This window comes from Desmodus rotundus, chromosome 1 (assembly GCF_022682495.2).
Source record: "Desmodus rotundus isolate HL8 chromosome 1, HLdesRot8A.1, whole genome shotgun sequence".
NCBI classification, from domain to species: Eukaryota; Metazoa; Chordata; class Mammalia; order Chiroptera; family Phyllostomidae; genus Desmodus; species Desmodus rotundus.
In genome coordinates, this window is record NC_071387.1 from 82,825,523 (window position 1) to 82,887,987 (window position 62,465).

The 62,465-nt window shown below is 42.0% G+C and overlaps 1 protein-coding gene and 1 pseudogene across 4 annotated transcripts; both read left to right on the forward strand.

Moving 5' to 3' along the window:
- Positions 1-29,771: 29,771 nt before the first annotated feature.
- LOC112307250 (enhancer of rudimentary homolog) lies at positions 29,772-32,379 on the forward strand (annotated as a pseudogene).
- A 13,197-nt stretch (positions 32,380-45,576) lies between these two features.
- Positions 45,577-56,971, forward strand: S1PR3 (sphingosine-1-phosphate receptor 3). Of its 4 annotated transcripts, XM_045197699.3 has the most exons (4): positions 45,577-45,792; positions 53,172-53,335; positions 53,495-53,549; positions 53,680-56,971. In XM_045197699.3, the coding sequence occupies exon 4, from the start codon at positions 53,756-53,758 to the stop codon at positions 54,947-54,949; it is 1,194 nt and encodes a 397-aa protein (XP_045053634.1). In that variant the 5' UTR covers positions 45,577-45,792; positions 53,172-53,335; positions 53,495-53,549; positions 53,680-53,755; the 3' UTR covers positions 54,950-56,971. The 4 variants fall into 4 exon arrangements, with proteins under 4 accessions (XP_045053634.1, XP_045053636.1, XP_045053637.1 ...); XM_045197701.3 differs by lacking the exon at positions 53,495-53,549; XM_045197700.2 differs by lacking the exon at positions 45,577-45,792 and having other exon boundaries at positions 52,981-53,335.
- The last annotated feature ends 5,494 nt before the right edge of the window (positions 56,972-62,465 follow it).

Genomic DNA, 62,465 nt, shown 5'->3' on the forward strand with positions numbered 1-62,465 from the left:
ATTGCAGTATCTTGTTCTCTTTATCCCTAAATTGGTCAGAAGAAAGGCCCAAGATTCCACAAAGAAAGCTGCTTCTTGCTAGTTGAGGTTTATGGTAATTCCGCTTGGCAATCTATTCACCATCTCCAGACTCATTCTAGGATCCACACACAACCCATCTCAATTCCTGAGTCAGCTCAAGAAATGAATGAATAAATGGATGGATGAACGAACGACCCAGAGCCCAGCCTTTGCCCAGCTCGGCGCCTCGGCCTCCTCGCCCCACGGGTGTAGATTAAACCCTGGTGAGTGCAGGGAGCCACAAATCCCGCCTACGGCGGTGGGGGCTAGTCTTTTTTTTTAATTATAGCCCTTCCGTTTATGTTTGATTTGCATTTGTCTAATGACTACTATCTTTGCATGTACATATTATCCATTTGTAATGTACATATTATCTTTCAAGTTCTTTGCCCATCTTTAATCACTTTGTCTTTTTACGATTGAGTTGTAAGAGTTCTTTATATATTCTAGATAAAAGTTCCTTGTTAGATATATGATTTTCAAAACATTCTTCCACTCTGAAGGTTGTCTTTTCACCTTTTTGATGTATCATTTGTAGTACAAAAGTTTTTAATTGAATAACAATAAATTTTTTTTAAAAAAGAAATTATTCAGATAATTATTCTAGTACCTGAAATGTGTCAAAAATCATGGAAAATCAGTTTAGCTTAGCATTTTCATTTGCATTAATTTATTATACCCATTGTTATTTAATACACTATTATTGTACATTGTTATTAATTGTATTATTGTCGAATTTTAATAAAATATTCTTATATAAAAAGTTTTTAATTTTAATAAAGTCTAATTTTTTTTTGTTTTGTCATTTGTGTTACAGGCATCATCAAGTCATTGGCTAGGCCAACATTATGCAGGTTGACTCCTGTATTTTGCTCTAAGAGTTTTAAAGATTTAGCCTTTACCTTTAGTCTCATGGTTCATTTTGCACTCATTTTTGTGTGTGGAGTGAGTGAGGTATGGGACCAATTTCATTGTATAGCATGTGGATATCCAATTGTCCCAACATGATTTGTTGAAAAGACTTTTTTCCCCTACTGAATTATGTTGGCACCCTTGTCATAAATCCATTGACCATAAATGTAAAGATTTATTTTTTAACTTTCAATTCTATTCCATCAATCCATATGTCTACCCTTGTGCCTTGACTACTACAGCTTTATATTAAGTTTTAAATTGGGACGCATGAGTCCTCCAACTTTCTTCTTCATTTTCAAGATTGTTCTGGCTATTCTGGGTCTCTTGCATTTCTCTATGAATTATATCAGCTCGTCAATTCCTGACAAAAATTTCAGCTGGGATTTTAATGCAGATCACATTGAATTTGTAGATGATTTTGGAATATGACAATATTAACTCTTATAAACCATGAACATGGAATGTCTTTTCATTTATTTTGGTCTATTTAATTGACTTTCAACAATGTTTTTTAGTTCCATCCATTCCGTTGCAAAGGGTATAAGCTCCTTCTTTCTCTCTGCTGCATACTGGAGAGCATTATGCTAAGTGAAATAAGCCAGGTGGTGAGGGAAAAATACCATATGATCTCACCTTTAACTTGAACATAATCAACAAAAGAAAAAAGCAAACAAAATATAACCAGAGACTTTGAAATTAAGAACAATGTAACAATAGCCAGAGAGGAGTGGGGAGGAGATAGGGGGGAAAGGGGTCTATAGGAGCTACTATAAAGGACACAAGGACAAATTCAAGGGGGAGGGTAGAGGTGGGGGAGGGAGGTGGGATTGGCTGGGGTGGGGTGGAGGGATGGGGAGAAAATGCAGACAATTGTAACTGAATAATTTTTTTTTTTAAAAAAACAATGCTTTTTAGTTTTTCAGTGTAAAAGTTTTTTACTTCTTTTGGTAAATTTATTCATAGGTATCTTATTCTTTTTTATACTATTTAAAATTGAATAGTTTAATTTCTTTTCCAAAATGTTCATTCTTTTTTATCCCTTTTTTTATTGTTGTTCAAGTACAGTTGTCTCCATTTTCACTCCCCCCACACCCCTCCACCCATCCCTGCCTCTCACCCTCAAACCTACCCCCTTTGACTTTGTCCATATGTTCTTTATACATATTCCTTGATGGCCCTTCCCCTATTATCCCTCTCCCCACTCCTCTATGGTTACTGTCAGTTTGTTCTTTATTTCAGTGTCCCTGGTTGTATTTTGATTGCTTGTGAGATTTGAATTATTGTCTGGTATCTCTTATTTTAAGCTTAAAAAAAAACTATCTTTAGTATTTTCATAATCTGGATCTTCAATTAATAAATTTTCTGTTTCTGCTTATTGGGTGATGTCTTAATTTCTCCTTCATTCTGAAGGATAGTTTTTACTGGATATGAGATTCTGGTTTTGATAGTTTGAGCTTTCTCTTCCTCCCTCCCTTCCTTCCTTCCTTTCTCTCTCTCTCTCTCTCTCTCTTTTCTTTCTCTCTTTTCTTTCTTCCTTCCTTCCTTCCTTCCTTCCTTCCTTCCTTCCTTCCTTCCTTTCTTTCTTTCTTTCTTTCTTTCTTTCTTTCTTTCTTTCTTTCTTTCTTCCTTCCTTCCTTCCTTCCTTCCTTCCTTCCTTCCTTCCTTCCTTCCTTTCTTTCTTTCTTTCTTTCTTTCTTTCTTTCTTTCTTTCTTTCTTTCTTTCTTTCTTTCTTTCTTTCTTTCTTTTCTTTCTCATCAATGTGTGATTAACTCTCACACACCCCCTACTGGGGCCTTGGCCCAAAACCCAGGCATGTGCCCTGACTGGGAATCAAACTGGTGACCCTTTGGTTCACAGGACAGCACTCAATCCACTGAGCCACACCAGCCAGGGCTTGAGTTTTTTCTTTTGGCATTTAGATAATATTATCCCACTGACTATTGACCACCATTGTTCCTGCTGAAAAGTCAGCTATTAATTTGGGGCGGGGGGTTCTCTTGTACAACACCATGAATTACTTTTCTCTGCTTTCAAGATTTTTCTCTTTTTTTGGTAACATTTTACTACAATATGTGTGTGTCTGAGTGTGCATTTCTTTGTGTTTATCCTACTTAGAGTTTCCGGGAGGTTTCTTCTTGGATATATAAAAATGCTTTTCATCAAATTTGGGAAGTTTTCAGCCACTACCTCTTCTTATTTTTGTCTGTTCCTTTTCCACCTCTCTTTCTGGTACTTCCTTTATTTGTATATTGCTTTGTTTAATGGTGTCCCACATTTCTCTGCAGTTCTGTTTATTTTCCTGTGCCATGAAGTAACCAGTCACCTCCTAATTCCCTTTCACCAAGATGTGAACCATTTTCCCCAACACCCTCAAGCATGAATTCTCTCTGTTCCAAATAGTCAGAAATGCAGAGCTACCTTATGGTCTGCCTGTCATCTCAACAAAACCCCTGTATCACTCCAACAGAATTGGGGACAGTCCCTGCTTCTTTGGTAGTCCCCTCACTTTAGAGGTGGGCCTACTGTGTGCCCTTCCATGCATAGTGCTAAGTGCTTTAGAAACATCATCTCATTTTTTCCTTGCGACAACTCTGAAAAAGATACATACCAGGTTGAAGAGTGTCCCCCCAAATCTATGTCTACCTGGGATTTGTAAACATGATCATATTTAGAAATAGTGTCTTTATAGATGTCATTAAGTAAGAAGAGCTCATATTTTATTATGGCAGTCCTAAATCCAATAGCCAGTGTCCAAAAGAAGGCAAATTCAGATGTCATGGTGGGGAAAGGCTATGTGAAGGCACAGGTAGAGACTGGAGTGATAAGTGATGTGTTTACAAGCCAAAGATTGGCAGCAATCACCAGAGCTAGCAGAGACAAAGGGGGATCTTCTTTATCACTTTCCGAGGGAGTGAGGCCCTGACAGCATCTTGATTTGAGGCTCTGGCACCAAAAATTGTGAAAGAATAAATTTCTATTGTTTTAAACTATCCATCAAGTGTTATTTTATTAGAGCATACCTAGAAAATTTATACAAGATAAGTTTATCTCCATTTGATACATCAAGACCATTAGAATCAGTAAGATTAAGAGAACTACCTAAGGCTGAACAGGATAACTGTAGGAACAGAATTCAAAGGCAGGTAAAGTAGAGCCTGAAGAACTGGGGCTATAGAGCCTCCCAGATTTTTGTAAATTAGATAGAAATTTTTAAACATGTCAGCATTTATTAGGGGTAACTGAACAACAGCTAATTTTAACTTTCTTCATTGTACTTTTTTGTAGTTTCCAGTTTTTTATGGTGAACATATAAAATATTTATAATACAAAGATAAGAACTGTTATTAAAGAATTATTACTCCAAAACAGGTGAGACTGTGGTCACAGGTGAAAGGCGCCCTCCTCAACTTTCTCTTCTAGCAGCTGTCCTGAGGTTAAACCCAGGAAACAACAGGTCCTTCCCAGGACCTCCTAAGAGAAGGTCCTACAGCCAGCTGAGTGGAGCAATCAAACCACTAGTGGCTTCATCTCTGGGACAATTCTGAATTAACATTGGTGGGATTTCCACATGAAGCCCATCACTTTAAGGCCAGGGTTCCCCACATGCACTCCCTGATTGGCCCCTTGAGACCAATTATCTCAAGGGACCTCTGCTTCCCCCCACACCTGTGATCTAGCACCACCCATCTTGTCCCCTTCCAAAAGGCAGGCCACAAGCACAATTATTACCACCAAAAATGATGATCACTTTTGTTCACCAGGCGAGGCTCTTGGAAATGCCACCAAAGTGAGAGTTTGAATGCAGTGTATTCCTTCTTCCTCCCAACTTCTACTCTGGAGTAACTACTGTGGGCAACAACTAGGCCTGGCCTGCCTCCCACCCCCACATATGTCCAGGAGCTACAAAGGAGCCAGGTGCCATGCCAGAAACTTGGCATAGAGGCTGTGGTTTTGTGTTCTACCAAGAAAGGCTGACCCTGCTCAGGGTGGTCTTCTAGGAAACTTCATGCATCTGCAGACCTTCAGGATGCCCAGTGCAGGCACATGTTGGTGCTGATGTCTCTGTGTCCCCAAGGGCAAGAGAAAACAGGCTTTTCCCTCCCACCAAAGACAGAAAACCACTGCTTCTTCTCCTGCCTCCAGCCAAGACTGATAGGGCCATTGTGTTGGCACATGTGGCCTTGCTGAAAAAAATCCTAGGGGAAGCAGTCAAACAGGAGGATGGATCTCAAACCAAGGCAGGGTAAGGAGAAGAACCAGCAGGATGTGTATGGATGGAGTCCATTGAACCTGCAAGGTAAAGGCCAGTGATGGTGATAATGTGGCTGAGTTTGCAGATACAGGCACTTAAAAATGAAGAGACATAGTGTATTTTAAAATCTAATGATGGCCTAGAACTACAAGTCTTAAACTCGTGGCAAACTGAGTGTTGAGGGAGTGGAAATAAAATGAGGAGAGGGGTAGCATTTTGACAGTTTTATATTGGTGCTTGGGAAGAGGAAGTTTATTTAATGCTTTTATCATTATTAAAAAATGACTCAATTATAAATGTTGAAAACAGGAAGTGGAATTGAAAAGTATTTTATGAAAATACCAACATGAAAGGGTAAAAATAGGAATGAAGAAAATTTGACCAAAGGACAAACAATCTGATAGGAAATGGGAAAAATAAGGGAGATTTCAAAGATACAGTCAATAAGCATATAAAACTTATTGTCTGAGATATAATCAGAAAATATATTGGTCTTTTTCCCCAGATCCTGCACACAGCTCCTAAAACCCTTGGAATCTCCAAGGTGATAAGAGTGTCTCTTGTATTTTAATGAGATGACTGGAGACTGGGAGCCCCTCAGGATGAGACCAAGAAAGACCAAGAAAGACCAATCAGGTCTTGGTTCTCCAGAAAGACCAAGACCTGATTAGAGGGTTGGAACTTTCAACCCCATTCCCCAACTACTGGAATGAAGAATTAATTCATTCAGGAGTTAATTAATAACTAACTTCTTAGTTAGAAGAAGTTAACTAAGAAGTTATAGATATTATGTTAATATGTTAGATAATATGTTAGTTATTAAGATAATTACTAACATGTTAATAGTTATACATATTAATATGTTAATAGTTATACATTAATATGTATAACTAATACATACATGTCAATAACAAATACATTAATGACTAATACATTGATATGTATAACTAATGCATACATAACTAATACATACATTAATAACTAATGTATACATATTAATGTATAACTATTCTGTCCTAAAAATAGGAGATCATCAAACATACATGGTATCCAACTTTGTCCACCATGAGGGTCTCAAAGCAGTGATATCCAAAAGCAGGAAGCCAGATCCAGCTCCCATATCTTAGTTTTTAGAAGCCAATTTTCAAAAAATGGAACCACAACTCTCTGGAGAAATGGCTGATTCTAGGACAGGGGCAAGGAAAATACAAGATGAGTCAGGGACATCTTACTATGCCAGAAATAAAAAAAAATTACTCAAAAAAAGAATGAAAAGATAACAAGTTGGGGACATTTTGGAAGAGCCCCAGGATCCAACCTGGAAAAATTCCCAATGGCCAAAGCTGGAACAAATTGAGCAACAAAGTAAATAAAGAAAATATCAGATTGTGACCCAGAGAAGAAAATAAATATCTGTGTGTATATAGTAGTATAAATAAATGATTGAAAAATAAATAAATGGGGAAACAGGACAAATCTTCCCTCAAGAATTCCAAATAATAAAAGTAGGAGGACCTAGAGGAAGAGCCCATCATCATGAGAATGCCACGACAATAACTGCCACCAGCAAAGTCCATGGGGGAAGCTGTAATTAGTGGGGAGACTTTAGAAAGGCGCAGGATACTGGCAAAGCCTCAAAGTATCTACCACAAAATGTCTATTAATTACTAAGGTGGTTTTAACATACCCACAAACTCTTGATCCACCTCCAGGAGGAGGTGGATCTTACTTCCTCACCCCTTGAGTGTAAGCTGGACTTAGTGAGTGGCTTCTAATTTACTGAAAGAGAACAAGAGAACCTTCACAGAGACCCCACCTACTAGGAGATCCAGGTTACCAGCCCCAGGGGCAGGCTGTCTCATGGCATGTACTCGTTGATATGAGGTGATAAAAATGCTAGGATAGTCTCTCAAAAATCCACAATCTGAACCAGCCAAGATGGAAGTGGAGGTAGACACACTGTGTCTCCTCATGCAACCAAAAGGACAACAACAATTTAAAAACAAAAAACAACCAGAACTGACAGAAAATCAAACTGTATGGAGGTCCAACAACCAAGGAGATAAAGAAGAAACATTCTTCCGTACCAGTAGGAGGGGCAGAGACAGGAAGCCTGGGTGGAGAGGACTCGTGGCAAGGCTGTGGCTGGCGGACCCACTGAGGTGGTGGATTGTGGAACTGGACAGGCCAGGCTGCAGCTAGCAGACCCCACAAGGTGGCCCCACATTTGAGCATAGATAAACCGGGAGGATGGTGGGGGAGCGAAGCAGACCACGCAAACCAGGGCTCCAGCAAGGGGAAATAAAGCCTCAAAGCTCTGATTGAAAACACATGAGGGGGTGGAGACAGCAGCAAGAGAAACAACCAGCCTCACAGGAGAGTTCAGTGGAGAGACCCACAGGGACCTAGAGCATGCACAAGCCCACCCACCCAGAAATCAGCACCAGAGAGGCCCAATTTGATTGCGGGTAGCAGAGGGAGTGACTGAAATCCAGCAGGGAGTGGAGCAGGCACCATTGGTCCCTCTCGCCCCCCCGCCCCCACCATGTACAACATCACAGCACAGCAGCCAGTGTTACCCTGCCCTGGTGAACACCTAAGGCTCCACCCTTTTCCATAATGGGCACACCAAAACAAAAAACATGGCCCAAATGAAAGAACAGATCAAAGCTCCAGAAAAAATATAACTAAGCAATGAAGAGATAGCTAACCTATCAGATGAACAGTTCAAAACACTGGTAATCTGGAAGCTCACAGAATTGGTTGAATTTGGTCACAAATTTGATGAAAAAATGAAGGCTACACTAAGAGAAACAAAGGAAAATGTACAGGGAACCAATAGTGATGAGAAGGAAACTGGACCTCTAATCAATGGTGTGGACCAGAAGGAAGAAAGAAACACACAACCAGAAAAGAATGAAGAAACAGGAATTCAAAAACATGAGGAGAGGCTTAGAAACCTCCAGGACATCTTTAAACATTCCAACCTCTGAACTATAGGGGTACCAGAAGGAGAACAGGAAGAACAAAAAATTGAAAACTTATTTGAACAAATAATGAAGGAGAACTTCCCCACTCTGTCAAAGGAAATAGACTTCCAGGAGTCCAGGAAGCTCAGAGAGTCCCAAAGAAGCTGGACCCAAGGAGGAACACACCAAGGTGCATCACCATTACATTACCCAAGATTAAAGAGAAGGAGAGAATCTTAGAAGCGGCAGTAGAAAAGGACACAGTTACCTACAAAGGAGTTCCCATAAGACTGCCAGCTGATTTCTCCAAAGAGACCTTACAGGCAAGAAGGGGCTGGCAAGAAGTATTCCAAGTCATGAAAGGCAAGGACCTACATCCAAGATTATTCTATCCAGCAAAGCTATCATTTAGAATGGAAGGGCAGATAAAGTGCTTCTCAGATAAGGTCAAGTTAGAGGAGTTCATCATCACCAAACCATTATTATATGAAATGTTAAAGGATTTATCTAAGAAAAAGAAGATAAAGATATGAACAATAAAAGTGACACAAACTCACAGTCATTAACAACCACACCTAAAACAAAAACAAAAGCAAACTAAGCCAACATCTAGAACAGGAACGGAACCACAGAAATGGAGATCACATGGAAGGTTATCAACAGGAGAGTGAGAGGGGGAGAGAGGGGGGAAAGCTACAGAGAATAAGTAGCATAAATGGTTGGTAGAAAATAGACAGGGGGAGGGTAAGAATAGTATAGGAAATGTAGAAGCCAACGAACTTATATGTATGATGCATGAACATGAACTATGGGGGGTGTGGGGAAAAGTGGGTGAGAGGGGGTGTGCAGGATGGAGTGGAGTGAAGGGGGGAAACGGGACAACTGTAATAGCATAATCAATAAATATATATATTTTTTAAAAAGCCAAAAAAACCAGGAAAATAATCCACAATCTCAGAATAACCATGACAAAGCAAGAGACAAACTAAAACTGAGAGACATTCTACAGGATACTTGACCAGTGATCTTCAAAACCATCAAAGTCATGGAACAAGGAAAGACTAAAAACTGTCACAGACCCCAGAGGAGTGAGAAGTTATACAATAAACACAAGTGGAATCCTGGTGGGATTCTGGGGCAGAAACAGAACATCAGTGGAAAAAAAGATGACATCTGGAGTCTGGACTTCAGTAAACAGTGTAGCACCAATGCTAATGTCTTAGTTTTGACAAATGTCCTGTGGTTACATAAGATTTCATAATTGGGGAAACTGTAGATGAGAACTTTCTATACTCTTTTTGGCTCTTCTCTAAATTTAAAATTCTTTCAAAATTAAAAAAAAATTAACAACAAGAAGGTAGACCATCGCAGCCTGGAGGATGAGAGGCTCTGGATAAAATAGCAGTATCAGTAAAAGGCTTGGTATGATGTGCTTAGAAAATGTGCCCTTCCCTCCCATCCTATGTCCTTCCTCTTGCTGAGGAGACATAATGGGCACCCAAATCAGTCCAAAGTTGCAGCCACTAAATGCAGTTTTTCCTTCAAAGGGTTATATCACTGGAGAGCAGACTGAACAGGATAAATTGTAAGAGGTGGAATTTTATACACAGAGATCAATTCTGGACCCTTTCGCCCAAGTGAAAGGCCAGTACCCCTCAAAGTTACTAAGAATATCAGTACATGTGCACATATTTAGCTATGAAGACTTCCACTGTTGTGTTACTTGTCTGTGGCCAAGTTTCCTATGGGGGGACTGTGGGGGGGACCAGTTATGGTTTCCAGAATTGTTCTAAGGCACTGTCACTCCAAGGCACTTAAAGAAAAACAAAATTAAACAAAAAATGTTAGCATCCCCATCAAAGAAGGTGATCAAAGAAGCACCCATGAGGGTGTAGAAAAGAAACTGAGATGAAAAAAGAAAAGATGTAGGGGTGCTGAGGCCGTGTTGTGCTCTGTGTGCCCACAAGTTCTAGGGGGAGACCTCAGTGGGCCAGCCAGAGAGCCCAGTGTCTGCACAGTCTGGTGACATCATTTTGGACCCAACCCTCATTCAGCAACCAAGACCCAGCACTGCTTCCCAGAGAGGTTTCTGTCCTTGTCCAGAACCTGGACTCTGACCCTGGAGACCCCATCTCAGTTTATTTTAAGACCCAACTATTCAACAATGCCTGCACACTCCCAGCTAATGGGCCAAGTTTGAAGGTGGAACAGACATTCCCAAAATAGAGCTGCACTCTGTACTTCCAGCAGCTCCCACCAGTGACTGAATGATGACTTTTCCATCAGTCCATGGAGGCCCTCACTGGCTCTACCTGCCCACGTACTCGGAAGACAGGCATTTTTATCCTTTGCTGGAGACCAGGATCCCCAAAACTTGCACAGAAAAAAGATAAACAGGATTCTGGTGCAGCATGAAGCTGCAATTTTTAAAAAATGCATATATGAATTTATATATATATATATTTATTTATATAAATATATATACATATACATACATATATATTCAAATACAGATATAATTCTCCAAAAAAATGGAGTTTAATCATTGACATTTCAAATGTGCCAACACTCCAGCACTTTGTGCAGGGAATGTGCACACACTCAAAAGCTTATGTTAAAAGGGTTATTTTGTTCACTCCCCCCAAAAAATGGCAGCACCTCACAATACTCTTTCCAACTTAAACCACCTGCCTAAAAAGCTCACCTTTCTTTCAGGATTTACCTAATCTATCTTCAGAATATTTCAAAGAGAAAGTCCAGGCTGATTTCACAGACGTGCAGACTTGAATAAGAAGGGACTTGTCCAAGTTAGTACCTGCCATTAGGCCAATACATCTGGAAAACCATATTATTGGCTGGCTGGCCAGTTCCCAAGGGCTTCTTCCTGCCACCAGCCTAGTGGCTCAAATGGACACTGACAACTTTCATGCATATCATCATGTCATCCTCACCCAGTGGGGCCATTTCCACACTCCCTCTAAAAGGCTTGCAATCTCACTTTCAATACCACTGACTGAAACCACTTGTCCTACATCCATGACATTTACTTCCAGCAGGTCAAAGATCCTTTTGAAACTTGGATAAAAGCTGAGGAGAACAAAGACTCATATTCTTATAAGTATTCCATATTCCTCTCCCAAAGTACCAGTGACATCTTCCCAGCCAATCTCAGCAGCTGCTGCTTCTCCTTTCTCACCTGCCAAAGTCTCCCCCTGCCTCCCATTACCTCAGAATTTCTCAAGAGACCATCCCTGATCTAGGTGGTTCCTGTTCCCCATAAAGTCCTCAGGGCTCCACAGGCTCCTGCCTCCCTAAGATTGGGTGGGGCTGGGCTCCTCTCTCACTCAACTGGGTCACAATCAACTGAAACCATGGGGACTTTTGCACATTATTCCATTATTTGTGTCTTTCACAATAACACGTTGGTGCAACTTTCTTATAAAAACACATGTCAGACAGAAGCAAACAAGACAAAACCTTTTAAATAAAATTTTACTTAAATATATTCACTATCATTATCTGTTTAAAATGACCAGAAACATCACAGATTTAAAGTTCAGGAAAATGAGTGCTCTTCTAATATTTGCCTGCAAGAAAACACACACCACCCTTGGCCAGGTGGCTCAGTTGATTGGAGCATCATGCTGTACAAAAACAAAAACAAAAAAACATCAAAAACCAAGAATCAAACACACACACACACACATACACACATCAGTGAGATAGGTCCCATTTAAGAATTAAGAAATTCAATGATGTGGTTGTTTCATCACTTCTATTTCTATCTCCATTGTTTTTAAGAATGAGGAGAGATGGAAGGGTGATGGTGAAAAGAAAGAGCCATGGAAAAAAGAAAGTCATAGTTCAATAAAAGTCAAAACACAGCATTTGAACACTTAATATAGCCATAGAACACATAGAAGTATTTTTGTTGAGTAGAGACCACACCACAGGTGAAAAAAGAATGACTCATACTGGCTATGGATGGCAAACATGGCATGTAGATATTAAATTGGCATGTGGAATTAGCTATAGATATTAAAAATTAATTCCTCATAAACTAAGGGTTATTTTCCTAGCTAGTCTTCAATTGATTAGGAGTACCCCAGATTCCTAAAAATCTATCCTAATATGACAGGGGTTCTCAAAGTATGGCCCTGAGACCAGCAGCACCTGTGGGTCTCCTAAATTGATAGTTGGGTGAAACATTGCATATGATGGTTGATGGGTTCAAAAGAGAGCCACCCAAGAAAGACTGTGTTATTAGTGCCAACCTTTTATAGAAGGAGCCAGAGGTCACAGTTGAGCCCTCCTTATCCCACCTTGCCTGTATCCACCACACCTACCCAGCTTTCTGGAATCATAGGCAAGGATCGAGGTTAGGAGGTGGACTCAGACACAATTTCTGTCCCTCTCCCAGGAGGATTTTCAGGTATTTTCAATTCAACAGCCCCTAGAGAACTCTGTTGCCAAAGGTGTGATCAGCAGAATGCTGAGAAACGATGGCTCTCATCCCAGTCACAACCACCTCCTGTGACCTCCTAACTGGATCTGGAGGCTGCCGCGGTGGGGGAGATGGCATGTCAGAAGGGCCTCCTGTTCTTGATCTGTCTCAGTGTCCATGCCTTAATCTGCCCTCTGCTGAGACTTCATGCTGTCACATGCCACAGAGTAATTACAGGCAGTTCCTCATCCAGGTTGCTTTCCCTCCAGCTTGTGGATGAAATCCCACAATTAAATACTCATTCTTTTCTCACCACAGAAGAATTCAAGATGTTCTTACGTCTCAAAACATTTGCTGTGGGACACCTAGGGACATTTATTAGAAATAAAAATGAAAAGCTGCTTCCTGAGACCACCAAGTCCAAAGATTTGGAGCCAGAGCCCCAGAAGCTGCACTTAGTTCCCCATCTGCACTAAGGTGTGAGACCCAGCCAGAGTAAGCCTTGTCTCTGTGAATGTAAAGGCAAAGAGCAGGGACATGTCCTCTCCTCTCCACCCCCCACCCCGGGCTCCATACCAGGGGCTTCCACCCATTCAGCCCACACATTCATTGCCACTGAGAACTGGCTTCTTAGACTGAAGGGGTGGGAGTACAGAATCAGGAATGTTCACAGGCAAAGCTTAGCCAGAGACAGAGAAGAAGGCCTGCTAAGGACAACTGAGCCTTAAGGCAGTGGGGCAGAGACACTGACATTTTCTCCACTGTAGTCTGCCTGCTTCATCCTCCATCCTCCATCCTGAATCTGACAACTTCAGGGAGGGGTCACTGTCCTTTCCATCTTTCATGATTCTGTGTATGCAGTGCTCCCCCCATGAACACTGACAGATCACTTGAAGAGGACTGCTAAACAGGGAACACCACCTTCCATGCAGAAACATTTAACTGTCCCTGAGTTTCCAGGGTTGGTTGTATCCAGGTCTGTGCCAGAGTGCGGGTGAGAGTGGGAAACTCTCCAGCATGTGTTCATTCAGAGCCTTTGCTGGGCCTATCCCCAGATCTCCTGGTGTCCTAGACACCACCAGGATCCCAAACAGGATCACCCTCCCCAGGGCTTGGCCCAGGCCAGGTGGAACTCATTGTGTGGCCTTGAGAGGGCCCAAAGTCCTGCAACCAAGGAAGGGCCAGGGCCAGGTCCCAGACTTCCAAAACAAGTCACAGAAGTGAGTAGAGCTGCGGCTGTTTTAGGAGAAGTATCAGGAAGCTCAGCTCACCTCTTCCCCACTTGGCTTTCCTAAGAGACCCCTGTAAATTTGCAGCCCTGTGTCTATGGGGGTCAGCAGGAAGCCAGGACATGTTCCTGCAGAATACAGAGCTGCCCCACCAGTAGGATGGGCATCTGGGCCAGCACTGGTACAGCCCTGATAATACCATCACACAAGAATACACACACTTCAGGGATGTTCTGGAATCACATTATTTTGAAACTGCTTCAGACACTCTACATCAGTGATTCCCACTGCATATTTTTTAACGATTGAATTTATTGGGGGTGTCAACTGGAGAGACCTGGTCCTTCTTGCTGATGCATGTAAAGAATTACAGATCAGCAAATCTATTAGTGTGCAATCAGAGTTTATTAGTGATCCATTTCCAAGGAAGAGAACGGGCATAGCTAAGGTTGGGGGTGCGTTATGAAAGGCGTAAGTTCAGGGCAAAGCAGGGCAGCAAAAGTAGGGGCACTGAAGACTGGGGTGGCAAGATCCCAGGTGGCCAGAGGCTGGGTGGGCTGAGGCCAGGTGGCCTCTGAGCAGCCACAGAGCCAAGAGATTGAGTCCTTTGTTTTGAGACTTACATAGTTGGCGGGAGGGGAGTAAAAAAAGTTACATATTGATTGACAGGTAGATGTGGTAGATGTGCTGCCAGCTTTCTCGGTGGGACGTGACTACCCAAACTTAGGTATGTGTGGGGGTCTTTAAGCCTGAATCCTTGTCTTGCTCCAGGCTCCATTCTTTAATCTTGCTGTAAAACAGATAAGTGGCAGGAGGCAGTTAATTAAAGTTGGGGTAGTTACCCAAAGTTATTTATGGGCTCTTCTTTGGGCACTGTGGTCCCTCTCACACATTTCAGGCCTTGGGATGAAAGGACAATTTGAAAGCTTTCTTTTCTGGATATTGGGAATGCTACATAAAATTTCAAGAACTTCTCTCCTCCCATGTTAGCATGGTGTTTCTTGTGATGTTGGAACACCTGGCAATATTATTGGACTAGGCTCAGGAGTTAGACGGTGAGACATGTCTTCCTCCTCCTCCCTGCCTTGGTTTGCTATTCATTATACCTAAGTGCTAAAAGGCATTTCCTGGCAACCAGGGTGCTAGATGCTGCCCAGTAATAGCAGCGTGGTCTCAGTTCTTCCTGTGCTGTCTCCTGTCTCAGGGTGACATTGGTTAATAAGATTTATAGGTTTCAAATGTACATTTCTATGACACATGATCTGTATATTGCATTGTGTGCCTACAACCCAAAGTCAAATCATCTTCCATCACCATATATTTGACCCCCTTTACCCTTTAATACCCCCCACCCCTTCCCTCTAGTAACAACCATACTATTGTCTGTGTCTATGACTTTTTGTTTGTTTGCTTTTCTTGTTGGTTCATTTGTTGCTTTCAGTTTTATATTCCACATATGAGTGAAATCATATGGTCCTTATTTTTTTTCTGACTAATCTAATTTCACTTACATATCCCCAATGTCCATCCATGTTGTCACAAGTGGCAGTATTTCATCTTTTCTAATGGCTCAGTAGTAAACCGCCAACAAAAGATAAAGGTAACCAACCAAATGGAAGAAGATATTTGCAAGCAACAGCTCCGACAAGAGGTTAATCTCCAAAATATATAAAGAACTCATACAATTCAACACCAAAAAACCCCCAAACAATCCAATTAAAAAATGGGCATGGGACCTGAACAGATACTTCTCTCAAGAATATGTATAGATAGGCAACAGATATATGAAAAGATGCTCAAATTCACTAGCTATCAGAGAAATGCAAATCAAAACCACAATGAGATACCATCTCACATCTATTAGAATGGCTATCATCAATAAGACAAGTAATAACAAGTGTTGGAGAAGATTTATAGAAAAAGGATACTTCATTCACTGCTGGTAGGAATATAACTGGTACAATCACTAGGGAAAACAGTATGGTGGCTCCTGAAAAAGTTAATAATAGAGTTACCATATAACCCAGCAATCCCTCTTCTGGGTATTACCCCCCAAATTTGAAAACATTTACTTGCAAAGATATATGCCCTCCAAATGCTCATGGCAGCATTATTTATGGTGGCCAAAACATGTAAACAACTGAAGTATCCCTCAATAGATAATTGTATAAAGAAGATGTGGGTCATATATCCCACCACATTTTGGCTGTCACAACTGGGAGGAAGGTGTGCTACTGGCATCTAAAGGGTGCAGGCCAGGGATGCTGCTCTACATCCAACAGTACACAGATCAGGCCCCACAAAAGAGAATTATCTGGTACCCATGTCAATAGTCCAAGGATAAGAAACCTTGCTGTACCATTCTTTGTTTTTTTTTTAATGAATTTGTTTTTCAATTTTAATTTTTAATTTGCTGATCCAATTAAAAAGATCTTTCAAGCATGCTGTGCTTTCTCTCATCTCTACAAGTTGCATCTACTCTCCGCACTGTAAGCCCTTGTGCCACCCTCACCCCTGCCTGCTGGGTGGAGCCCCCTGACCTGACCTGGTTCCAAGCTGTTAGTGTTTGTGTCTCAGTTTGGGTCCTTCCCAACACAGATGCTGAGATCAAGTTTAGTTTCAGTAGTTCATTTGGAGGTGATTGCAGGAAGCAATTGTTTGGGAAGGGGGAGTGAGGGCCAGTGAAGAGTGTGGGGATGAGGTGTTATGTACTGCTAGGGCCCAGTCCTGCAGACAACCTTTCAGAGACTATGGAGAAAGGATGATGATAATCCTTGGAGAGGGTTGATCCCAGGTACTGACTCCCCACATCAGAAACTGGGCCTCTCCTGAGCTTCTGAGGGAGGGAGCTCTGGGTGGGTATCCAGCTGAACTCCCCCAGCCAACATGGGCTGGAGGATTCCTGAGCAGACCTCTCCTCAACAGCATTCTTATTACACTGTAACCATCACCCTATAAACACCCAAAAAGCAGTGATCTCCTTGCTCAGCTGTGTTCTCAGAGCCTGATGCCTGTAACCCTCAAGAAAAACTTGTAACACAAGGAAGGACCTGAGGGCCTGCAACATCCACCCAACTGACTGAAAAAGAGATGAGTTACTTTATTTCCACTGACCCTGACTGCTTTTCCAATACAGTAAGAAATGCACTGTGAGAGCCAATTTGCCAGTCCACTTTAAAATAATATTTGAAAATGAACTCTGTGCTCAGTATCAATACAGACAGGACAGAAGAGAAATGGTATGGACTTTGATCCCTGCCAAAGAGGACCAATATCAAATTGAGAAGGCTCATGCCCACAATTATTAGGCTGAAAATCTGCTGGCTCCTGGCTGAAAGTAAGCTGCACGTGAGCAGCTAGGGGACAAAATCAAAGTCACAGGTATTTAAAAGATCTTGAGTCATCATCCTACCTACCTCTGCCTTTTTCTTCCCAATATTTTTTTTTTGCAAATTTCTCCAATAAATAGAAAAGCTGGAAGATTTTGTTATGAGCATTCACATAATGCCACTTAGATCTTATCATTCACTTACCCTCTGTGCCTTATCACACATCCCTCTGCCTTTCATGTGTCCACTTCTCTGGCCACCCATCCATCCCCAACCTCTCCTTTTCAGCTTGAGGACCGAGTTAACAAACTCCAGCTTCATGTTGTATTTGTTCAGCGAAAACAGAGAATAGACATCATAGCAACTCAAACAGGCTTACAGTTCAGGATGAAGAGGGCGAAGCTCTTACAAGAAAACTTCCCACAGGTCACATGATACAGAGCTTTAAGGGTGTAAAATTAAAAATTGCTTATAATCCTAGACAAGCTGTTCTCACTTCCACCCTCAAAATACCAGGGGTTTGTCATACCAGTGAGTACATTATAGGCAGCTTGGCTATGGTAGAACATTGCCTTAGGACATAAGAGCAAGGTCTGCACCTGTGTAGGTTGATGGGAGAAAGGGGTCCCTTCATTCAGTGGACTGCCATCTGCAATTCCAACATCAGGAGATGGTGCCCAGGAAAACCCACCCTGAAAACACAAGTATGGACTTCAGTTTCTGGGATTCTTTGCTTAATATTTTGAAAATTTAAGACTTCCGGCCAAGATAGAGGCATAGGTAGACACACTTTGCCTCATCACACAACCAAAAGAAGGACAACAACAATTTAAAAACAAAAAACAACCAGAACTGACAGAAAATCAAACTGTATGGAAGTCCAACAACCAAGGAGATAAAGAAGAAACATTCATCCAGACCGGTAGGAGGGGCAGAGACGGGCAGCTGGGCGGAGAGGACTTGCGGCAAGACAGTGGCTAGTAGACCAGGTGACAGACCATGCAACCCAGAGTTCCAGCATGGGGAAATAAAACCTCAAACCGCTGATTGAAAACACCTGAGGGGATTGAGGCAGCAGTGGGAGAAACTCACAGCCTCATAGGAGAGTTCGTTGGAGAGACCCACAGGGGCCTAGAGCGTGCACAAGCCCACCCACTTGGGAATCAGCGCCAGAGGGGCCCAGTTTGATTGTGGGTATCAGAGGGAATGACTGAAATCTGGCAGAGAGTGGAGTGGGCACCATTGCTCCCTCTCGGCCCCTCCCCCATGCACAGCATCACAGTGCAGCCACCAGCATTACCTGGCCCTGGTGAACACCTAACACTCCGCCCCTTTACATAACAGGTGCACCGAGACAAAACAAACAAAAATGGCCCAAATGAAAGAACAGATCAAAGCTCCAGAAAAAATATAACTAAGCAACGAAGAGATAGCCAACCTATCAGATGCACAGTTCAAAACACTGGTAATCAGGAAGCTCACAGAATTGGTTGAATTTGGTCACAAATTTGATGAAAAAATGAAGGCTACACTAAGAGAAACAAAGGAAAATGTACAGGGAACCAATAGTGATGGGAAGGAAACTGGAACTCAAATCAATGGTGTGGACCAGAAGGAAGAAAGGAACATCCAACCAGAAAAGAATGAAGAAACAAGAATTCAAAAACATGAGGAGAGGCTTAGAAACCTCCAGGACATCTTGAAATGTTCCAACCTCTGAATTATAGGGGTGCCAGAAGGAGAACAGGAAGAACAAAAAATTGAAAACTTATTTGAACAAATAATGGAGAATTTCCCTAATCTGGCAAAGGAAATCGACTTCCAGGAAGTCCAGGAAGCTCAGAGAATCCCAAAGAAGCTGGACCCAAAGAGGAACATACCAAGGTGCATCACCATTACATTACCCAAGATTAAAGAGAAGGAGAGAATCTTAGAAGCAGCAATAGAAAAGTACAGAGTTACCTACAAAGGAGTTCCCATAAGACTGTCAGCTGATTTCTCCAAAGAGACCTTACAGGCAAGAAGAGGCTGGCAAGAAGTATTCAAAGTCATGAAAGGCAAGGACCTACATCCAAGATTGCTCTATCCAGCAAAGCTATCATTTAGAATGGAAGGGCAGAAAAAGTGCTTCTCAGATAAGGTCTAGTTAAAGGAGTTCATCATCACCAAGCCCTTATTATATGAAATATTAAAGGGATTTATCTAAGAAAAAGAAGATAAAAAACATGAACAGTAAAAATGACACAAACTCACAGTTATTGACAACCACACCTAAAACAAAAACAAAAGCAAACTAAACCAACAACTAGAACAGGAACAGAATCACAAAAATGGAGATCACACGGTGGGTTATCAACAGGGGAGTGGGAGGGGAAGAGAGGGGAGAAAGACACAGAGAATAAGTAGTATAAATAGTAGGTAGAAAAAAGACAGGGGGAGGGTAAGAATAGTATAGGAAATGTAGAAGCCAAAGAACTTATATGTATGACCATGGACATGAACTATAGGTGGGGAATGTGGGTGGGAGGGGGTGTGCAGGATGAAGTGGAGTGAAGGGGGGAAATGGGATAACTGTAATAGCATAATCAATAAAATATATTAAAAAATATTTTGAAAGTTCAACTTGTCATTTTTACAGGTATTAGTAAGCATGCACCATTGAACTCCATAAGATGTATACAATTATGTGACAATGATGTGAGTTTCTGAGCATTTATTTCCTTATAGAAATTTATAAGTTAACAATTGTTGATCTAATCAAAAGATTGAGAATCAAAGGAAACGTCTGAGAAAGTTTCAGCCTGGCAGGAGGGAGGTGGAGCTTCCTCACCATGACTTTCCAAGCATTTGGCACCAATGTTTTCAGTCAATGGCAGAATCAATCTAAGGAAAAATTTAAATAAAATCAAGCTAAGAAGTCCAAGAAGGTACGTGATGGGCACAGATGTTTTACAAAATCAAGTTTGGTATAAATGTAAGTTGAGTTTCTGGAATACAAGACAGAAATTGGAAAGGACTTTTATAAAAATGAGAGATGTATTGGACCTTTGGCAGAGGTCTCTCAGCTGGCCAGAATGCATAGCCCTGAATGCTGTCCCCTTCCTATGAGATTTGTGGGCAAGAAGCAGAAAGTCTTCGGACTTTTTGGAAAGGGTCTGCACTGCATTAGATTCAATGGAGCCACCCTCACAGGGAATCAGCACTTAAAGTGTTCCCAGACTGACTGCAGTAAATGGCCTTTCTCAGGTTGACTGACTCTATGCAACTTGGTGTATACATATAAATTCTACAAGGTGACTTGTAACGTTATTTTCTTGTCTGAATTCATCAGATGGGGAGCCTGTGAGTGCAGACACAGGCCCTCCATGGCATCTGCCCCTGCTCTTCACTCAGAGTGCTCAGTTGAACAGGTTGTCTGCATCCAAGTGATCTCTGTGTTGTCAGTGGTATAACATCTCTCAGAGGCCTCCTGAAGTACCACAGTCTTTCCTTTCATCCTGTTTCCAGGACTCTGTTCTTGCTCCCTAGCTTGGATCTAAATTGCCAGTCACTAGGAAGAGATGAGTGACTTCAGGAAGGTTTCTCCATTGTTAAGGTTTTGGGGTTTTTTTTAACTTGCTTAAGGAGCCTTATTTAAGAAAATTTATTTAACAAAAGTAAATTCTGATCTTTTAAATCTATAAATTAAGGGGTGATTATTTTTCAGTTTACTTGCAACATAATTGACATAGAATTTTAATTAAGAGTTTCTCTGATACACATAAACGCTTGCTAAAAACAAAGAGATCCAAACGTAAATCATTAGATGTCACTGATCATGGAAAATCAATCAGTAATGAAAATGAATCATCTCCCAAAGAATAATCTGCCATTGAGCACATGAAATTGAATTTACTAAAAAATTGATTCAAATATAGATTTTGAGGTCATATACTTTTCAGAAGCAAGAAATAACACATTTTACCAGATAACCTGAACAGAAACATTTTCACTTAATTAGGCTTTCCATAAATTACTGAGAAATATTGAAAAGTTAAGGTTCTTCCCTTGATGAGCACCCTCTGTAGTCTGACTTCTGAGAAGAGGTTTGGAGAGTCCACTACTCAGAAATTCTTCCCAAGCAAGAAATGTCCTCGTTTCTCAAGAGACAGAGAGAGCTGATGCCAAGAAAGAAAATCACATAAAAAAAACTAACAGATTAAGTTGAACATCAACATTTTATTTTGAAAACCTTGTGCCATGTGACTAGAATGTCCTGGCTTTGAGGACCATCCTTGAAAAGTACTCAGAAAGGGGTGCTGTCTAGGCCTCCTGATGTAATTTATCATTATGTTCTCCCTTCTGGCTGCATTGTCCTCATTCATCATTTCAAAGAACCTAGGACCTCTGCTGCATGTGGGGTCTCTGACTCATGTATGCTGGGTTCCCATACATACTTGTATGTATTAAATTTGGTTGTTTTCGCTTGCTAATCTGCCTCACACCTATATGATTATTAAACCACCCAGAAGAAACTTTTGGGTAGAAGAAAGTGTGTTCCTCCCCCACAGTTGGCACTGTGAGCAGGATAACTCACTGGCTGGAACTCCGCGCTTTCCCATGAGGGTGCTGCAGATGAGGAGATCCTGGGGCACCTGTCACAAGTCTGCAGAAGGTAAGGAAACTTCTTCCCATGTCACTACACCCCCAGGTCTTTGTGTGTAGGATCCAGTGAAAGTGAAAGTGGTAAGAATATTTTTCTCTTGCCTAAATTTAGATTAGCAAGAGAAAATATTTGTGATAGTAGTTTTGGACTAGCAGCTCTTGGTTTCTTGGTCTGAGTACTCGTGGGTTTTGTTTGTCTCTGTCTGTCTGATTTCTTTCCTGTCATCTTGTTATATGTCCTGAGAGCTTGGCCTTATGATTAGTGAGAATATTTTCTCTCTGACCTCTACCGCCAAGGTGCACCTTGCTCTCTACCCAGTCATGAAAAGCTCTCAAGGAATTTTCTGTGTATATCCCCTTCCTCCCAGAGACAATCTATTATTTCCAACAGCTGGAGGATGCATATTCATCTGGTGGGCAACCAAATAGGCTGTCCATCCAAGCTTAGGAAATCTTAAACCTTGTGCTGTTCAAAGGGTGAAGCACGTGATTCCTTGTGTTTTGAAACAGCTGTTGAAAGACAGGGCTGCCCATCTTTCATAGGTTAACTCCACAAACGAACTGTTAGATCTGTGATTGCTCATCCTTTGTACTACTCTTTATGGAAGCATTTTGCTTCCCTAGTTAGGCCATAAAAGGCTATTGTTTGAGTTGCTAATAAAATCCTACCATTACTGGCCAGATGATGGCTAACTTGAATTGGAAAATCTTCTAAAATGAAAATCTTTAGTGTGCTCTCATGTTGGTATATTAAGTACCCATTAAGACATACCCTTAATAAAATGGAAGGACAGAAATTAGAACAAAACTCAAAGTCCATTCTTACCCCTCTCCTATTTACCTTCAGATATTTGCAGATATTATAAAATATCAGGACATTGGAAATAAAATTGTTCAGCACTTAAAAAGAAAAAGAAAAAAATTGGTCCAAAAGAAATATAACTAGTTTTAAGCCTTTTGAATTTGCCATTTAGCTTTTTGGATCTTATAGATGCTAATTCAAATATTAGATTAATTAACAAGAGAAATTTTTGAAAGACAGAAGGGAAAGCTAGAGGTTTCCCCAGGAAGAAATTTTTAAAGGTTATTAAGATAAAAGATTATGAGAATTGTGTATTTGAACAGGTTTTAAAGGACTAAATAACTAATCAGAAATTTTACAAAATTAGAAGCTGATTTTTAAAGTCTAATAGGGAAAAAAATTGAAGAGGGGGCACTTAAAAACCATAATTGGCTAGTCTCCCATGTCTAACCCCCATCCCCACTTTTCCAGCATACTTAAAGTTGTCAAGGGCAAATAAAATACCTTGTGTCTTCTCTATAATAACTAGTAATTCTGTTTATGTGTATCTGTGTTTGTCTGTGTTTATATATAGTACAGTGTTTTCTACCTCTGCATAGTATTACCATATTGTAATAGTTGATTGCCTAGCAAAAATTAATCAGTTATGCAAATTAAAAAATATAATAGAAACTAACTCCAGTACTTTTCAGGATCATATGATCTGGAAATATATTTGATTAAAGCTGGTTTAAGCTTGGTTTGGTTAAATAAATCTATCTTTTAGAATTATTAACATTATATATGGTATCTTTGTTTTACCTGGTTTACAAAACTAAATTCACATTATCTCTGTTACAAAATTTGTCAAGAAAATAGCTTGAGTAATAATAAACTTTGAAATCTAATAGTTAATAAGAATTAATAAATTATAACTAAAGTGAAAGGTTTTAGATAAAACTTTTCAATAATTATTATATGATATACAAGATATATTATATGTTGCATGATATATAGTATATGATATGTGATATATTATATAAAACATATGCAAGCATATATAATATATATGATATACATAATCTATATAAGCATGTGTGTGTATGTGTATATATACACACACATATACAGGGTCCAGCACAAATAATGCCCCTTTTTTATTACAAAATCTTTTATTTCAAAACCATAAGCATGCAACTCTGTAACATAACAATATGACACTCCAGCACACCATATGACATTTTAGGTGAAATGTTCAAATTGCTATCCATCTCATGTGAGACATTCATGTACCCTACCAACCACACTCAAGCAGGCATTACTTCTGCTGGACTCTGTGTATACTTAAACATAGTTTTCAGAAAATCTTTTGGTAACTTGAAACTTAGAGTTTTACTAAGTTAAGTAACCAGAGGGGAAATGATAAAAATTCTTGAATGTCTAGATATTTCAAAATAAAATAAAATTCTGAAACATTATTAGATTAATCTAAGTTTACCTACTTTGGGCTTCTTATTACAGAGATACTAAAAGATCAATTGAATCTGTTAATAAATGTCTTGTAATTTATTAAAATATATGTTTCTTTAAAAATTGTAAATGTATTTGACAATGAAAGAATGTTAATTACTTACTTTTAATTGTCACTAGAAATTAGAGTTTCTGAGTTAAGAATTCTTATTAAGATGGAAGAAAACTGTATTTTTGGTAATATAAGGTATAAGGAATAGAGATACTATTTGAAAGAAATTGAAGGAAAATAATTCGTCCCAAAGTTGGTTATTTCTGAATGAGTTAAGAAGAGGCAAACTAAAAGGGATGAAGGAAGTTGTAGAAGGTTTGTAAACAGAAATCTTAAGAAAGGTAATTTTATACATGGTCATGCTGAATAAGATGGGAATTATTATAAATACTTATACTTACTTTTGAATAATAATGATTACTTTTTAATTTAAATATCAAAAGTAAGCTGATGCAAAACCAGAGTTCATTTTTTTCACTGTTAAAAGGAGAGTTTTTCCTATATTTATTGTTCTACTCCAGATAAGATATTGTGAAAAGTTTTCTACCTAGAAAGCAAAGATTTTATGTTTCATTAGAATAGTTCTGTGTCTTATTGCTTTAATTAGGCCCTGCATTACTTAAGTAAAAATTTTTCTCAATCCTAAGAAATAAAGTTTGGCTAATAATAGCTAACCAGTATTTATGTTTGATACATTTTCTTGCCACTTTGGGTAAATAGATAATTTAATATCATTCCATAATAATACAAGATCTTTTTGGTCAAATATGTTTGAAAACCTTCCCAGGGTTCAAACTTTAAAAAAAGACTTTTTTGTAACCTGGAAATATCTTTGAGTTATTTCAGCGAACCCCTGGAATAACTCAAAGGTTTTCTCTCTCTCTTTATAGAAAAGAAGGTTTAAACTAATTAGGTTTATTTGATATTCTTAAATTACATGAAAAGCTTCATCAAATAAGAAAACAATACTTGTGTTTGTATACATATATTAATATTAAAATGGTCTAGAGAACATATAAAAATCTCTAAAAGTCCACAAAGTTATGATATATTTTCATTTGTCATTCTAATTATCTTAAAATGTTGTTATAAAAAAGCAAAGTTCTTTGGTAATTGTATTATAGTCATACCTATAACTGTGCCATTTTCAGTTTTGTCCTTTCCAGATAGTCATTGTCTTCCTCTAATGCTTTAGAAAATGTTTTATCTTCAGAAAGATTCATGGAAAAGACTCTGTCTTATTCTAAAATAGAGTTTTCTGAAAATAAACTTTCAGATGATAACTTTAAACTATATGAAGATTTATAGAACTCTAAGGAATAACTGGATTCATGGGAATGCTGGCAAACGATCAAGATAAACAAGAATTAATTATATGGGACTGAATGAACTGAGGATGGTTTTAATTTTTATGACTTTTACTTGAACTCTTGCTGATTTTACATTTTTTGTTTTCCAGATATAAGAAAACTCATTTTTCTTAGAGCAACTTGATAAATTATATATTTGTAAGCAATATTGAAACATTTACATTTTTCTTCCTATCTGATCCTACCTGATCACTGCCTCCTGAAATGAGGCTCAACAGATTAACTGAACTGACTTATTCTCAGGACTGAATGAAATATGGAGCAGTCTACCAATTTAGCTTCTGAAATGTAAAACTTATTTAAAATTTCAAAGGTAGGACTGAAGGAAACCAAAATTTTGCCACACTCAAGCTGCCCTTTGGGATATTGATTTTAAGCTGTTTATTAAGAAATAAGACTTGGGGAGAACATTTGACCCTGCCCCCTTTCTTCCCAAGAGATTTAGACAGAGAAATCTGCCTTAGAAAGGGAGCCATGGCTTGATCACCTGAAGAGTCTTCACCCCAGCAGGAAGACTCCAAGTCTGCCAGCTAGGTACCCTCATGTCTCACTGTTTCTGAGTTGACTAACGAGAATATTCCTGCCATGTATGGTCTGCTCTTTCCCAACTACCTATAAATTGTCCATTCTCACTTCTTGAATCTAGTACTCTGTCATTTCCTTCTCTCCTTTGCCCAAAAACATCTTATATACCCAATTTTGTATCACTGTCTTTGAAATTTTCATATTTTTATCAATTACCCATGGACATGTATTAAAACTTTGATTTTCCCCTGTTTTTCTGTCTCTGTTAATTTTGATTATTGGCTTAGCTGGAAGAACTTAGAAGGTGGGAAGGAAAGTATTAATATTTTTTAGCCCCAACAATACCTTTGGGGATGTGAGATTCTAGTGTCATTCATTGTCTTTCTTTAAAACTTTCTACCTATAAGCTGGACTGTATCCTGAATTTTTCTAGTTTTCTTAAATATTTGGCTGAACCCTCCAAATTAACATTTTCATTTCACTATCCATTAACTTGGAATCATTGGGAATTAAAAGTTCCCCTTCCCAAGGCCACACAAGCTAAGGTGGGATGACATGATGGGACTGCAGAGAAATCACAACAGCTCATCTATGCACAATCTTTATGCCTTCTACAGGAGGATCACCACAAACATTCAAACTGCATACCAGGAGAATCTATCAGAGTGTCACTGCTAGCCTTGACTCTATCTGAAGATGATTTAAGACAGACATCTTGAAATCTTCTTGATGCCTGCCTTCAGAACTCAAAAACCGGAATAATGGTAACCTTTGTTTTTCTTTTGTTTCCATAGAGATGCTTCTGTGGAGGCTAAAAAAAATATTAGTACTTTTTTTCCTACTGTCTAAGTCCTCACATCAGGCTAATTATCAAATTAACTGAGAGAGATTAGCAGGAGAACATCAAAGTTTAGTGAAGGCACATGGGGAATCCACATAGGCATGATAATTACATGAAAATTCCAAAGACAGTGAGGCAAATTTGGATACATAAGACATTTTTAGACAAAGGAGAAAGGAGTGAGAGGTGATCTTAGATTTCATAAGTGAGAATGGCTGGTTCATAGGTAGTTAAGGAAAAGCGAAACATATATGAAAGGAAAATCTTTGCTAGGCAACTAAGAAACAGTGGTAATATAGAGTGTACCTATCCAACAGACCATTGCCTGAAGCCCTCTTTTTTACCATACTTAATTCAGTTTAGAATAAGGAGAACATCCTATGACCTTTTTCCTGAAATAGTTTTCTCCTTCTAAGTTTTTGGGGCAGGAAAAGGGGGAGGGTGAATGTTTACTTCTGGGCTCTGTTCCTTAATAAACAGCTTAAAATCGATATCCCCCAAAGGCAGCTTCAGGATGGCAAAACTCTGGTCCCTTCACTTCCTATTAAATACGTGGTTGCTTGCTCCATAGACTTAACTTTGGGAGTTTACAGGCATCACTGCCTCCTTAAATGAAACACAACTGTTAAAGCGAACTCAACTTTTCTCAAGACTGAGACAGGTTTAATGATAGAATGGTCTATCAGGCTTGTTTTTGGAATGTGAAGTCCAAGGAAGTTTCAGGGGTGGGAACTGTGGAGGTTCAAAATGAGATACCTAAAGATGTGCCTCCAAGGTACGCAGATTACTTTGAGCTAAAGGCAATTGCAACTTCAAGCTCAGGAGAAACTTCGGCCTGTCCCTTTTACTATTATCTGTAGGGCAGGGCAAATTTCTGTTTATTAAATGTCTGCTCCTAGTTCATCCTGCAAGGACCCTTTGAAATCCCTAGTGTACCTTACTTCATCCCTAGCTCAGGATGTTTTATATACCTCAACCCCCTTTCTGTCTCTGAACCTCCTCTGCATGTGGGTTCTCTGATGCTTTCATGTATATGGGGTTCCCATACATACGCATGTATTAAATCTGGTTATTTTCTCTTGCTAAAAAAATCATAAGTGTCTGAAAACTTGAAACAAAAGAGTAACTGTGTTAATGAATGTATTCAAGAAAAAAATTCCTTTCTTATAATTTTTAACATTGAGAAAATATACTTCCCAGTCACTGCCAATAACCATTCTCCCTTCACCGAAAATCAAAGCCAATAAAGTAAGACATACTCCTCATCATCATGAAGAGTGGATTTTCCAAACCATCAGCCTAGAGGTTCACCCACCTCCTTTCTGCTGGCCCACCTCAGGAACACCTGAAGGGTTTGTGAGTCACCACAAGGTCTGAGGCTGCAGGGGCAGTCTGGTCTTGGCTCCCACCCACCCTGTTCATCACAGCTGACTACAACCTTTCTGGCCCAGGTTATTCTGGTAGTCTTTGATCTCAGGTCCTGGTAACCCATCCAGCCTTTGAGAATAAAAAGGCTCCTTCTCTTTACCCTAAGAAAGAGCATTGATTGGGGCCAAGAGACCTCTGCTCTTTATAAGGAACTACCCAAGGGTCTGTCCTTCATAGCCATGTCCATCATGGTGGACGTCTCCACCTGTCACTTGGCCACAGCTATTCATCTTCTCAGAGCCTATGGTTCTTTGTGATTCACTTGCCTATAGCCCACTTCAGGGCCCATGTTTTTACCCTAATTAAGGAATTTAAGCCCTGGCACATCACATACCTGCTAAGGCATATGGTGCTCTGGGTCCACCTGAGCCCCTGATCTGGGCACTAAGCCCATGTCCCCCAGTGAGTGACCTCTGCTCTGCTACCTTCCTGGTCCCCGTTACTGTCACCCCCATGGCATTCTGTGGTGGCTACTTATACTCTCTGGATCCACAGTCCTCAGCACTCAGACACCTGCACCAGGAGTTGAGGGGCTTCCATGGGCCCTGGGCTTCTTGCCACCAGCTATCATTTTGGAGCAATTATCAGGGCCCTGATAAGAGAAATCATCCTTGGATGTTTAGTTAAAGAGGTAGCTAGTGTACAAAAGTAAGTTATCTTCATATCACAGGATCCTCAATTAGTCCCTGGCCTTTGCTATTTTCACATAGGATTCTCAGAACCCCCAAAGGCATGAAAGACTACTGGACACTCCATCTCCCTGAATGGTCACCCCATATCCCTGACTGGAGGACCCCAACTCCCCAAGTGGAGAATCCCATCGCCCTGAATGGCACAGGCTCCCCAGGCTTGACGCATGCTCTCCAGACTTGGCAGCGGCCACCCAGCCCTCCCCTGCTGGGCCTGCCTGTTTCATCCATCTGCAGATAGCAGGCAGCACCCCGTCACCCTTGGCCTGTAACACTCCTCCAAGAAAGCAGCCCTGCCACAGCTTCCATCTCTGATCCCCCCTACTAGATTAGAGATAGAGGCTTGGTTCTGTTCTCTGGGTCCCCAAGGCCAGTTAGGAGCCTGGCACCACAAAGGATGAGTGGGAGGGAGAAAAGGAGTGAGTGGGACAACATTTAGTTGTCCATGTCCAGGACCTCTTTTTAAGGCCTGTTTCTTTTTAAGGCCTTGGCATTTACTCTCTTCCTGACAGGGTGCCTGGAACAAAGGATCCTGGTGAATGTAGCAGGTGTATTTTTGTGTAAGAGTCAGTTCAAATGGAAGAGAGTGTAAACCTATGCTCTTCAGTGATGAGTGGGCCTGATTTGCAATTTGGTAAGCCTGATACTAGCGGGAGTATTTAAAAATTCTAGGTCAGGTGGCTCATCTCGTGGGGTTGGCTGTTGGCCACATTGTGGTTAAGCTTATGTGAGGTGGTGTTGGTGACCGGCTGCAGTGAGAGAGTTTGGCGCGATGCCTCACACCATTTTACTGGTACAGCCTACAAACAGGCCAGAAGGCAGAACTTATGCTGGCTATGAATCAGTGAATGAATGCATGGAAAGTGTTTGTAAAAGTTATGAAGAACAAATGGAAGCATGTACCATGCTCATGGATTGGAAGAATTAACATCATCAAAATGGCCATACTACCCAAAGCGATTCATAGATTCAATGCAAACCCTACTAAAGTACCCATGACATATTTCACAGATATAGAACAAACATTTCAGAAATTTATATGGAAACATAAACGACCCCGAATAGCTGCAGCAATTTTGAGAAAGAAGAACAAAGCAGGAGGGATCACAATACCTGATATCAAACTGTATTACAAGGCCACTGTCATCAAAACAGTCTGGTACTGGCATAAAAACAGGCACATAGACCAATGGAACAGAACAGAGAGCCCAGAAATAAAACCAAGTCTTTATGGTGAAGTAATATTTGACAAAGGAGGCAGGAGCATAAAATGGAGCAAAAATAGCCTCTTCAACAAATGGCGTTGAGAGATCTGGACAGCTACATGCAAAAAAAATGAAACTCAATCACCAACTTACACCATATACAAAAATAAATTCAAGGTGGGTAAAAGACTTAAATATAAGTTGTAACACCATAAAAGTCCTCAAGGAAAACATTGGTAGAAAATCTCAGACATTCCACACAGCAACGTCCTGACAGACACGTCCCCGAAAGCAAGGGACATAAAGGAAAGAATAAACAAATGGGACCTCATCAAAATAAAAAGCTTCTGCAAGGCTAAAGAAAACAGCACCAAATTACAAAGAGAACCAACAGTATGGAAAAACATATTTGCCAATGATACCTCAGACAAGGGCCTGATCTCCAAAATATATAAAGAACTCACATGACTGAACTCCAGGAAGAAAAACAACCCAATTTAAAAATGGGCAAAGGATTCAAAGTCATGAAAGGCAAGGGCCTACATCCAAGATTACTGTATCCAGCAAAGCTATCATTTAGAATGGAAGGGAAGGTAAAGTGCTTCTCAGATAATGTCAAGTTAAAGGAGTTCATCATCACCAAGCCATTATTATATGAAATGTTAAAGGGACTTATCTAAGAAAAAGAAGATAAAAAATACGAACAGTAAAAATGACAGCAAACTCATAATTATTAACAACCACACATAAAACAAAAACAAAAGCAAACTAAGCAAACAACTGGAACAGGAACAGAACCACAGAAATGGAGATCACATGGAGGGTTGGTTATCAATAGGGGAGTGGGAGGGGGGGAGAGGGGGGAAAAGTACAGAGAATAAATAGCATAAATGATAGGTTGAAAATAGACAGGGGGAGGGTAAGAATAGTGTAGAAAATGTAGAAGCCAAAGAACTTATAAGTATGACCCATGGACATGAACTATAGGGGGGGAATGTGGGAGGGAGGGGATGGGCAGGATGGAGTTGAGTAAAGGGGGGGGAAATGGGACAACTGTAATAGCATAATCAATAAATATATTTTTTAAATGGGCAAAGGACTTGAACAGACACTTCTCCAAGGAAGACATACAGAGGGCCCAGAGACATATGAAAAGGTGCTCAGCATCACTAGCCATCAGAGAGATGTAAATTAAAACCACAATGAGGTACAATCTCACACCGGTCAGAGTGGCCAACATAAACAAATACACAAACAAATGTTGGAGAGGATGTGTAGAAAAGAGAACTCTAGTACGTTGTTGGTGAGAATGCAGACTGGTGCAGCCACTGTGGAAAACAGTATGGAATTTCCTCAGAAAACTAAAAATGGAACTGCCCTTTGACCCAGCAATTCTGCCACTGGAATTATTCCCTAAGAACCCTGAAACACAAATCCAAAAGAACCTATGCACCCCAATGTTCATAGCAGCAGAATTTACAATAGCAAGTACTGGAAGCAACCTAAGTGCCCATCAGCAAATGAGTGGATACAAAAACTATGGTATATTTACACAATGGAATTCTACGCAGCAGAGAGAAAGAAGGAGCTTATACCATTTGCAACAGCATGGATGGAACTGGAGAGCATTATGCTAAGTGAATTAAGCCAGGAGGTGAGGGACAAATACCATATGACCTCACTTTTAACTGGAACATAATCAACAGAAGAAAAAAGGAAACAAAATATAACCAGAGACATTGAAGTTAAGAACAATCTAACAATAGCCAGAGGGGAGTGGGGAGGGGGCAGTGGGAAGAGGGTTTTACAGGAACCACTATAAAGGACACATGGACAAAATCAAGGGGGAGGGTAGAGGTGGGCAAAGGAGATGGGAGAGGGAGGTGAGTTTGGCTGAGGTGGGGTGGAGGGATGGGGAGAAAATGCAGACAACTGTAATCGAATAACAATAAAAAATTTTTAAAGTTATGAAGAACATCTGAAGAAAATGAATCCCAACAGCCCCCCATCACATATGATATCAACCAGTTGTTTGATTTTATTGATGATCTGGCAGACCTGAGCTGTCTTGTTTACTGAGCTGATACCCAAATATACCAGCCTCATCACAAAGACTGGATTAAAGAGAAGAACGACTTGCTCCCTTGCCACGAGGCCCAACAGGCCAGGAAATAGTTGTGCTGGAAGCATTAGACTTTGGGAGTGAGCGTGGAATACAGGTATGTACAGAAATCTGTAGTGGAAGTTTTGCATTATAGTAATACTTTTTCCATTTTGGTACACTCTAGTCAGGATTGAATGTGTTAGGTGAAGTGTGAGGATTTTGTTCAATCTGAAATTCCCATCACCCCCACTATTTTTTCTTTTCTTTTTTTTACTTGAACATCGTTATGATAACTTTGAAGGGTTTTTCTTTGTTAGCTAATATTCATATCTGCTTTATAACATTCACTGTACTAACCCTTCTTCAAGTTGGGATGGAGGGTGATGACACAGTTTAATTATGTCCTAAATTAAGTTTTGGTGCAAAATAAATAAATGTTCTTTAGTTATAAAAAAAATCTAGGTCAACACAGAAAATACTTTTCTCCATTGTAATAAATCAAATAAGATTGAAAGTGGGGAAGAAAAAATAGGCTTCATCTCAAATTGTCTTTCAACACAGTTAATAGAAAGTGGTGTGCACATATTAGAAACCAAAGTGGTAATTGACATGAAACATTCAAAAGTCATTGTCAGACACCCCAGGCATCAGAGACAACTGCTAAGCAAGGAAGGCAACAGGACGGCTGCTTCAAACTCAGCCTGTAAAGACCAGAGTTTTCTGGACCTGGGACCTCTACTCCACACATGCTTTACACAAATGCCAACACACAGATACACACACACATGCAGACACATGTAGGCACACAGAAATAAATGTGCACACATGCAGACACATGTGGGTGTGGGGGGTGTGCATGAACACAGGCATATATATGCACATGCAGACACACACACATACATACATGCACACTCCACACTTTTCTCGGGGTGATGTTGAGCTTCAGGACCACAGAGTTGCTGAGCCTACATTTCTCCCATTTCCATTTTGGAATTCACCTAAAGGGGCCAGCTATGTTCCAAGGGCACTAATTCTAAGTGCAGATCCCCCTCCTAAGTAATCATTTTTCCAAACATTGATTATACTAAGAGTCAATTGTCAAACATTTTAATTTGGTGAATAAAACCCCCTTGACCCTGGAAGGCTGTTAATGAAAGCAAAGCCCCTATGCACCTCTGGGGCTTCACCCCCACATAAGTGGTGGTGAAGGGGTGTCAGGATGCCCCCAGACTTCCCAGGGTTCCAAGCACCAGGTTTCAGTGTGCAGCATCCTGAACATTCACGGCCTTTACATTTTCATTTGACTTATGTGAAATGAAAAAACAAAAATATCACTTCATGAAAAAATAGAAATCCTACCGCTCTCAATAAAAAGAGGGTCAGAAACTGCATAATTTTAAAGCAGACTGTGAGATTGAATATAAATTGTTTCCAGTGCATGGTAGATGAGAACACCCTCCACTCTGCATTTGGACTGGCTAAATGAGGCTAAAAGCACAGGATGTATTGTTCAAATGACCCAGAGATCCAAGCTCTCTCAACCATGGAGCTCAAGGTCTGGGAGCAGGTGCAGAATCGAGGTGGGAGTAAGGGGAGAGGGAATAAGGGAAACAATTTATCCTTCAGTAGCCAGGAGAGAGTGAATGAGGTATATCAAAGAGGACTTTCTGTAGGAAGGGCCCATTCATCTAGAAGCCAAAGTGTATGTAGGATCTCATGAGGTAAGGAGGAAGCCACAGGCCCTGTGGGAAGCTGAAGTTGTCAAGAAGAGGTTGCCGTATGTGAAGAGAGGAGAGCTGAGATACTGTGGGTGTGAGCTGGAGCCTGAATACATAGGCACTAGGCCATGAAATAGTGTGGACTCTACCCCAGGAGCTGTGGAGCCAGTGGGGGGTGAAGAGATGTAATCCCATTTGTATTCTGAAAAGATCCTTTTGACTGCAGTGTGAAGGGAGAATTAGAGGTGGTTAGACTGTGTTTGTGTATGGTCGGTCATTCTGGAAATTAAAATGAGAAGGCCCTAGGTCCAGTCATGAGGAAAGCCAAGTGTCAGCCCCTTGAAAGCCAGTTACTGCAAAAAGGAGGGGAAACATTGAGGAGGAAGAGAAACAGGTGGCCCAGGAAAGAAGGACCACCAGAAAGTGTGCTCAACACTGATCCTCTGTGGGGGGGCCACAATGAAAGAAAAGGGTGTTGGGGTTAGCAACATGGAGGTCTTGGTGATCTTAGCAAGACATGTTTTGGTTGGAGCAGTGGATTTAAGTTAAATGGGAGTGAACTGGGGAAAGGGCGTGATACAACTTTTTAGGAAAGAGAGGAAAGATGGCAGGGTTGGGAGGAGGACGTTGTCTATGGAAGGATGGTTTTATTGTTGTTATTGTTTAAAGTGAGAATGATTTTCTTCTGTTTAAATGCAAGTGGGCCCACCCGTTGAAGATGCTACATTGATCAGATTTACCTTCTCTCCCTTCTGAAACCCCACTAGAGTGATGGTAAATTTTACAAGGTTTCGAGGCCAAAGGACAAAAGAATGGACTGGAGACTCAGGGAAAGAGACACTTCAGAAAACTTTTGGGAGAGGAAACCTGGGTGAAGGGGTGGAAGCTGCCTTAGCAAAATGGAGGAAGCTACAACTTGGACTTGCAGAAAGGATGCTAAGCATGGGAACCCCAGGGAACCTTAGGATCTGTGAGCTGGGCAAAAATAGGAGAATCCAAGGGGGCTGGATCCCAGTTTCCCCTCCCACCTGCTCTCCAAGTACGGCTCAGTGGTGGTTACAAGAACCTACACAAGTTATAAAATGGCATAGAACTGCGTGCGTGCGCATCCCCCCCCCCCACCAAACATGTCAGTTTCCTGGTTTGGATATTGTACTACAGTTAAAGTAAAATGTAACCAGCAGGAGACCCAGATGACGGATCCATGGGATATCTCTGTACCAACTTTGCAGATTTCTATGAATCTATAATTATTTCAAAATAAAAAGTTAAAATTTTAAATAATCAAAAATCAGTATGTCCACTTTTTCTGGTGAAAGATTTAACACATGATGTTTGTGTTCCAATGGGAAAATTGAAGGGTAAATGTGTTCTAATCGCCATACTCAAGTACTGGGGTGTGGATTTCCAGTGAGAAAGAACCAGATCACCCTCTGTCATAGAGAATGGGGAGGGGCAGAAAGACCCCATCTAGAAGTCCCATGGACTTGTTACTCCATGAGCTCGTGATTTGAATGAGGAATGGGTTTTTTTCTGAGATATCCTCTTTCTGGACAATGCAATAGAGCTCATAGAAGTAATAATCCTTGAGTCAGCAAGTCCTGGGAACCCACACTAACTGGGGAAGCTGGGGAAGCTGGAGGAAGGCCAAAGAGCTGCAGGCTCTCAGGGCTCAGAGAGATGTGCACACAGCCTAGCTCTGCCTTCTTGCCAGTTCTCAAGTTATTTGTTGCCTTGATTCAGCATTTTGGATCACCAATAATGCACAGCTGGAGTGTGTTCTCCTTTATCTGCTACTCTCCTCTAGTTTGATCTGAGCCTTCAAATTTAAAATCATAACACTGCAAACATTTTTCCTTCCTTCTGTCCCCTTTATTTAAATGTCTGTATGAGAATGATACTTCATGAAACCCTGGAAAATTTCCCATGACTTTTACTGAATGGAATTTACCTTATTTTTTATGAATCAATGTTAGTGAGGATTCTGTATTACCTGTGGGGCTCCAGGCAGCAGATTGGCCTCGCCAGCAGGTTTATTTCCTGCTTTGTGATTTATCTCTGCTTTATCTAACTTTGAAAGACCTTAAGGCTGCACAGCCCATAGAGCTAGGAATCCGGGGATCTCTGGTTGCTCTTACTACTTAGGGACCTGCAGCCCTGAAGCAAGTGTTCTGATATCTCCACAAACTTCAGGGGCTGAAAAATGAGAGTCATTTATTTCCCTCTTTTTGGGAATAAGGAAGGGAGCAAGAGAGTCAGGGAGGGAGGATGGGGTGGGTTTGTGTCCTTTGTTTTCTCTGTCCCCATTCTGAATGTTGAATTCCCTGAATTTATTCTATAATTTTATTCTCTTTTACCCACTCTCTTTGTCTTCTTACTCTAATTACTGGGGGATAGTTTTTTTTTTTGTTACTTTATCTTCCAACTTCATCCTATGCATTTTTTTAAATTTTATAAATAAATTTCCTCTCCCATCCCCACTCCAGGTGATTTCTCTGGTTGTTCCTTTTTCATAGATTCTGTTCTTGTTTTATTGATGCAATATTTTTTCTGTAGCTATAAAATTTGTTTGGATGTATTTATGACCACAAAGATCTGTTTCATCTCTGCAAAGATCTTTCTCACAATAATCTTTTATATCCGCATCTACCCTTTCCTCACCAGCCCCTCTCTCGATAACTAACCTCTGGCCTCCACTAAGCTGTTCTCCATCTCTATTTATGGTATGTAAATGGAATCATACAGAATGTGACCTTTAGAGACTGGTCATTTCATTCAGCATGCATCGACAGTGATTCCTTTTTATTGCTGAGTAAAATTGTTTGGTATAGATGTGCTACAGTTTAACATTTCATAATTCACTAGGAATGTTTGGGTTGTTTCCAGTTTTTGTTGATTACAATTAAAGTTGTTGTGAACAATCACATACAGGTTTCCTGTGGACAGAGCTTTAATTCCACTGGGATGAATGCCCAGAATTGTGATTGCCAGGTCACATGGTATTGCACGTTTCATTTTTTAGTAAACTGTCAAACTGTTTCCCACTGTGGTCATACCATTTTACATTCCCACTAGAGTGATCCAGTTCCTCCTCACCCTTACCAGCATTTGGTATTGAAATAATTTTTTAGTTGATCTCATAGGTATGCAGTGAAATTTCATTGTAGCCTTAATTTTCTTTTTCCTAATGGTTAATCATGTACCTATTTTCCATCCATATTCTTCAGCATGCCTTTTACCCATTTTCTATTTGAATTCTTTAAATGTTGAGTTTTGAGAATTCTTTATATGCTCTAGATATGAATCCTTTATCAGCTGTATAGATTGCAAATGTTTTCTTCACATGTATAGTTTGTCTTTTCATCCTCTTAACAGGGTCTTTTGCCAAGCAAAAGTTTTAATTTTGATGAGATCTAATTTATTGATCTTTTTCTTTCATAGATCATGCTTGCTATCATGTCTAAGAACTCTTCACCAAGCTCCAAGTCCCAAATGAGTTTTCTGTTACTTTCAAATCTTTTACGGTTTTACACTTTACATTTAAATATGTGATCCACTTTGAATTAGCTTTTGTATAAGGTGTGAGGTTTAGCTCAAGACATTTTTTTTTTTCTGGCTTTTGGATATCCAATTGCTCCAGCACTGTTTGTTGAAAAGATGAAAATTCCTTCATTGAATTGCTTTTGCACCTATGTCAAATATTAATTGATACCCATGGAAGGCTGTTTCTTGGTTCTCCATTCTATCCATTGATCTATGTACCTCTCCTTCTGCCAATATCACCATTGATTGATCTTCCTCTATTATAAATCTTGAAATTGGGTAGAGTGATTCTTCACATTTTATTCTTTGTTTTTAGAATTGTTCTAGTGATGCTATTTACTTTGCTTTTTCACATAAATTTTAGAATAATTTTGTCTATTTCTACAAAAAATTGTTGGAATTTTGTTAAGAATTGTGTTAAACCTATATATCAATTTTGGAGAATTGGCCGCTTTATTATCTTGAGTCTTCTAATCCACGAATATGGTATGTCTCTCCATTCATTTAGGTCTTTGATTTCTCTTTTTAGTACTTTGTAGTTTTCAGCATACAAGTCCTGTGCATATTTTGTTAGATTTACACCAAAGAATTTTTAGTGATTATGTGTTGTATTGTATTTTTAATTTCAGTTTCCATATATCCATTCCTAATATACAGAAATGCAATTTATTTTGTATGCTGATATTGTATCCTGCAACCTTACTTATTAGTTCTATGAGTTTTTATTTGTTTGCTTTTTGGAAATTCCTTAGGATTTTTATGAAGACCATCATGCTATCTGCAACTAGGAACAGTTTTATTTCTTCCTTTTTTGATCTGTATGCCTTTTATTTCCTTTCTTTTCTTTATTGTGCCAGATGAGATAATTCCAGTATTGTGTTGAATAGAAGTGGTAAAAATGGGCATCTTGTCTTGTTCCTGATCTCAGGGGAAAGCATCCAGTCTTTTACCATCTAGTAGGGTTAGTTGTAGGGTTTTTGCAGATGCTCTTTGTCAAGTTGAAGAAGGTCCACTATATTCCTAGTTTTCTGAGAATTTTATCATGAATGGACGTTAATTGTGTCAAATACTTTTCTTTTCCACATCAATTGATCTGATTATATGGTTCTTTTGTAGGCTGTTAGTATATGGATTATATTGCTTGATTTTTGAATATTAAACAAGTATCTGTTAGTGGAATAACCCCAACTTGTTCATGGTAATAGTTATTTTCATGTATTGTTGAATTCTGCTCATTGATATCTTATTAGGAATGTATGTGTCTATATTTATGAGAAATATTGGCCTGTATACCTTATTATTTTATACTGTCTCTGTCTGGTTTTGATATAGGATAATAGTTGCTTTAGCAAATGATTTGAGAAGCATTTCTATTTTCTGAAAGTGATCATGTAGAATTGGTATTAATTCTTTTTTATATGGCTTGGCAGCATTTTTTAGTGAAACCATCTGGACCTGAAGATTTCTTTTTTGAGCACTCATAAATTCCACTTGTAATTCAAATTATTTATTTCCTATTAAAGGAATTTTTGTAGTTTGTGCTTTACAAGGATTGGTCCATCATATCTAAGTTGTCAAATGTATGTGTGTGGGGTTGTTCCTAGGTTTTTGTTTCTTTTTCCTCTTCTGGTATTTTCAGGACATGTAGTGATAGCCTCTGTTTCATTCCTGATACAGGTAATTTCTGTGTTCTCCCTTTTTTTTTTCTTTGTCAGTCAGGCTAGAGGTTTGTCAATTTATTGATCTTTCCAATAGCCACTTTTTCTTTCACTGATTATTTTTCTATATTAATTTAATTAATTTCTTCTATGTTTTTGTATCCTTCCTTCTGCTTGCTTTGGGTTTATTTTGTTCTTCGTATTCTGGTTCTTTGAGGCAAGAGTCTAGATTATTGATTTGAGACACTTTCCCCTTCTTAAACTCAGATTTTAAAAACATTTTTAATCAAGAAGAAAGCTTGCTTTGTTTCCATTCATTTAATGTAAAAAGAAAAGCTTTTCACATGTGTGCATATTACATAAAATTACAGACTTTCTACGTCTCATTTAAATGCCTAGATAATTGACATATCATCTTCCAGATGTAGACACTGAAACTCAGAAGTTCGACAGGGTCTTAATTATTTAGGAATGATGGCAGAATCAAGATTCCCCACACTTCTCTTTATGGTAGCATTCTAGCCCAGCCAGTGGTCCGAATGGGCTTGACAGGGACTGTGCAGCAGGGATCTGTGCAGCCTCCATCCAACTCCCCCAAAACAGCCACACACAGTTCAGAGCAAAGAGCACATGTGGGGACTGGCAAGAGTGAGGGTGAGCAGATGGCATCCATCCTCCTCCCCTTTCTGTCCTCAGGCTCTAACCAAGTGAGGTCAAGGAAGCCAGGTCCTGGGCCACTCCATACGAACCTCCAGTATTGGTCATCCACACATAAAGTTTAGTCCAATGTCTTTCAGGAGGGTTGCAATCTCTGAAAGGCTAAAATAGATCAACAAACTCCAAATGGACAAATCTATTCAACTCTGCCACTTACCACCTGTATGACATTGGGCAAATGTACAATCATCTCTGAACCTCAGTTTCCTCATACAAAAAATAGGATGTTATTGTTGTTGATGTCACAGGGTTGCTGTGAGGATTGAGGAGTAGTGCTGTGAGAAGCTCCAGGAACAGTGCCCAAGAAGAGTAAACACGAGTCTGTTGCTTATTTCTTCTGTTGTTTGCTCTCTGCCCCCTTCAGTCTCTACTGCTTAAAGCCCACAGGCCTGGGATGATGGAGATGTGAGAAAATCCACAATTACTGTTATGTTTATCTCCACGCCCAAGGAAACTCTTCCGCAGCCAAAAAACAGCTGTTTTTCAACACTGTTGCAGACACTCGATCAAAAAACCAAGGGCAAGGAGGAGTGCACAGAACGAGTCCAAGCAGAGTGCAGACATGTTTGTGCACACCCACCTGTTCACTGCAACTATGTGAATGATTGTGTGAACACAACAAAGCATTTGTATTGAATTCCACCACAGACAGTGTGTATAGGCAGTCTTCCATAAACAGAGAGTCCTGCTCTGGCAAGCCAGCCCACACCAGTTTCCCAGGCGTGGCATCCAGCAAGGCAGGCATATTTTTTGACTAATTTAACTTAAAGCATCAGGGCTGCTACAGACCGAACTACCCAGTTTGTGGGATTCAGATGCAGGCATCACTCTAAGCCCTTTGACAACTGTCCTCCTTCAGAACAATGGAGAGAATCAAAGATGCTAGCCCATTCTTTCTCCTCTTGCTTTCAAAATATGCAGATTTCTACTGCAATGCACACATGTGCACACACCCACAAACGTGCTAGACCCTTGCCACCTCCCCAGGCTGAGTTTACATTTTCCTGTCTGTGTCTGCTCCCACTGGATCTTCTGCCCAGCCAACTACAATCTCAGAGGTTCCTACAACCTCCTCAGGTTTGGTCATTTGCTAGAACAATTCACAGAACCCAGGGAAACACTTTACTTATGTTACTGGTTTATTATAAAGGATAAAATCCGGGAACTGTCAAATGAAAGAGATGCCTAAAACAAGGTATGGGGAAGAGAGAGCACAAACTTCCTCTCTGGGTCTGTCATCCTCTAGCACATAGATGTGTTCACCATCCTGGAATCTCCCCAAACTCTGTGGTTTAGGAGTTTCTGTGGAGGTTTCATTATGCAGGCATCACTGATGAAATCATTGGCCATTGGTGATTAACTCCATCTCCAATCTCTCTCCCCTCCTGCCCCAATCTTGAAGCTATTTGCCACCCTACCCACCCCACCCCCATTTTAAAAATTCAATGACTTTAGGAAGTCTAGGCCAAGAGCCAGGAACAGAAGGCGAACATTTATTTTGTCTTATACCACAGGGTCCAGGTGCTCACATTCCATGGAGGGTTGGACACATTACCTCCCTCACAAAAGTATAGTCCCGTGAAGAGCACACATGCACACTCAAACACCTCCCACACACCCATAAGCACACACACGTGTTCGTATCTACACATGTGTGCACATGTGCATATACATGCATGCATTTACACGCATGCATATGCTTCTACACGGGCACACACAATCACATGTATACACAGTTACGCATTTACATGAACATACACACACTAGTTAGGTGTCTGAATATTATAAACATCCTTATAAAATATAAAGTGTAAATAGAACAATTCTTGGAATCTCTGTTGGTTTCTGGCTGATATTCAGGGTAGAGAAAGGGGTGCATGAGGCATAAAGATGGTGACAGGAGATGTACTAATTGTGGAAGTCACAATTAAAATCATGAAGTTCAGCTGTGGTAGGTGTCTCTGTCAACGAATGAATATTTATTGTGAAAGAGTTCTGGCAGTGAGTCAGAGGTTTCATTTGAGTCCAGACAGGGTTATTGTACAATACAAAAGGCCCAGTTTCTTTTTGCAAGTCCATATTCAGATCAATGTTTTAAAGTTATTTTTCTCCAGCGCTGTGTAAATGACTTCACTCATGGTGATCTGTCAGAGAACCACAACCTTGGTCCTCAACATTGCCCAGGGCTCCTGAGGTCTTCTTTCTACCAGGTACCCTTCCCTGCAGCCCACCCATCTGACCCTGATCCTGCCCAGAGCTCCCACCACAGGCTCCTCCACATCTGTAAGCTCACGTCACATTGCCCGGAGGGCACACTTGAAGAGCAACCTCAGGAAATCAAAAAAAAAGTGGCACATTTAGTCAAGATAAGAGCTAAGACAGAGCTAAGAACAGGCACAGTGCAGATTAATTCTGACCTGGGGACTGCAAAAAGCATCCTGGGATGCAGGAGGCAGAGGCTGGGAGGGAGGAGAATGGGGAGAAAATAGGTGCATTTATAGGTGAAAGGGTCTGGCCTTCCCAACTATTCAGCTCCTGAAATCCACTTCTGCAATGCCCCAGCTCTGCTGGGAAAGGTTTGCTGGTGGTTAGAATCTTACAACTGGATGTACTTTAATCACATTGCATCTGTTTGCCAGACTGCAGGCGCTAGTGTTGGGAAGTGAATGTATTTTCCTTTTTTAAAACTACAAGTAAGTGTGTAATATATTTGTTCAAATGATATGCAAATTTGGGGCCATGTGGTTTTCAAAAGTATACAGATATAAATCATACTGTAATGATTTTATTCCCATAAGCCTATATTTAATTTGATAGCCTGCATACACAGGTGGGGAAATTTTTAAAGTCATTTAGTACCTGACACTTTAGTTTTCTCCAACTTTTATTATGAAAAAATAACCCCCCCATATCCACCACCTAGATTGCTAACATTTTGTCATATCAGCTTCATATGTATATATTGTTTTCACAGAATGATTTAAAAACAAGTTTCAGACTCCATACACTTCACCCTTTAGTAGTTCAGCAGGAATAACCTGAAAATAAGGCTATTCTCCTAGAGAAGCACTGTGCTATTTTCACACCTAACAACATTAACAGTAATTCTATAATATCATTTGATACTCCACCTTATTGAAATGTCCTTCAAAATGTCTTCCATGATACAGTCAGTTGACCCGGGAGTATCTCAGGCTCCATGCTTGTTGTTACAAATGTTTCATCATTTTAGGCTGTTTTTGTACCAGCACCATTCTCCCCTTTTTCTGACACTGATTTTTTTTGAGGAGAGCAGGCCAAATGGCTACAGAGTGGCTGCTGTCAGGACTCGTCGGATTGCTTTTCCCTGGTGTCATTTACCTTGTTACTCTGTCCCTTCACCATCCTGTAAACTGGAAGTGCAGACTCCACACTGGACTTCTGATTCAAATTAAGTGTTTTTGGCAGGAACACCGCATTGGTGCTATTGTGTACTAGATTCCACATCATCCTTGCTGTCAGGTTGATCCAGCATGCATGACGCTAAGCTTGATCCCTGTAAGGTGCTGGAAGCCAGGTGTCACCATTGAAATTGAAAATGAAAAATGTTTTCCTTCACTAGTTAACACTGTACAGTTAGCCAGTTCTCCACACTTCCACCTCTGGGTGCATTAAATCACTTTGTCTGATTCAATTATTTCCCCAAGTTGTACAGGAGGGGAACCTGCTAATTCTCCTGTTCTGTCTACATTTATGAGCTAGTATTCTTCTATAAAGAGCTTTTCCTTGTAACCAGGGGTACAAGGGTGGAGACTTGTATTCACAGACTCTTGGGGAGAAGGCTGGTTTTCTTCTGAGAAACAGTGGGAGAATACGCTCTCTAGGGTCTTTGTGGGAACATGGAGGAGCCCCTCAGGATCCAGCCTCTGAGTTTTAAAGACAGGCAGCAGGGAGTGAGTGGGGGTGGGACACTAGGTCAGTGAGAGGACTGGACTGTGTGGGGGGAGAGCTAATCCTAGTACCAGGAATCTCTGAGGAAAAGGAGCCTCGCCAAAAGAGGAGTTGCGAGAATGCCACTGTTTGTCAAGTCTTGTGTCTCCCTTGGACACCTACAGTAAGGAGCCCCATTATTTTTTATGGCTTCTGGAGTCTGCAGATACAGTTGCCCTGATGATGGCAGTGGTCCAAGAAGCACAGTCCTTCTTCTCCTTTTCTTGCTTTGATGCTGTAGGAGTGGAAAATGGAGACACACCCGGCGGTCTGCAATGTGGGGCGGGTATGGCTTCCCAGAGCTTGTTCATGACACTCGGAGTCAGTTTGGAAGGCCAGCGGCTCAGGGGCCTCGCAGCAGCGCAGGCAGGTTAGATTAAGGACAAGGGACAGGCAGCAGCCACCTTCCACTGAGCCCCAAGGGCGGGCCAGAGCTTTGCACCCTCCCCCCTCTAGCCCAATATTCCCAGGGCAACAGAGAAGGCCCGCAGAAGTGCCAGCGGCCAGAACTTTGTTGCCATTATATGGCAGGTACGCATCAGGGCTCAAACCCACCCCAAATAAGAATCTGCTCCCAGCTCTGTGGAAAAGTGGCTCCGGGCTCCTACTCTGGAGGCAAGAGGTCACAAGAGGGGCAGGTATCTGAGGGAGACCCTTCCCGAAGATTCCCCACATCGTTCTGCCGCTCCAGTCTTGTCTGCTCAGCAATGTACAGACTTGCCTTGGATAACGGGCCTCCTGATTACTCCTTCTGTCCTCTCTCCTTCCCCACCGGGCTACCTTCCACCCGCCACCGCAGGATACCCTAGGGTAGACTGCTGTGCTCATTCTTTCCAGGGCCTTCACTTTGCGTTTCCAATAGAAGACCTAGGTACGTCTCCTTGAGGATTCTTCTTTAAGAAGTTCTTCTCAAGAAGCTTCTTATTTAATCACAAAAGAGACGAATCCGTACGTGGGGTGGAGGAGTCTCTAAAATCGCCCCCCGCAGGTTCGCTGGCTTTTCGGCTTTCGGGTCCAGGGTGGGGTCCGCCGTCGGGGCACTTTGGCCAGCCTACGTGCCGGGGCTCGGCAGGGGAGGCAAGCGGCCAGCGCTAGGCCAAGTTTTCTAGGCGCTACCCTACAAGCCAAGGTTGGTCAGTTTCAAACGGAAATGATCTTGATCGCAATGATAATAATAATTATAACAGTAATAACCGGACCAAACTCTAGCCGTCAGTGTCCCTGGCCCAAGCCCAGCCCCGGGACTCCGTTCTGACCTGCCCCGAAGAGTCTTTGGGTCCGGGGTCGGCGCCTGGAGCTAGCGTGACTGGCTCAAGGTCTGGAGGTCGGTACCCGGACAGACGGCGAGCAGGCCCCCAGAGAACTGCGGAGGGGAGGAGCCACGGAGGTGGGGAGCTGGGGGCAAGAGGGGCGGGGAGATGGTGGCGGGAGCCAGAAGGCGGGGAGCGGGACGAAGGGGTGTAGGGGTGACGGGGGGTGGGTTGGGGAGACAGAGATCTGGCACCGGAAAGTGGGGGTGTTGGGGTGGGGAAGTGGGGAGGAGGAATGGAGACTTCGGGGGCGCTGCGCAGCGAGAGGGAGGTGGAGGCCGGGAGGTGGGGACTGTGGGCGGGGACGCAGAGGGCAGACCCCGCCCCCCGGGACACAGGAAAAGTTTGAGCCCTGGCTCAGTGGACAGAGGCCGAGGGAGCCGGTCTCAGGGACACGCGATAGGGACCCGGAGCTGAGTGTGGTGGCAGGACGAGCTCAAGCGAGACCTCCAAATCCGGATACGACCCTCTGAGCCCCAAGACTATCCCTGTGTCACAGCCCAGCTTGCATCTGAGCAGAGGAACCGGCTCCAGGATGCCGGTAGCCCAAGTGCCCTTCCCAGACCCAGGTGAGCCGGCCGGGGTAGCGGATTCAGGGGTGGTTGGGAGCAGCTGAGCCCAGTCTTGTCACAAAATTCCAGCCAATCACGTGCGAGACTGTGCCCTGGGCAGCGAGCCCAGCACAAGAACATCGCCCCCTTCCCAAAGCCATCCTCGGGAGGGGGCGCTTCCCTTTAAACTACTGTTGGAGCCTTTAAACTCAGCTGCTTCTCAATAACCTGAATGAAAGAGAAATGGATATTCTTGAAGTCCCATCCGTCGTTTAACTTGGACAATTAAAAAGTTAGGCGACTTCCCAGAATGAGGTCCTGGGGCCTCTTGGAATGTGTGGTTATGGTCGTTCTCCTGGTGAAATCATTTTTTTTTTAAGTTATATTTAGCACAAAATCCCGCTTTTCTTTTTATTTCCCCAACAAGAAGATCAGGGCTGTCCGAATCGGGGCTGGAAGGTAAGGTCCCGGGGCAGTAATGAGTCTCCCACGGAAAGTCAGTACGCTGCATTCCTAACTGAGATGAAGCCTGGGCGGAGGGGGCGGGGAGCAGGAGCGGGGGTCAGGGGAGACCGGGAGGTGCCCAGCAAGTTCTCTGGCGACACAGGGAGTGTGGCGAGCTTTCCCACTTTTAACCACCAGCCTCCAATGGTCGCTCCCTCTCCGTCTCTCTGTGTGCCTCTCTCCCTCTTTCTCTCTCTTTCTGGCATTGGACGCTCCCAATGACATTTCCTTGCGGTATTTTTATATGTAGATGTAAGAGAGGGATTTCTTGTTAGAATTTGTTTAGAATAACACAATTTGTTTTGAGGATAAAGGATGAACAGCGGCAAGGCTCTTTTGGAAGATTATTTCAAAAATGGAAAAGCCACCCTGCACATAGTATCTTTCCCAGCTGGAGCTCTGAGTACTTCCAGAATCAGGAATTTCTGGACATTAGGGGTTGCAGATGTTGTATCTAATCACATGTTCAACTTTATCTCTTCAGCATTCTTTTATTCACTGATGAAAATCTTTCAGGAATGGTTAAGAAAAATGTAACTCCTACAAAGTGCAAGGGTAGGATTAGATTCTCCGGGTCCATGACTAACAAGGACGGCCATGCCAGTGGCTAGTCTTGGTACAGGAGGTGGTGATGATGGTTGCGATGGTGGTAGTGCTGATGGTGATGGTGGCGGTATGTGTGTGTTTGTGGTGCTCAAGGAGTTGTAGAAGTGCTAGGAGCTATACAATTTCTCACTTAGTTGATGCAGAGCTCGATGCCAGTATGAATAATTTTTGTTGTCATAGAGGAGCACACATTCAGTTTTCTCAGTCAGCTAACGTTTACACTGGGCCTGCTCATCCAGCCGCTCTTGTCACCTGATCTGGAGATCTGAAATACAAAGTTAGCCCTTAAGAGCTTCCCCTGAGGTACAGACCCAATGATTTCTTATCCAGTTTTCATCTTTGAAAACACCTTCCACTTAATGTTTGTGAATTTCTTTAAGTGCATGACTCTTCTAAGGTTATAGTGTGGATAGTAGAAACTCACATTTTCCTGTGAAAGGAGCCTTACTAATTGCTGGCAGCCTTATTTCTCAAAATGCAGGAACTGATTCCTTTTCTCTGGAAATTATGACACACTTTAGATATTATGGTATCTCTGCTAAAGATGATTTAGTATCTACAATGTGTGCATATATTTTTATTACAAGCAAATGGGAATTTGAACACTTCATAATCTTGAAAATTTGGGGGTTGCCATCTTGTAGAAATTTTGTCTGCTAGGATTTAGGACTATAATTTGAATGCTGACACCACTGACAAGGCACCTCAGGCAGTCTGCTGTGTGAGCCAGAACGTAACCATAGTGCTGTGGCCTGCGGAGGCCCATTTCCTCATATTTGACTTCATAATTCTTTGATCAGTTTTGGAGTTATTTCATAGTTTTCCTTTCCATATATTTTCTGTTGAAGTAATTAATTTCCTTAAGATATTTTCCATAAGCTTTTGGAGGTAATATGACATACTGAGTAGAATCCTATCTAGTGTCAATAAGTAACACATTTATTTCAATTATTGTTACAGTGACTGGACATAAAGTCACCTCTTTTGTTTTGTTTTGGTATTATTCTATTTTGAGAACTTGAAGCCGTGTCTATAAGAGCACAGACGACAGGCCAGTCGTGTTAAATCACTGACAAGATTACTTGGTGGAGAATGTGACACCTGGTGGGTAGCTCTGGCATCCCATCAGCACTGTGAGCCAGAGTGGGAGTCCTGGTCCACTGATAAGGCTCTTTGGCCTTGACAATGATACGCCATCTCCTTGGAAGCAGAGTTTTCCACATATTTCAGTAAAGCCCCCATTCCAGGATTTTGCTATCGTAGTAGTTAGAGGCACTTTGGCTTAAAAGGATGCTGGGGATGCTCTTTTCACCATCAAGATGAAGAAAACAAGGGAAGGTGGTCACCTCCAAAAAAGCGTATCATTAATGTGATCTACAGGGCACAGACATCCAGCCCAGTTTGGTCTCTTCCAAGCTGTGCCACTAAGGAGAATGACCCCCCTACCAACCGCTGTTTCCTCCTGTGTACATTCAGAAGGCAGATGAGGGGCCAGATGTGGTCCCTGCAAGGTGCACATACCCTGTCACCAAGTGAGAGCACTGCTTTCAAAAAGGATGGGAGGAACCCCAATTTAGGACTTAGTGGGCAGAACACTTGATTGCATATGCCTTTGGTTGCCCTGAGGAGCTAAGTTCCACAGCCCCATTGGTCCTGTGATAATCTTGGTAGGAATTCAATCCTGTGCCCTTACTGAAAGCAAGCAGGGAAGGGAGAGTTTGAAAAGTTCGGTTGAGATGCAAAGAGGGTAAATCCTCTTGCATCAAAAGCAATTTCCTTCCTAAGGACAAGCACAGGGGAATGAGCACTTCTTTCACCTGGTTCATGTGTAGCAGTGGTTTTCTCACAAGAAGCTCCATTACAGGCCTAGAGGAAAGTGTAGGCGACCAAGGCAGTGTGTGTGTGTGAAGTCTCTTGTTGTGAACTATCTCTGAAAGCAGAGAGTGGGCACCTAAAAAATCCAGAGCGAGGAAAAGTACTCATTAGAAAAGGAATTTTGCTGGGGCCATGAAATGGTCAATTCATTATTTTCTTTTGGAAGAAAAAAATCTTGCTTTCCAAGAAATTGGCAAATGCTTGGTGTTTTAACTTATTTTGGAGGATGAACTAATTGATTTCCCTTGGCGAAGATGCCTTTTAAAGATAATGCATCTCGTATTAGACCAGGAGAAATTTCTCACTATCTTATTGTGCTTTTCTTTTTTTGCCATGAGAGATCCTAGACTTTGTGGAGATATTTTCCTTTCCTTTTTTCTTTTTCTTCTTTTTATAGTTTGTTTATTTTTCAAATTGACATGTGTAGAGAAAATGAATTGCTAGCATAGAAAGCACATCTGGAATCCATTGGCAGTCCAGGGCTCTCCCCTCCTCCCCTCCCTGTGGATGTACCTCCTTGGAATGGAGGGAATGGAGTAAAAAGAAAAAGGGTTGGTGTTGAAATGCCTGGAGGTAAACTGGAAGGTTCCAGCTTGTGAGGATGAAGTGAGAACCCTTAGGAACCATCTCAGTTGAGTAGCTCTAAGGAGAACTCAGGACCAGGTGGTATACCTCCTTCAGGTGAGATGCAGGGAGGGGAGGGACCTGAAAGGGCCCAGGATCTATGGATGGACATAAGCCAGGCCTGCTCGAGGGCACAGCACTGTCAGAATCTGGATTTGTTGAAAGACCACTGCCAACAAGCCTGTGTATCTATTAAAATATGCCCCAGCTTTCTGAGGATGTACAAGACTAGCCAGCATGCATTTCTTCAGCATTGGGCTTTAAGTGTTGAGGTGGAATTTAGGCATGATCAAACTTGTGCAGTGTCATTGCCAGCCCCACACTCTAATCTTCTAAAAGAAAACAAAATGTGAGCATTTGTAATCTCGCCCTCTGGGGGGACTTCTCTCGCTCCATACAAACACTCATTTGCAGGACATAGGCCAAGCCCAGTGAGCCTCTACAGGGACCCTCCGCATCAGAGCCCAAACTAGGTACCAGCACAACAGGCTCACAAATCAATGGTGCCACAAACATACAGGCATATGCCTCCACAAGGACTTGGGCATCCAGAACATGCAGAAACCACCCCATGTACACAAATAGTAAATGGTGCATTCATCCAATCAGCATCTACACATGACTGGAGCATCAGTTCTGGAGAGAGATCCAGGCACAACTGTACACTGCAGGACTCCTTTCCCATGAAGGTCAGCAACAAGCTACCCTCAGAATGAGAAGCCCAGACAGTGGTCTCATTTGGGAGTGGCTAGAGGGTACCTGAGGGGCCAGCATCAGGGGTGTTGGGTTAGGGCCCATCTCTGTGGGGTGAGACAGCTGGCCTCCCACAAGACGCTTTTGACCAGGTACAGCAATGTTCATACTTACATAAAATCGGTCTGGCTTCTAGCCAGCACTTGACTCTCAGGATGGGTCTACTCTCTAATGTTGATATCCAAAGAAACTATGTTTTTAAATTCCAAAGACAACAGTATATCTTCCAATTATGCCAAGTGTGGAGACTCACATTTAACAAAAAATGTTCAGAAAAAAATATGCTCTTTGATCAATCAATATTTAATTAAGAGAAATGATAAATCAAGCATTAATGAGAAAATATGTTTACCCTCAGAATTCATTGCTTTGAGTGGTCTCTGGCACACTTTATACTGCTTTTATTGTGGTTATTTTACTGCTTGTTATTAGTTTTTATCATTTGCTTTTTTTTCACTCTGTTCAACTTCATCAAAACTCTACATATGCAGGGAGAAATGAAAAAGATGTTAGTCTGCAGAGCCGTTGGTCTGTTTGCCCTCTGCTCCTTACTCCTGGAGATGTCCAGATCCCGTAGGTTTAAAGGGACTCACTTCCATTCTGTCTGCTTCATGGCACAATCAAAGGGGTCTCAGACGTCCAGAGGGGGACATGATGTACATAAATGGCATGGAGTTATCATGGGGTAAACTGAGATACAGAATACAAGCTTAAGATATACCCTGGTCTCAAAAACCTTTCCAGGGCAGATGCCTGGAGCCCCTTCTCCCACTTCTGCTACATGGGTGGGAATTCACATACAATTTACACCACTCATTTATTATTAACACTCAGACTGCCCTGGTGCTAAGTCAGTTATCATATATAATAAATTGTGTTAACCACATACATGCCATTATCAATTCCTGGGAAGGAAACTGCTGGGGAAGCAAATACTCAAGAGACATTTTAAGGCAAACTACAAGAGGTGGTATAATGGACAGAGGGGTGGACACCTGGACATGGCAGCAGGTGGCCTGGTGTGGGGGCATGTGGAGGGCCCTCGGGCCAGCTTGGGGAAGGAGCTGCTCTCAGGACTCTGCTTCTTTATGACTCAGAGAAGCAGAACCTATGTTTCTCTTCCCTGCCCTTGTCCTGGGCCTTTTCCATGAACAAGGACACTTGTAGTATTGTTGGTGGCACCTTCTGTGTGGGCAGTGCTGAGTGCTCACTCAGTGGTTGTGCCCTTGGGGCTGAGTTCTCCTGGGCATGGTGTCCAACAAGGCTGGGCGTGGATTTCTCATTCACTGCTCACAGGTAAAGAATGCAAAGAGAAGCAGTAATAAAGGCACACACATTTATTAGGCCCATGTTAATTAATGTACCAGGTACTGTGAGAAACGTGAACATCACAATGTCAGTATGAAGATTAGATAAGCTCTAAGGCAAAGGGCTTGGAGACTGCCAGCTGCTGCTATTATTTCTACTCTGAAAAACAAAGATTGCAGGTTTTTTTTAAAAAGATATATGCAGTCTCAGAGAAAAGTAACCAAGGGCTTGGCTGATTCCAGAAAATGTCACAGAGCAGGCAGAATTTGACTTGGTCTTGAAGGACTGGCAAGACTTAAAAATGGGGATGGACAAAAACAGGAGGGGGCTAGTGGGAAAGCTGCCCACCAAGGTGACCTATTACTGTCACCTCTGAAGAACCAACAGAGGTCTGTTGTCTTTGATGGGCCTCAGTCCAAGTTGGATGTGGGGAGGTTCTGGGACTAGAGGCAGCAGGGAGGCCTTGTCTTCTGACTAAGGCAGGAAGGTGCCCTTGGGCCTGGGGGGTGCCACAGTCAGGGGAAGCAGCTCCAGGATTGATCAACAACAGAAGAGACTCAGCAGGAGCCCCCACTAGTCCTTCATTGCTAGTCCAGCATCAGAACCTGTCTGCTCTTCCCTTTTGAGGTGAGAAGAGTTTCTGCCACACTTTGCATTCAAGCTGGCTTCTAAGTCTTGTGTGGCCTTAGACAGCTGCCATAAAGTGACCATGGAGGGGTTAGGGGTAGTTCCAGGCAGATCATAGGCATCAGCTCAGATGCCAGGGTCCATAGGGTTTCCAGAACAAGTGGACATTGAAGCTCCTGGACACTGGAATAAATCCTCGCAAGAAGCAGTGGAGTTGTCCCTGACTAATCTCAGAGGACCAGGTCCTCCCAAAATAATAGAGGAAGGGGTGGGATTGGAAGTATCCACAGGGCCCTGGGACTAGTACCTGCAGAGCAGGAAAGCAGTGACCTGGAGAGTCCTGTGGGCAGGGGACCCTGGCTAGAGTCTCCTCTGCTTTTCCCCTGCAGAGCATCTGTCCAAGCTGACCCCTAGGTCCTTCCAGGGACTGAAGCTTGTCTGGACCTCATTTCATACCTGGGAATGAGCTCAGTGGGTAGTCGAGGCCTTGAGATCCCATCACACCTCAAAATTCAAAGCCCCAAATCATTGGAGAGTGGTCTATTTGCCCCCGATCCAAATTTAGAGATGTGAATTAAACATTAAAAAATACAAAAAAAGACTTCACTGGATACACACAGTGGGCTGTTTTAAATTAACCTCATTTGATCACATAATTTAAATTTAAAGTCAGTGAGTCCACTGAAAGCCCCTTATGCTTCACCCTGGACATCACAGGAGGCCACAAAAGGTGTGGGGTGTGTCCAAGGTCCAGTGGGGAAAGGGCTAAAATTCACTATCATCCAGGGCCTGGCTCCTGGGTTCACCACCTTCACTGCCTCACTAGTGCTTCCAACTTTTTAATTTCTTTTAGCTCACACGCACTGCATTGGTTTTGGGGGTTTAGACTGTAACAGCTAATATTCAGGCGTTTGAATTTTAAGCCAAACTCAAAGTCTGCATGCTTGTCCTTGCTTTCTCTTTTTTTCTTTAACCTCAGTGGGAGTTGATTCCACTTTTACGGGTTTGTATCCCTTCCTCCCCAGATCCACACTCAGCTTAATTGGCCACGGGGTCAGGGGGGTGGTGTTGCTTTGTGTCCTTATGTTGTCCTTCCTTAGGTGGCAGCATGGTCCCATGTTGGCTCTCTGTGCCTGGCAGACCTATGGCCATCTGGATCTGATTTCTGTCCTTGGCCCTGACTGGTTCCAGGGGAAGCAGTCTGGGAAGTGTGGGTGTATCCTGTGATGGTACTCTAAGACTCACCAGAGCTCTCATAAATCAGGTAAGCACCTTCTGGAGTCAATCCTATTTTTTTGGCTTCAGATAATCTCAGTGTCTCTTGGTAACTGAGAATAATAGTTTGTCAGCTGTCATGTAGTAAATTAGGATTAACTGATAACATTTCCCCTGTGGCAACTGCAAACACCAAATCTCTTCCCAGGTCCTCCTCAATCACTTAGGAACTTGGCCTGTGTTGAGAGGTCTTCTCTGAGCCGGTAAGGACCAGCTGTCCAAGTGCTTCAGCATTTTTGGTGCCTTTCTCCAACTTTGCTGCCACCCTTGCACTTAGGTAGTGTGATCTTATCACTGGATCCTTCCTCCTTTTTTTTTTTTTGTTTTTTTCAGGAGCAGGATCTCAACACTCCAGCTGGGGTCTGTCCAGGATCACCACAGAACCCTGAGCTGGTCCATCTACAAATGGATGTTCCCAAGGCGCCCTCTGGTGGATTTGGAGTTGACAGTCTGTGAATTCCAAGTGATGGCCAGGGTCCTAGCACCGAGCCTCAGAACCTTCCTATGGAATGAGACTTTGCACAAACATTACAACTACGTGGGCAAGCTGGCCAGCCGGCTGAAGGATGCCCCCGAGGGCAGCACCCTCACCACTGTGCTATTCCTGGTCATCTGCAGCTTCATCGTCCTGGAGAACCTGATGGTTCTGATTGCCATCTGGAAAAACAATAAATTTCACAACCGCATGTATTTTTTCATTGGCAACTTGGCTCTCTGTGACCTGTTGGCTGGCATCGCCTACAAGGTCAACATTCTGATGTCAGGCAAGAAGACACTGAGTCTCTCTCCCACAGTCTGGTTCCTGAGGGAAGGCAGCATGTTTGTGGCCCTTGGGGCATCCACTTGTAGCTTACTGGCCATCGCTATCGAGCGGCACTTGACCATGATCAAAATGAGGCCATATGATGCCAACAAGAAGCATCGAGTCTTCCTTCTGATTGGGATGTGCTGGCTCATTGCATTCTCACTGGGCTCCTTACCCATTCTGGGCTGGAACTGCCTGAACAACCTCCCCGACTGCTCCACCATCCTGCCCCTCTATTCCAAGAGCTACATTGCCTTCTGCATTAGTATCTTTACCGCCATCCTGGTAGCCATCGTGATCCTGTACACACGCATATACTGCCTGGTGAAGTCCAGCAGCCGCAGGGTGGCCAGCCCCCACAACTCAGAGCGGTCCATGGCCCTGCTACGAACTGTGGTGATTGTGGTAAGCGTGTTCATTGCCTGCTGGTCCCCACTTTTTATCCTCTTCCTCATCGATGTGGCCTGCAAAGTGAGGGAGTGTGCTGTTCTGTTCAAGGACAAGTGGTTCATTGTGCTGGCAGTGCTCAACTCTGCCATGAACCCTGTCATCTACACGCTGGCCAGCAAGGAGATGAGGCGTGCTTTTTTCCGGCTGGTCTGCAACTGCCTGGTCAGGGCCCAAGGCACCCGTCCCTCACCTATCCAGCTTGCTCTTGATCCAAGCAAAAGCAAATCCAGTGGCAGCAACAACAGTAGCCCCTTCCCAAAGGGCAAGGAAGACATTCCTCAAATGGTCGCTTCCCCCTGCATAACTGACAGAAACAAAACCCTGCAGAATGGGATCCTCTGCAAGTGAGACCCAGTCTCAAGGTGCAGGGGTCCTTACAACTACACAGGAGGAAAGGCATCCCACTGTGCGGCCATGTGCTTATTTATTACATACTCACCAGGGTTTTGCCATAGCTGAGACTCAGTACATCTTTGCCTGTCCCTTAAGGCTGGGACCCAAGGACTCACCAACTCATTTCAGTGTAGACAGCATTCCTTGTCCATTTCAGGCTCCAAAGACCTCCAGATGTACAAAGCTGCTGATGTCATCGCCACCTTCCCCTGACTCCAACTGGTCACTCTCCAGTGTTCCTGGAAAGGGAAAGTCACAGGCCATACTGAATACAGTGTGTTTCCCAGGACATTGGGACAATGTCTGGGTAACCACACTACACTGACTGCTACCGGAATGGATGCTGTGTGTCTGTCATCTGTGGGCTGCGTGGCATTGGTGTTTCACATGTCTTCTGCAGGCACATGCAGAAGCTGCAGCGCTCAGTGCAGTCAGCAGGCAACACAGGCACGTTCTGACCAAACCACCAGCTGAGACAGAAGTGAGAACAGCCCCCTGTCCTGCATCATCTTTCCAAGTTGCTCGAAGCAGCCATATGTTTAATGGAAAATATCTATTGAATTAGGACAGGTTTACAAGACAGAACTTTGATCTTATGTTAAATTCAATTCTCTATCAGAAATGCACTAAGTCAGTAACCCTCGTGTTGTCACAGCTGGGGAGCTAGGGCCAGCAGCCATCTCATGACTTCCGGAAAGCTGACCCTACAGTCATTATTAGAACAGTTCAACTGTGGGGAAAGACAATGTTATCTGGTGGTTTGTACATTCTTCAAAGATATGTAATATTGTGATCTTACCTTTCAACATAGGTCTAGGCTGTATCACTCTGTTTACCTTATAAAGGGATTGCCTGAGCCGTTTTTGTGTGTGCTCTTCCCCAGGGATTCTCTATGAATACAAACTGATGAGAAGAAGCACACATCTGCAGAGCTCTCATGAGCACAGCTGACAGGTTGAATTGTTTGTCAAAAAAAAAAAAAGCAAAACAAACAACCTTCAAAAGCATTCTTAATTGAGGAACCTCACATGAGAACCCCCCTGATATTTTTAGGTTCAGTGAGGATATTGCCTGAGTAAATACTAAAAGAGTAGTCTTAACACATTAACGGTTTCAAAGAGAAATTGACTCCTGTTTTATCTTATACAAACTCCTTTTATTAAGGGATATTTCCATGAGTACTGGGGGATCTCCATGTACTGACCAAAGATTTTTCTCATTTTATTACTGATGAGATAAATCCTATTTGTAAGGAGATGTTCATCAGTGGCATTTTTTGTTACATTCTTTGTATCACTGAAAAGGAGCTTATTCTTTTACCAAATAAGAAAACCCAGGGCATTTCTAGAAAAGTTAAGTATTAAGGTACTGGCTGACGTGGCTTATTGGGTTGGGTGTCACCTTGCAAACTGAAAGGTCACCAGTTTGACTCCCAGTCAGGGTACATTGCTGGGTTGTGGGCTGTGTGCTCTGCCCCCGTCAGGGTGCTTGTAGAAGGTAGAAGACAACTGATTGATGTTTCTGTCCCTTTCTTTCTCCCTCCCTTCCCCTCTCTCTAAAACAAAATTTAAAAATTATTTTTTAAAAAAGAAAAAATGCATCAGAGAGCCAAAATGTTGAGTATTACATTTCACTTAGGTTATGACATGACTTTAGAACTTTCTATCTTGATTCTGAGTTGCTTTGGGGGATCTCTGCTGCTAATATTAACAACACTTTCCAATGATAGCCAAAACTTTCCTTTAAAATAACACAAAACTGTTAAGCAATCTGAATGAAAATTACTCAAAAGAAGTGATTATGTTCATTTGATGTGTACAAAAATAACCAACTTTAAAACCAATGTGTATACTCCTAACTAGCTAGCCGGAGATTATTTAGAAGTCAAGTGTTTCAAAGCCACAGAGAATCTGCCCATGGATATCATTCAGTTAGTAACCATTATTATGTTCCATGTATGTTTGTTAAAAAATAAAACCAAAAGCTTTTTAAAAATTTTTAATATATTTATTGATTATATTATTACAGTTGTCCCATTTCCCCCCCTTCACTCCATCCTGCCCACCCCCTCCCTCCCACATTCCCCCCCCATAGTTCATGTCCATGCATCATACATATAAAGTACTTTGGCTTCTACATTTCCTATACTATTCCTACCCTCCCCCTGTCCACTTTCTACCTACCGTTTGAGCTACTTATTCTCTGTACCTTTTCCCCCTCTCTCTCCCTCCCACTCCCCTGTTGATAACCCTCCATGTGATCTCCATTTCTGTGGTTCTGTTCCTGTTCTAGTTGTTTGCCTAGTTTGCTCTTGTTTTTGTTTTAGGTGTGGTTGTCAATAACTGTGAGTTTGTGTCATTTTTACTGTTCCTATTTTTGATCTTCTTTTTCTTAGATAAATCCTTTAACATTTCATATAAGGGCTTGGTGATGATGAACTCCTTTAACTTGACCTTATCTGAGAAGCACTTTATCTGCCCTTCCATTCTAAATGATAGCTTTGCTGGATAGAATAATCTTGGATGTAGGTCCTTGCCTTTCATGACTTGGAATACTTCTTGCCAGCCCCTTCTTGCTTGTAAGGTCTCTTTGCAGAAATCAGCTGACAGTCTTATGGGAACTCCTTTGTAGGTAACTCTGACCTTTTCTCTTGCTGCTTCTAAGATTCTCTCCTTATGTTTAATATTAGGTAATGTAATTATGATGTGCCTTGGTGTGTTCCTCCTTGGGTCCAGCTTCTTTGTTAGTCTCTGTGCTTGCTGGACTTCCTGGAAGTCTATTTCCTTTGCCAGATTAGGGAAATTCTCCTTCATTATTTGTTCAAATAAGTTTTCAATTTTTTGTTCTTCCTCTTCTCCTTCTGGCACCCCTATAATTCGGATGTTGGAATGTTTCAAGATGTCCTGGAGGTTCCTAAGCCTCTCCTCATTTTTTTGAATTCTTGTTTCTTCATTCTTTTCTGGTTGGATATTTTTTTCTTCCTTCTGGTCCACACACTGTTGATTTGATTCCCAGTTTTCTTCCCATCACTATTGGTTCCCTGTACATTTTCCTTTGTTTCTCTTAGCATAGCCTTCATTTTTTCATCCAGTCTGTGACCAAATTCAGCCAATTCTGTGAGTATCCTAATTACCAGTGTTTTGAACTGTGCATCTGATAGGTTGGCCATCTGTTCACTGCTTAGTTGAATTATTTCTGGGGCTTTGATGTGTTCTTTCATTTGGGCCATGTTTTTTGTCTTGGTGTGCCTGTTACATAAAGGGGCGGAGGCTTAGGTGTTCACCTCAGGTCGCTGAGCTCTGATGCTGTATGTGGGGGATGGGCCGAGAGGGAGCAATGGCTCCTGCTCCACTCTGCCAGATTTCAGTCACTCCCTCTGATACCCACAATCAAATTGGGCCCCTCTGGTGCTAATTCCCAAGTGGGTGGGCTTGTGCACACTCTAGGCCCCCGTGGGTCTCTCCAACGACCTCTCCTGTGAGGCTGGTAGTTTCTCCTGCTGCCGCCTCAACCCCCACGGGTGCTTTCAATCAGAGGTTTGAGGCTTTATTTCCCCGAGCTGGAGCCCTGGTTTGTATGGTCTATTTCACTCCCCCACCATCCCTCCCAGTCTATCTATGTGCGAATGTGGGGCCGCAGGGTCTGCTAGGGGTCGCACTGCCAGCCCCGTTCGTTCCACAATCCACCAGTCTCTGGGTCTGGCCCCATGGCCACAAGTCCCTGCCTGTCTCCGCCCATCCTACCAGTCTGGACTAATGTTTCTTCTTTATCTTCTGGGTTGTTGGACTTCCGTGTGGTTAGATTTTCTGTCAGTTCTGGTTGTTTTTTGTTTTAAAATTGTTGTTGTCCTTCTTTTGGTTGTGCAAGGAGGCGCAGTGTGTCTACCTACACCTCCATCTTGAATTCTGCTGTAAACCAAAAGCTTTTGTATAAACTGTTGTTAGGAGTCCACATGGGGGCTGTGTGCGAGGTGGCCATTTGGCCTCTCTTCAGGAGTTAAACCAGTCTCAGAACCCTGACAACCTTTCCACACTATGCTCCCCACTGGTATATCACATGTTCATCAGCCTATTTGAAGAAGGTCAATAGAATGCCATTGGACAGGGATAAGATTGTGGAAGCCATGGCAGTCAAGGTAGGGCCAAGAGATGGGATATGTGGTTCTGCTCCATTTGCAAAAGGAGAGAAGAGGTCAGGACTGGCGCTTTCCCCAGCTTTCTCCTTTATAAACAGTAAGTTCTAGGGTATGTGTGTGTATATGTCCTGCATTCTATAGAGAAAGATGCCAGCATTTGGCATAACTAGCATGGTGATAACAGTCATGAATGAATCTCCCCAAAACAACCAAGGACCAAGCCTTCTGTCACCTCTGATTCTGTGCAAAGCCCATCAGTGAACATAAGTCCCCTCAGGTACACTTTTGCCCTCCTGCCACTTTCTCTCCACACCCTCAGCCAATTAAGTAGTCTCCTGGAGAATCACTGAGAGTATCTGCTTTTTGTGCAAAGGTTTCAAATTCCTTTCCTCCCTGTTGAGGCAATACAAGATCCACCATCTACATGAGAGACTTTCCACAATATTCTTTATTGCCCACAGAATTATAACAACAGTCATTTAAACAATGGATAATATAGAAAACAGCGGTTATCTCAACCTTTGACCCATGGTTATAAGGGTTGACTGTGCTGACAAAAAGCTTTTCACAGAAATGTAACAAGATGTATGTTATAGAAAACTTCTAAATAAGTTACCAAGTCCATGCTTTTAAATTGTTTCTAGGAGTGTAAAACCTCAACCCAATGTTTTAGTATCTAAGTTAGAGATCAAAGGGTTTGCTACATAGTCAGAAATGCACACACCACTATTGTGAAAATGAAGGCACATTTTCTGATAATCAATGATAAGTGCAGCATTACCTACATGGGTGACAACCTCCCTCTTGGGACACAATGATAACACTTGGGGATGCCAAGAAGCCCCTGCACTAGGCTACATCAGAGGTGCAGGGACGTGCCAAGTGCACCATCAAGGGCCTGCGACTGGAAATCAGATAATTTCCTGAAGGAGTGAAGTGGGTTCTCATAAGGTGAGGAGAGAATTTAAGCCAATTTTCTTCCCTGTTGGATGTTCAAGCCTCCCAAATATCAGCCAAATAATTTCAGTGTTATCATTTTTCATTGAGCAGAGATTAGAAAACTTGAAATAAATTTTGTATTTCTACTCCATTTGCATTTCTGTTACCTTTCTGTAACAGAAAGGTCAAATCTGTTACAATATCAAAGTAGAAATTGGTGAATTGGCAATAAACTTAGACATAAAACTTTACAGTAATTCTTTTTTGTTTCTCAAAAGTTAGTGGAAAACCAAACACAACATTTTTAAATAATGTTTATCAATATGTATAATTTGTCATCTAAATGTTTTTTTAGAAAGTAATAAATATCTTATTACACATTAAATTTATGTGAAGTTCTCACCTAATCCTTGGATTTAAAGATCAAATGTTTAATTCTTATTTAAATCTGAGTACAAACATTCACATACTTAATTTTACAATATTTATTTTAGAACAAGTTATATTCAAAAATGAACAGAGAACATTCCATTTGCAATCAACACAGAGTTGTTACCATGTAATTCAATTTTAAGGATAGATTTTTCCCATTAATTTTTGCTTTAAGTCTCTTGATTCGGTGGTTAGAATCTCTGGTTGTGGTGACGTGTCCCAGGTAAGCATGAATGAATCACCTCACCCCTCAGGACAACAGCATGTGTTCCCACATGCTAATTTTTCTACCTAGAGTATTTCAAGCTGTCACAACAAAACAGGAACTTAAACTGAGATTTCATTTCCCATGTGCGAATGGCTCTTCTAGGCCCCCAGGAGGAAGCACTGTGTTTTGGGAGGCTTAAGGGATTCATTTATTTGGGGCCCCTGTGAACGCAGGAAGGAAGAGAGAAATAACAGCAGCTTCACCTCCACTTCTGACACCCCTGCTAATACCAGCCATTGTGCCTGAGTGAAGGGGTCCGGCCTCCTCCTGGGCCTCCAGGCCTTTTCTTCCTACACTCATGCTCTGGTCTCACCTGCTCTTCAGTTTGCAAAGACTTCAGAACCCCCAGATCTGCGCAGGAGCTCCAGTCTCCACAGTACTATTGGACTTGGCCATGACACCATCAGGCTTGTCACACCAACACCCTGTGCATGTTTACTTCCTACTGGATTACACTCGCAGGCAGGCAGAACCCCCATCACTCACTTCTTTATCCCAGGAGCCCAGCACAGTGCCTGCCACGTGTGAACTAGTATACAGACAAGACCAAGAGCAGACTACATAGAAACACTGAGAAGTGGTGCCAAATACATAGCTGCCCCCTGCCCACCACAGCATGCTGTGTTGAGGACAGCCTCTGCCATGCCTGATTGTGCTTGTCCTTCCTCACTGGCCTCCCACAGACACTGCACGCTGCCAGATGGATACAGGTCGTTAGTCTGGAGTTGATTGTATACCCCCTTCTTTTTACCTTATCCTCTGCCACCCTCTGGTCCTCTCTTCTCATCTTCCTTGCTGGCCTCTCTTCCTTCATGTCCCTCTGTCATTTTCCACAGTGGGCCCCTCCTGTCTTTTTTCTGCAACACTCAGGACACTCCTCCAGACATCTGTGGATGCCAGGACACATCAGTCCCCAAACTCTTAACATCTGTTTAACTTCCTAGTTGTCCTTATTAGTCAAAATATCAAAACCCAGGGAGGAGATTCGAGGTGCAAATTGCACAGCCAACCTTCATGTGCACACAGACAGATGCACACCCATCAAACAATGCAGGTACATGTATGTGTAGATACACATATGTGACTGACATTCACAAATCCTCACATGAAGTTGCAATTTTTCTGGCTGCTATAAAATGTGCTTGTTTTAAAACTATTCATGATGTTGCTTGCAAACTTATAAATATGTATAAACCTCATTATAAATAAATTGTGGCTGGCTGGTGGCATTTTATCTTCCAGCAATGATTGAATTGAGTTATAAATGTTAATTATTAATCTTCCACTTTCACACTGACAACATGGACCCTTGGAACTATGACATGAAGCAGTATGAAAACACAGGGTGGGGCAAGAGTAGGTCTACAGTTGCACGTGAAACAATGTGTTCTTGTATTATCACTTATTAATTTTTGCATTATTCTCCATACAAACAACTGTAGACCTACTTTTGCCCCACCCTGAATAATCATAGAGGAAGGAAGCCATCAATAAGGGACATATAAGGGCTGGCAACTCACAATGATGGTTCTCAAAGCCTAGAATGCCCACCAGCATCACTCACAATTTATTAGAAATGCAAATTCTTGGGTCCCATCCAGGCTTCAAGATAGGCACAGAGTCAGAAAATATGTGTCAACAGTGTGCCTGAGCCTGAGGGCCTTTTCAGGGGGCCACACAAAATGCTGTCCCGCCCC

Bases quoted from the DNA above. Each gene is read 5' to 3' on its own strand.
- S1PR3 (XM_045197699.3), top strand. From the start codon at position 53,756: ATGTTCCCAAGGCGCCCTCTGGTGGATTTGGAGTTGACAGTCTGTGAA.